This window comes from Haliaeetus leucocephalus, unplaced genomic scaffold (assembly GCF_000737465.1).
Source record: "Haliaeetus leucocephalus isolate CR32 unplaced genomic scaffold, Haliaeetus_leucocephalus-4.0 Scaffold598, whole genome shotgun sequence".
In the NCBI taxonomy this organism is placed as follows: domain Eukaryota; kingdom Metazoa; phylum Chordata; class Aves; order Accipitriformes; family Accipitridae; genus Haliaeetus; species Haliaeetus leucocephalus.
Window position 1 is genome coordinate 3381274 of NW_010973034.1, and position 72089 is coordinate 3453362.

The following is a 72089-nucleotide window of genomic DNA, read 5'->3' on the forward strand; positions in this document are numbered from 1 at the left end:
TACTAATATAAAAGCTTTTCCATTTCTTACTTGATGATTCACAGCCTTGTTAGTATGTTTGTGTGCTACCACTGAAAGAGATTGGTAGGCCCTGAATTAACGTCTATAGAATACTCCAGTGCACTTGTGTGAAAATCTTGTTTTTACAAGACTTGCCACTTCAGAAAGTAAGTAGCTGGTATTGCATTTCTGAATGTGAAGTTGTAAATTGGGTCCTACTAGCTGCTTTTTCAGGCATGCACTTGTATCGCTACTGCAATCCTGGTGCATGTGGCGGTTGGCTTCAGCTCAAGGCCCTTGTCTTGTATTGGAGGAGATGGTTATTGTTAGAGAACAAGTAGTTTCAAAGTCCTGTATAAAGCTAGGTGTTTGAATTATTTGCAATATCTAGGTATGTGGTAAGGGAAAAAAGAGGGAAAAGCCTGACCTGTTACTACCAGTGTGAGAGAATAACCTTGGGCAAGGTCAGAATGAGGAAACTGGAGTGGTGTCTTGGCATAAAACTATTAACCTTGGTTATCTTTGCTTTGCATCTTCCGTAAATCAATTCATGATGAAAAGAAAAATGTCCTTTAGGCAGAAACACTTTTAAAAATTTGTTGGGATTTTTTTTTTGTTACTATTCCGAGATAGCTGTCGCTGTGTTATAAGTATACTTAACTGGTAGATAAGAGTATTGTAACTTTATCTTAAATGCTTATTCTTACTTTTTGTTCTCCTGATTATCAGCAGCTGTGTCTCCAGGTATGTAGTATAAAAGGCATAGACTGTGAAACCCAAAGTCTAAATTATAGTTTTTTCAATCTTATACTGTTGCCTTTTGGACCTGTCATCTTTTTTTTTCATGATTTAAAAAATTTGGCAACCTTCCGTTTAATGTAGCTGCTAACACTTCTCTTGTAGACCACTTATGCATTCTGTGCTATGTTTTATTACAAGCTTTCTTGTATGACATGTGCTATATTGCACAAGCAAAAGTAAGAATGCCGTACCTACTTCAGGTCCTGGAACTGAGCACAGTCCTCAAGACTTTTAAGACACCTCTAACCAAAGACCTTCCTCTGTCACTGAAACACAGCCAGACCGCAGTTTATTAGATAGTGTAGTCCCTACGTGGTTGTACTATTTCAGTCTCATCTTTGACCAAGAAGTTGCTTGCCAGCCTCTATTTTGCAGAGAAACTGACTTAACTGTCTTACATAGTCGTCTTTTCTTTGCGCTGAGTGGTTCTCGGCGTTATACAGTTTGACAGAAATGTCTCTGACCAGCGAAATACTGACTTCTCTCTCCAGTGTCTTGAATTTGGATTTCAGATTCCAAGCTGGGAAGCTGAAGCATGATATGGACATGGATGTATGTGGAAACAGAGAGTGCCGAAGGTCTTATGAAATGTATTTAGATAATGTAATTTTCCACAAACTGTTCTGTAGCTGCAGACCCTTTACTTAATCTGTGCAGCAGTTCCTTATCTCTAAAAGGTGAATAGTGCTTCTATTACTTTTGAGTCAGGCCTGTTAATGACTGTGTACTCAATTACTTTATCACAGATCACATGGGTTGATGGGTTCCAGGTTTTGTTCACCAGAGGCCTTCAAAACCCCCATGTGATTGTGGACTTTGCCCTTGAGCATCTTCTCGCTCAAACACATACACCCTATGAAGCGGGGCTAGATTTTTTAAGTTGTGGATTTCTGGCCAAATTCTAAATTCTGTGTCCTCTAATTTAGAGTATTGCAAGTAGAGGATATACAATACTGGTGGGAACCAACACCTAATCTTCATTCATGTTCCTGAAACGAGTAGTTTTGAATTTAAACTGGTATTAGTGGTAATGGGAAGACTTAAAAGTATGTGGGAGACTTGATCTAGACAGAGCCTGAATTGGAATGAATGCTGTATTTTGGGGTTTTGTGTGTGGGGAAAAGAGACTCCTACGTGTTCTAGTGTTGCAATAGGAGATAGTTCAGGATGTTGTAGATTTTTCCAGAGTGTATTAATAAACATATAAGTAGTGTGTAACCGTGTACAGGCAAAAGAGTAGAGTTGGGAAAATATGCTTTGCACACAGCATGTTATTGTGAGTGGATGTATCACTTACTGTATTCCAGTGCCGTGTGTTCTTGGCTGATTGCAAGATTAATGCAGTGGAATTTTTTAATTTCATATGACAGCTTTACTCTGTTAACCTATGGCTCGTGGTTGATTACTAACCTTCAGGAATCAAGAGAAAAATGCCCCGATCAAGTGAGTTGATATATCCATTTTTTGAAGTATAGAAAAATACTAGAAGGGTATTTCCACCACAAAGTCAGATTTATAAGATTACAGTTATCATTGTTTTTTTTAATTTTTTTTTAATGCCTTAAAATTTGCTAGGTTGTTTTGAGTTGTAAGCTGAAATATTTTTGTAGGTATTTATTTTTAAGAAATGCAACAGTAACATTTATGGGAGTGAGGTGAATTTCTGCTGAAGGGGGGCAGGGAGGATGTAGAGAGACTTTCAGTGGCTTTAAGGCAAAATGATCCTAAAAGGTTCAGTTACAACTTGCAGCCTTCACTTGAGTAAGGAACTGGGTTTCTGCACGTGCACTTCTAAATAGCCAGTTGAATTTTAAGTATTTTAGCTCAGCTGGTGGATCTGCTACCCTGTATAAAAAATAACTGCCTTGATTTGCGTCATTTTCCCTCCTGTTACCTTGAGTTGAAAAGGCATTTTCTTTCCCTTACAAATAGGAAGCCCTAGGAGTAATTGAAGAGATACACTGGCACCTGGTTAGGCAGTCCTCCTAATAAAAACATTATTCTAGAGAAATATTAATGTAACTTTATGCTGAGATAGTGAATTTTGAGGATCATGGTTTAGTAGGCAGACTAGATGGAGGGACAGTTGTTTCTCTCTCACATTGGGTCAAAGCAGTTAGGCTTATCGTGAGGTGGTCAGAATAAACATTTTATTTTAAAATGCATGGTTTGTTTTGTAAACAGATTAAAGCGTATATACTTCCTGAGCAATTTACTAATTTAAATTTATCAAATCTATTATGCAGGCAGCTTGTTTTAATAAATGTCATTTCATTTTAAGTACAGTTCCTCTTAGCTAGGGAATTGGTTTGAGTAATCTTATGCACAGGACTCCAAGATGCGAAGAAACCCTAATAAAGGTAGAGTGTTTAAAATGATGCATACAGCTTTCAATCCCGATCTTGATCCCTGGTCTTGGTGACATGGAGCATAAGCAAAAGTGAGGTCTTACTTTTTGAGGTACCTCAAAGGATTGATGGCACCAGTGTCAAGGAGCAGTAGAAATTTCAAGGAGGGAGGAGGCAAAGAGAGGCTTGAGTAGTAAAGAAACCTAATATCTGAAAAAAAACCCCAAAGGTGTTATTTCAAATGGTAAAAAAGTAATGAGTACTTCTAACTGATATTTGACACTTTGTTATGAGATGCGTAGTAACATATTGAAAGTGTTTACAAATGCTGAAAGGTAATTTATGCTATCTTAATCTCCCTCAATCATGTTATGTTAAGGATGATACTGGACATCACATATAACATTTCATCTCCTATAATTTTTCATAAAAGCAGTATTGACACAATTTCTGATTTATTTAAATGAAAGAAAAGTCTTGAAGGGAGAAAAGAGAAGAACTTTCCTTAGTACAATGTTTAAGACCAAGGAAGGTATTGCTGGTAAGGAGGGGGAAAGTTGACGAAGGGTGGTGGATGCTGTAGGTTAACAGCTGGTTGCATAGTAGGTGTTGACAGCAGGGACTTGGCTCATGTAACCGTAGGACCCTCTCTGAGGTTCGAGGACTGCCAGGAATGGACAGCATCTGCCTGACCAAGTGGGGCAAAAGCATCTTTGCCAACAGGCTGGCCAAACTGGTATGGGAAGCTCTAGACTAGGACTGAGAGAGTAACGAGGTGATGTCTCACAGATTGAGAGTTGGGTTGGTAAGCAAAGGATGCAGGGTGGTGTGGAAAGGAGTCCTTGAAAACAACTAAACAGGGCAAAAGAGGACCACATGAGCATATAAACATGAACAAGGAAATACCTGTACACAGATAATAAGGCCAGCATTATGGGGGGGAAGGTTTTGTACCTTTTCTAGGAAATTGGCACACTTTGGTGCTCCTCTGACCTGCCTGTACACTAATGCATGCAGCATGGGGAAAAAATGGAAAGCAGGGGGCTGTATGAAGCTGCAGAGCTATGATTTCATTGGGATAACAAAGACGTGATGGGATAGCTCATACAATTGGAGTGCTGCCATGGGTGGATGCAGGCCCTTTAGGAGGACTGGCTGGCTGGGATAATGAGGATGGGGGACTTGCTCTTAAGTGAGAGAGCAGCAGGGATGCATGGAAGTCTGTCATGGGATGAATAATGAACCATCTGAGAGCTTATGGGTTAAGACTAGAGGGCAGAGCAACTCGTGTGATGTTGTAGGTGTCTGCCATAGATAGTCTTAATCACGAAGAAGTGAAACAGAAGGCCTTCTTCAGACAAAGGGAAGAATCCTCAGGTTTCCAGGCACTGGTCCTATACGATACTTAACTACCCCAGTATCTTCTGAAAAGGCAACAGAGCAGGGCACAAGCAATCCAGGAGATTTTTTTATGTGCTTTAGTGGCAGTTTCCTAACACAGGTGGTTGAGGACCTGATGAGGAGAGGTGCTCTGCTGGACCTCAGACTTGCAAACAAGGAAGAACTGATCGGTGTTGTGAAGGTCACGCAGCCTTTGCCACAGTGACCGTCAGATGGTAGAGTCCAGGAGCCTGAGAGAAGGAAATGAGGCAAATAGCATGTTCACAGTCCTACACCTCAGAAGAGCAGACTTTGGCCTGATCACGCCTCAGCTTGGAAGAATCCTGTGGCACATGGTCCTGGAGAGAAGAGGTGTCTGGGAAAGCTGGTTGACTTTCAAGGATCACCTCCGCCAAGCTCGAGAACAGTCCGTCCTGATGTACATGGATGAACACAGAGCTCATGACAAAGCTCAAAACGTAGAAAGGAAGTATGCAAGAGGTGGAAGCAGGGTCAGGTCACCCAGGAGGAATATGGAGAAACTAAGCATGTAGGGGTGGGGTTAGGAAAGCCAAAGTCCACCTGGAACTGAGTGTGATGCAGAACATGTAAAAGGTCTCCTTGTTGTCATTCAAGTATGTCAACAGCAAATGTATTGTGACAGAAAACATGGGCCTGCTGCTGACTGGAGCAGGAGACCTGATAGCAAAGGACATGGGGAAGACCAAGATACTAATGCTGCCTTTGCCTTTGTCTTCACTGTTAGAGTTTGTTTTCAGAAATCCCAGGCTCCTGAGAACCAGTAGGAGAGTCTGGAGCAATGAAGGCTTAGTTTTCATGGAAGACTCTCATGTTAGGGAACACTTAAACAAATTGTAGATACACAAGTCCGTAGGTTCTGATGGGATGCACCCACCAGTGCTGAGGGAGTGGCCGATGTTGTGAGGTCACTCTCTTTGGCCACCCTCACTCTGTCTTTGAAAGGTCATGGCAATCAAGGGAAGTTGCTGAGGACTTCAGAAGTCAGGTGTAACTTCTGCCTTCAAGTGAGACTATGGGATCTGCAGGCTGGTCAGCCTCCCCTTAATTCCCTTAAATACCCTTTAATACCCTTAAAGGAGGTAATAAAGCAAATAACCCTGGAAATTAAATTCAAATGTATTAAAGATAAGATGGTTTGGGGAGTGGTCAGGTTGGATTTATGAAGGGTGAGTCATGCTTGACCAACTTGATAGCATTCTACAATGAAATGACTAGCTTGGTGGACAAGTGGCAAAGTGGATATTGTTTATCTTTGCTTTAACAAGGCTTTCAGCAGTGTCTGCTGTAACATCCTCATAGATAGACTGATGAGTTTTGGAAGTATGGACTAGGTGAGTCAGCAGTGAGGTAGACTAAAAACTGAGGTGCTGGGCTCGAAGTATTGTGATTAGTGGCACAAAGTCCAGCTGGAGGCCAGTCACTAGTGATGTGCCCCAGGAGTTTGTACTGGTGCCAGTGTTGTTTAGCACCTTCGTTAATGACCTGGAAGGTGGAAGAGAGTACACCCTCGGCAAGTTTGCAGATGATACAAAACTTGGGAGTGGCTGCTACGTCAAGTAGTTGTGTTGCTTTCAGAGGCTGGAGAAAAGGGTCAATGGGAATGTCAGGCAGCACAGCAAAGGGAAGTGCCAATATTCCTGAGGAGGAATAAGTCCAGGCACCAGTACATGCTGGGGGCTGTCCACCTGGAAAACAGTTTGGCAGAAAAGGACCTGGGGATCCTGGAGATCACAAAGTTGACCATAAGCCAGCAGAGCGCCTTTGTGGCAAAGGCGGCCAACAGCACCGTGGGCTGCAGTATGCTGAGAATCACCAGCAGGCTGGCAAAGGTGCTCACCTCTGCTCAGTACTGGTGAGACACTGGAGTGCTGTGTCTGGTTTTGGGTTGCCCAGTACAAGACAGACATGGGCTTACTGGAGAGGGTCCAGTGCATGGCCACAAAAATGGTGAAGAGACTGGACCATCTGTCATACAAGGAGAGGTTGAGAGAGCTGGGACTATTGAGCCTAGAGGAGGTTCAGTAGGCATCTTATCCATGTGTATGAATACCTGATGGGGAGGAATAAAGAAGGTGAAACAAGACTCTTAGTGGTGCCCAGTGAAGGAACAAGAGGCAATGCGCACAACACAGAATATTCTATTTAAACATAAGAAAGAAAAAAAACTATTTAAGGTAAGGATGGTCAAACACTGGTAGAGGTTGCCCAGAGAGGTTGTGGAGTCTCCATCCTTGGAGACATTCAAAACCTGACTGAACACATGGCTCTGAGCAACCTGTTCTAGTTGACCCTCTTCTTATTGGGGGAGGTTTGACTAGTTTATCTCCAGAGGTCCCTTCCAACCTCAGATGTTCCACCATTCTGTAAGAATTGCTCTTTCCTTTTCCAGGTTATCTTTATATTGAGAGAAACTTCTGGGAAAAATAATGTGTGGTTAAATTTCCTCCAAGAGAACAGGTGTGCTAGGTGGGAGAGGATGTGTTTGAACAATGGCAGTACTGCATGCTGTGCTGCTAGTGGGATGTTCTCAAGGGACAAATCCTACTCCTTGCTTTGGGGAATAGTGGAAAAAATGCTTCACAAGTGTGTGAGCTAATCTGTGTTTTATTTGCCAATGTTTAATTGCGTACTGCTTCCATAGGTAGAAATACTTTTGCCTCCTGACCTTCTATAGCACACTGCATTAGTGCAAAGCTAGTGAAGTGTAATTCCCAACTTCTACAACTATAGAAGGAAATATTTCTTCAAAATATTGTTAGTAACTAGCAATATTGGAAACTTGATATCTAAGAGTGAAAGTGAATATGAACTTTTATATGCCACCACTTAAATGTGGTGTCTTGTGTGCTCATTGAAAAAGTGCCTGTATTCCTTTCCATGAGAAAACATTCTGGCAAACAGTTTAAAAGAGTGGAAATAGCTTATTTCATTGATTCTTAGTGTCTTTTTACTTGTATGTTTTTGTAAATTTCCCTTGCCTATCTGTGATTGATACTTTTTACTATTGCTTGTGATGTTTTAAGCATGAAAATCTTGCTTGTAGATAGAAGAAATACTGTGTACATGCTTCATACTGGTTTTTAACATCGTGTTAGTATTAGTTTATAGAATTTCATGTGCAGGATAAAAGTAATACGATACAACATTTCACTCATTGTTATTTAGCTTTAGAAGTTTAAAGTTGCTTTATTTAAAAAAGAAAAACAAACCCCCAAAAAACAGCAACAACCAATAGTCAGAAATAAAGTTTGCTGAGTGACTGGGAATGAGATTGCTGCTGGCTCTGCTGAAGTGCCAAATCTTGACCAAGGGTTGGATGTTGAAGTGAAGCTATGCTGATTTCTGTGTGCCCTCCCCTCTCAAAGGCTGAAATTTCATGATGCAGATGTTGTGCATTACTGTTAATTCCAGGGTGTTTGTGCGGTGTCAGCTGTTAAATCCTGTCAGAACTGAAGAGACCACAAAACCCAAGATTGTAATCAGTGATGTAATTTTAAGGCATAATGTCTTGTGAAATGCCACGTCCACATATGGCCTTACAGTCTGTGAAACAGGGGACATACATTACTGGCCTCGTGACCTGGGAATGCTTTTTCCCTTTGATGAAGTATGTAACTGATTATAGCAAGTTCCAGGGGATTTCCTGAAAACTGACACAGTATGGTTTTTTTCCCCTCTAGTTTAAAAAGAACCAAAAAATGTTATCTCTACCATACAAGGTACTTTTAATTTTTTTATCTGTTTTTAAAGATACTTAGCACTTTTCTAAAACACATACTGACTTGTTATTAACTTATTCCTCTACAGGGTGTGATAGGTGTACAGTTGGTGGTTACCATGGTAATGGCTAGTGTCATACAGAAGATCATACCTCACTATTCTCTTGCTCGTTGGCTTCTCTGTAGTGGCAGGTAAGACAAGAAACAGTTGCTATATGGTGTGTGAGTATGGTAATGCAATTATACATTAGCGTAATAACAGCAAAACATGCTAATTTAGGTTGTTTTCTTGAAAAATAATTAATCTGCTGTTCTTAAATTCATTACCATAGCATTGTGACACCTGACTTACAGGCTCAAGGTATAAAGACAGTGTTGCTGTAAAAGAACAGACTTGTTTGTTGTTATTAATTGTATCAGTCATAAAGTTAGCTGTTGTCCAGCTCTTATATTATTAAAGGCGCAAGCTACATACTTTAATATTAAAAAGCTAAACTGAATACAAGACACTGAAGAATGGATGGATTATTTTCTCTACACTGCCTCAGTGTTCTTGATAATCCACCTGCTGATTAGCCTTGCATATAAAGAGTGCTTAGGTATTTATTAAAAATTCAATTTTTTTTAATACTTCATAGGACAGGATTAGTATAAATTTCAGTACACTACTTCCTCATAACAATAGATCAAACAGACATAATGAGTTGCAAGGGGAGCATTCCCTGTGTGGCTGTATCCATAATAAAAATGAAACCCAGCAGCTGTTTTGAATATGAATCAGTATCTTAAATATTAAAAGAATCATAGGCACTGTGTTTTTTCATTTGGGAAGAAAAACACTTTGTATGATTAGAAGGTAGTGTGCTGTCTTTTGTAATTGTTAAAATTTTGAGAATACCAAATCTCTACTCCCTGATTTCTGAAGGAGTATCCTTGAATAATAATGTGCTCCATAGGAGTCTTAACCAGTCTCATATAATTTTCCATTGACTTTTTTCCTCTGCATCTCAGAATTACCAACTTTCTTCTTTTTTTATTTTCCCCATTTCATCACCCAAATAGTTGCTAATGAAAGGTTACTCTAATTGTTGTTTAGATGCATGTTAGGTATCACTGGTTAGGTGTTATGGAAAACAGTAATTGTCAGGTGAATATGAACAGGAGTCATACTCTTAGTTGTGTGAAGTTCATTGTTGACCACATCTGCAGAATGTTAATCACCTTTTTTTGTGCTCTAAAAAGAACTTTATGTAAAGGAATATGAAATTGCACACCATTTATTTTAAGGTGTGTTACTACCATAGTATTTTCATCAGCAATTATTCAAATGACATTTTCTACTTTTTATGTGCTATTTAAAAGATTTATTTAAATTTTTATTTCAAAATTTAAATAGGTAATTGCTCTTTTAAAAGAATTGCTCAATATTATGCCCATGTTCTTAATTCTTGTGAAGTTTTCACTTTTTATATCTTTTTTCTAAGGCATGCCTTGTGCCAATGGTAGGGAGAGGTTTGCTGTTCAAATATTTTTCATAATCCCTTTCTCCTTTTATCTTTGCACACTTACAGATTGATAAATACATAAAGCAGGATTTCTGCACTTGTGCTTATGGAATTCTGCCCCCACTGAAGTCAATGGGACCCTTATTATTGCCTTTCATGTTAGTAGCCTTGAAAATCTCATTGTTGCTTTACAGTGTTCTATTTATCTGGTAACTATTTTAGTGCATTGTAATTTCAGTCATTGTGAATAACCTCCTGAATACAAGAATTATGTAAAGAGACAGAAATAATTCTGTCTTCCAGAAATAAAAACAAGTCAGAAGCTTCACTGCAACAAGAATCTGACTCTTAATGGCAGAAAGAAAACCAGTTCTCTTCTTAGTTTAGCTGACAAACTGTCTTTTACCTTAACCCATTTTCCTTAGTGCTGTGTTTTTGCAACAGTGTTTTCTTTGACAGACTTGTGTGGTTGGGGTGGTGGAGGGTTTTGTACACAGGTAAGTGATGTAATTTTGTCTGTATACAGACACGGACAGACACACTATTAAGCAGTCCAGCTTTCCTAGGAAAAGTTACCACCTGCTTATCCTTTCCTTTGTCAATATGCTTCAAATAATCTTTGGTTCCCAAACCTGGTTTTTAAGTTATTTGGCTTAAGTGTCTTTCCTCCAAAGGGTTGGGAGACTTTTCTAAGCAAGATAGTCTGAAATGTCTACAGATAGCCCTTGCCGAATGGGAGGGAGGATAAACATATTACCAGACAAGCCAGAAACTCTTAAGTGGCCAGTTGGTTTCAAGATGCCTGTATGTCTACATTCAAAGTCCATTAAAAGGAAACAGACATTTCAAAATTTGAAAGATAGACATAAGATAATTATTTGTTTACAGAATGAACAACTGTCATTGACTGTTAAAAAGCTATTTACTTAGATTTGTAAAGAAATGCAAACTTTTTCAATCAGTGCTATTTTTAGAGCTTTAACAGAATTTGAATATTCTTACTTATTGAAGTCAATGAAGTGGCAGCCAAAGTATCTGCATAGGCCTTTGCATTTTTAACTACTACCAAAATGTTGCTTTTAAGTTGCTCAGGTATGTTCTATTTTCAGGCCACTTCAAGAAGACAGGGGAAAATGGATGTTCTGTTGTACATTCGTTAATGACCTTCATTCAAATTAACTAGGGCATATCTGTGCTGCTGTTGTTACTCAAACTAACTTGGATATGTCAAAGCTACAGAGTAATTAGTTGTGGCATGTCAGTTTTAAGCATATATAAGCTAAAACAGATACAAACTACTTTTTTTAGCTCTACCTTTATGAAAATGTTCAGATCTCTTGGTTTTGAGATTTTAAATGCAAAGTATCTAGGGTTTATTAACTAAAAAATCCCCAAACTCTTGTATCGTATTAGTTGTAATTATGAATCACTTGCAACATAATTCTGTAGTGTAATTAAGAGCAAATTGTGGGTTAAGTGTTTGATTTGTGTTAGGATGTTACACAGAACAAGAATGTTGTCTGTTCTGCTGTATTATATACTATTTCTGTATCTGTGCAGGAAAGATTTTGAAAAATTAGCTTTCCAGCACTGGTGATTTTCATCATTACAGAACTACTTGCGGTACTCTCAGCATGCCAAGTTCAGATCTGGGAGATGATGAATGACAGAGCAGACTATTCCTCTGCTTTCCCCCACTTTCTCTAGGTCATGTGAAAGATAGGAATAAGTTCTTATCTTCAGTGTAGTTTTATCTTCTTGGATGAAAACGTAGATGCTCTGGTTTCTGTGTGATTCTCAATCGTAACAAAGTCTCTTTTGCAGCAGAGTTTGCAAACAGCAAATTTTTCAGCTGGGACCACACATGATAAAAATAAATTAATGAAATAACTTTCACTCCTACTGATGCCTCAAAAAAAACCCCCAAACAAAATTCTTATTCCCCCCCCCCAACTCCTTGTTCATGCAAAGTCTGTAGTATTTGGCATTTTCAGTTTTTGAACAGGCAGTGTTCACACTCCTTCAAGGGAAAATTGCAGTGATGGTTTGGATCTCTGTGATGTATTATTGACTGGTACTGAAGTTGTTTTCTGTTGAAGAAATTCCAGCTTTAGCTGATTCTCTACCACAGCAGTACCTACTGACACAGGCTCATGGAAACCCCTATTAACCAGACTGTATTCCTTGTAATATTGCTGGCTTGAACTGGTACTTATCCATTATGCCAGTTTTTAAGTTAAGATGGTGTCCATGAGCTCTTTGCAACTGCCTGTTTAATGCTTCGTTATACCAGCAATTAAACTGCTGAAACTGGGAGCTCCTCGTAAAATGTGTTGTATTTTTGTCACACCATTTTTCTTTATTCCCATTTCCCTGTCCTCAGCCAAGTTCAGTGTAGTGTCAAGGACAGCATCAGGACAGATGGGCTGTGTCTCCTGTTTAAGATCTACCAGGCAGGCATATGCTCAGTGATACGTACATCTCTTTAAAATTGTACCTATTCTTTCTCATAGTCTTTATCCAATGTCTCTTGTGGCACGTGTGCACACATGAAGTGTCTATGCTGTCGTAAGGAAGGTAGAAGATGTATAATATTGCTTGCTGTGGCTGCTTGCATTTAGGAGCATTTCTGCTTTTAGCATGAGGACCTCCCTCAGTATTTGTTGTGTAGATGATGTTCCATGAAGAATGACAAAATTTTTTATATTTACATGAAGGGACATATTCTGCAAATATAAAGATAGGTGGACCAGACTTCCACTTGGGACAGGAGGCCTTTCCAGAACAGAGAGATGGGAATTAAGTGTTATCGAGTGGTTTGAGATTGTTTGGGTTTTATGTTTATTTTCCAGATTTGCCTTGCCTTTTTGAAATTGGATGTAACATAATCTCTAATTTGCCAGTGTAGATTTGAATGGTCCTACCTGATGAGGTTTTCTCAACGTGAGAAGTACTGACAGTTGTGGATTCCATTATCATCTCTAACTATTATGCCATGTTAACTCCTGTCACCAATTAGTGGCCTCCTGCTCCAGAAAAGTACTTCCATATAAATACAGATAAATTTCCCAAGTGTGTTCCCATTAATACTTGGGCTCTGTGCCTCAGCATTTCAGAATGGAGGTCAGAGTGACATCCTTCCTGCATCTGGACAGCAGCCCTCCCTTGCTGAATGTGGAAAAGGCTACTAGGGTTCAGCTACTAGAGTTCTTGACATGCTTAGAGATTAAGGTAAAATGTTAGACACTTAACCATCTCTGTTTTTCCTCTTCACAATTTCCTTGCCACTACTTGCCTTTTAAGTAAATGAGCAATGGATGGTGAATTGACTTGTAAAAGTGGAAAAACTTGCCATTCAGCTATGCGTAAATCAGTGGTTTTTTTTTAACAGCACTTTTTCAAGTAGGAGTTGAAGATATCACTGACGAGGTGTTTAGGAAAGGAATGTTGATGATATGATGTGCTCTGCCTCAGAAAAAAGGCTGGTAATGGTTATTTGATAATAGCTATTCTGGATTCTGGAAAATTGCTGGGTTTTTGTGAGGCATAATTATATTTATAAAATCATTTAGAATATGGTTCTGATGGGTAATTATAATGGTATAATTATTCTAGTGAACTTTTTCCAATATCGGTACAACCTTGTTTGCTGTATTTGATGATAACTTGGAAATTTGGTGTCTTGAGAAGTGAATGGTAAAGTGGCAAAGCTTTCTATTATCAATAAGCATCTCATACGCTGAAGAGAACTGAAGTTTATCTGTGGTTGTTCTGTTCAGGCAGAGTTGGTACTTGCACACAAGGGTGTTTTGCTGAGGTGTTGCAAATGATCAGTGTCTTAATATGCATATAGATCTGTGTTGTTATATAGGTTTTTTAGAAAACCACTCTAAATTGGTAATATTGACGTTGTTTTACTTGAGATTTTCTTTTTCTTTAGTTTACGGTGGTATCAGCATCCCACTGAAGAAGAACTACGGATTCTTGCAGGGAAACAAAGAGGGAGGAGCAAAAAAGATAGGTAAATACTTGTTTTAAGCTTTTTTCTTTTTTTTTTTCCCCCTCTTTTTTCTCAGCATGATCCATATAACAACTTTGCTGGCCAACGTTTGTCTTTGTGCGAGTTAAAAACTGCTAGTTGCGTATGACTGCCCTGCTTGCATTAATTGCCACAGCTCTGCACCAAACTGTGTTCTTTCAGTTTAACAGGGTTGAACATGCCCAAATTGTGCAGAACGGGATGATTTCCAGTCCACAAAATTGGTCTGTGAAATTGCGAATTCGGTGGCAAGGAATTTTTTTTAGTGAATGTATTCATTTGGATGAAAACTGAGGAAAGCAAATCTTCTATAGGATTGAAGCTCTTCATCTTGAAGCAAGAGAAGAAAGATTTGAGTATATTAGTTCAACATAGGATTACTGTGAGCCACCCCTCTTACACAGCTGTGAAAAAGGTAAATGTGCTTCTAGGATGTATTAGGTGAGGTATTTCTAATAGAAGAGATAGGGAAATATTAATCCTTTTGGACAAGGCACCAGAGTGTAGAACTTTATCTGGATTACTGTGTACAGTTCTGATCACTTGTGTTCAAGAAAAATGAATTTGTACATGAACAGGTGAACAGAGGGCTAAGATCATCCAAGAAACAGAAGGTCCATCTTGTAAGAGAAGGCTAAAAAAGCTTGGCTTGTTTAACCTATCAAAAAGATGACTGAGAGGGATGGGATAGCTGTCTATCAGCTTAAGCTGGAAATAGATTTCTGACATTCAGGCATGAAGTTCTGGAACAGCCTTACTAGAAGTACAACTGCAGCAAGAACCAAGACATCTTGAGGTGGTGAAGCTGCCTATGTTGATGCAAGATTTCTGAATTGGCTATGTTTAAAACAAACAAACCAACCCCTCTGCCCACGCCCCCCCCTCCCTTTTCTTTTGTGACATAAGAGGTTTCGTTTAGTCCTTTTTCTTTTATTCCAGCATTAAATCTTTTATAATTCTTAACACTTCTGTTAATCCACAAACTGCATATATAATCTGTTCATTGTAATGTGATTTTTTTTTTCCTTTTCTGTTTCATAGTTCTTAAGCTATATGGTTAGCAACCTCATTGGCCACACTTTGGAGTAAAGAATTAAGTTGTTCCTTTAATATCACATAACTAATTTTACATGTTTGTTGCAATAGGCTTTCAAATTCAGAAACTTATTTTATCTAACAGTTTTCTATAACAAGGTGCGGCAAAGTAATTGTGAATAGCTTTACAATTTTTAACTGTCCATTTAACCAGTGATATTTATTCATATGTGAAGTAACTTTAATTACATAACTATAGCTTGTACGTCCTCCCATAGGAGCCTTAAACAGAAAAATGCAATTGCACTGCCAAATAATAATTGTACATTGCTCTTATTGCCTTTCCTCAGCCTTGCCAGTCTTCTGCCATCCAAAACGTGTGTTCTTGCTTTCACCAGAGCAATTACATGCTCTCAGCTGAGTGGAAGCATGGCATGTTAATGTGTGCTGACATATGAGTTTAATTGTGTAATCTCTGGAAAACTTACTGTGAAATTTTGTAGGATCCTGTATCACAAGTCACCTATATATGCATTAAGTCCTTTTTCAGTTACTAACTTCTACATTTAATGTTTCAAATGCAGTGCTATGTTTTCATGTCTGTGCAGTCAAAATTTTGTTGGTGTGATTTAGTTATTGTAAGGTTGATACAATTATCTTACTATATTAACATGTAACCAAGAGAATACAGTTGTAATAGTTGTAGGTAGTTGTTTGTATGAGGGTAACTGTTAATCACAGAGGGTTGTGAAACTTCAAAGAATCCAAGACGGTAGTGTGGAGGCTTAAATGATGCTTTCTTTGCTTTGCTGTTTTAACTACAGAATGAATAATGCACTTACTTCTTAGTCAATAAATATACCTCTGTGTCCTCTAAAGAAGTGGCTGGTGTTGGAGGAGAACTGTAGTTTAAAGTAGGAATTGTTTCTGTTGAATTGGTTTGGATGTACTGTTTTAGGTTGCACAAAATGGAATGCAGTGCGCCCTTGAGCCAAGGAGATGTGAAACAGATGGTGTAGGACAAATAAGGATGCATCTATGTGATTTTCCCCATGTCTTTCCAAGATAAAGAATTTGCTTTGTCAAGCCCATGGTCTTGCAAAATGTAGTACCTGCTCCTTACCTAAATACTTTCCCAATATGAACTAATTAAAAGAGAAATAACAAAAGGAGGTCCAAGGAACTTGCTTGAAAATTAGCCTTAGAAACAGCTGTAGTGTGAAATTCTACTCCATTTTATTCAATGCATATTACACTTCAGTATATTATGCTGTAGGTTGTAATAGCACTTGAATATTGGGCAGATTTTCTATTTCAGAATAATTTGTGTTACATTAAATTGTTAGGCTAATGAAAAGGTCCATAGCTACTATGAATTACTTGAATTAAAGCTGTCAATGATCCCGCGTATGTTCTGACTGTGTCTCTTGGATTATTTGTCCCCTGGGATAATTAAAGTGTAGGAACACCAAATTTTGTTGAGCTGAAATGGCTTCAGTTATCAAAATGCTCATCTCACTCAAGATGATGGTACTCCTGGGTGCATGTTGTAGGAAAACATCAGAGTACAGCTAGGGGCAGGGAAGCACACAGAAACTTGTACTCAAGTGGCTGGGCAGCGTTTTGGACTTCTTGTTTAGACCTGAGCCCCTGAATTTTCTGAGTAATGCTTTAGATTCCTATCCTCAGTTTTAGTTTGTCCATTAAAATTCTTGTGCTTTGGATGATACCAGGAATTAATATCAACTGGAAAAAAAATTATTAATGCTTTCTGCTTGTATTCTTATCTCACTTATTAGCTGAGATGACATCATTCCTTACAAATAAGCTCACAATTGATTGACTGAATTTCTTTTTAATGCTTATGTCTCAGTAACTTATCTTTCTATGGAAAATCCACCTTTCCTTCTCTAATTTCAGAGGTGCTGTTCTAAAATGTGGTAGAGTTTACCGTTTCCTTCTAGCCATTTAGGGTTTTTAAGTTTGGGGTTTGAATTTTTTTTTTAACCTAAAAACATTTTCTGATCTGCTTTAATGATTTTTTTTTTTCTTAATAGTGATGAGGTAAGTTTTACCTTAGTGACGGCAATCTCTCAGCCCAATTTCACATATCTTTGACTTTGTTCAGGTTCTTTTAAGAGCATTTGGTTTTCTTCAATTTAAAGTCTAGTAGTGTGGCTTATTTTCAGGAAAGTGAATATCATGATGTTGGTGTAGTTTCAGAGCTCCAGACAAAAATGAGCCTTTTGCTCTACTACTGTGTTGTAGAAGGAGACACTGAATGATGTTAGTAGAGTAGATTTAAGGACTTCTCAGTTTTGGACACACATTTTGGAACTTGGTGTCACAAGACACTACGCAGCTCAGCAAGTTTCATACTGGTTGTCGTGGTTTAACCTCAGCCAGCAACTAAGCACCAGGTAGCTGCTCACTTACCCCCCCCCTCCCCCCCCAGTGGGATGGGGGAGAAAATCAGGAAAAGAAGTAAAACTCGTGGGTTGAGATAAGAATGTTTTAATAGAACAGAAAAGAAGAAACTAATAATGATAATGATAACATTAATAAAATGACAGCAGTAATAATAAAAGGATTGGAATATACAAATGATGCACAGTGCAATTGCTCACCACCCACCGATTGATGCCCTGTTAGTCCCTGAGCAGTGATTTCCCCCACCCCCTCCTCCCCCCAGGTTATATACTAGATGTAACTTCACACAGTATGGAATACCCTTTTGGCCAGTTTGGGTTGGCTGCCCTGGCTGTGTCCCATTCCAACTTCTTGTGCTCCTCCACCGCTCTCGCTGGCTGGGCATGAGAAGCTGAATAATCCTTGATTTTTAGACTAAATGTTACTTAGCAACAACTGAAAACATCAGTGTTGTCAACATTCTTCTCATACTGAACTCAGAAACAGCACTGTACCAGCTACTAGGAAGACAGTTAACTCTGTCCCACCTGAAACTAGGACACTGGTTCAGAAAGGGATTAGGCAAATTCATGTAAGTTTTGAAAAGTTATGGTTTCAGAAGATGATGCAATCCCTGGCTCAGATTATCCTCAAGTTGCTTAATACTGGAAGCCAGGAAGGGTTTAGCAGTGTGAGGATCAGCCACCGGTTGCCTTATTCTTTCCTTTTGTGTAAGCAAGTAGCCACCTCTATGATAGGAACAAATGAATCTGTGTGTTACTCTTATGGACCTGGAACATAGCTTTGATCCCTGGTACTGTATGTATCGTGATGTATTTAGCCTTGTCTGTCTCCCCAAAGAGAGCACGATGGATTTACTGGATCACTGGGATTGCTAGTAATACTGCGGTAATGTTTTTTTTTTGCTTATTTTCATAAGCAGGGTATGAATTGAAACAAGTCTATAGTATTTCTACACATACCCTTTTAGATTAGAAAACTGTCTTAAAATTGTCTTTGATTGATGGCTAGCAGGATGGATTTTTCAAGGATCTAGGTTAGTCTAGCTCACATGATGTACTTGCTGAGCACCATGTTGTGACAAAAAAGCCTAATGCTTTTTTGGGAAATATGTTTTTTATCTTTTGTTTCTTATCAGCTATCTTCCAAGATAGATTACTGCTTGTTATTTCCAGTGAACGTTCAATAAATTAATGCTGCCAAGTCTGTCTGTTGTTCTTTACTTACTTTCAATCCAAAAACTTTAATACTCCTGTCTTTCAGCTTCCTGGTATAGACTTCAATTAAAAAGTCTGAGTTTAGTTTGATTTTCTTCAGGGTATCTGTATGGTGGGGTGGATATATTCTGTTCTGTAGCTGTGCTTGTATCATTGACCTTTTGAGACTGTGAGAACTTACTAGAACACCCTGTAGCTCCCTGAACAGAGAAAATCAGCGGGCTGAAGTAAATACTGGCCACTGGATCTTGCCGTAATACATGCTCAGGATGCAGCATATAGAAGCTATTTAAACCCATACCACAGTAGTATGTCAGAGCCTTGCAAGATAAAGCTGGGAATCATTGACATACCTGGTTGTTACTCAAAATTTGAACTGGAGCTAATGCTTTTAGGTAGATAGATAAAAGTGTTTGCATTTGGCAAAAAAGTGGTCTGCACTTTTCTTAAATTTGGAATGCTGTTATATATTGAAAAAATTTATTTTGTTATATCCATGTGTGTATTATCTATTTATTTACTTTTACAGAAAATATAATGGTCATATTGAAAACAAACCCTTAACCATTCCGAAAGACATCGATCTTCATCTGGAAACAAAATCTGTGACTGAAAGGGACACTATCGGTAAGAACAAGTGGATGAAGATGATAATACTTTATTTCAAATATATCCTGATTCTTCCTATCAAATGCCTGTTTGCAGTGAATGTTGGAATATCTTTTTTTTTATAGACAATGAATAAATAGAAGAACAACTGATAATAATGTTAAATGAGAAGGCAAGACTAGGGCGGTATAACCCCAGCTGGCAACTAATCCCCACACAGCTGCTTGCTCACTCCTCCCTGGCGGGAGGGGGGAGACAATTGGAAGGGTAAAAGTGAGAAAACTCCTGGGTTCAGATAAGACAGTTTAATAGGTAAAGCAAAAGCCACATGCCCTAGCAAAGCAAAACAAGGAATCCATTTCCCACTTCCCATGGGCAGGCAGGAGTTCAGCCATCTCCAGGACAGCAGGGCTCCATCACGCCTAACCGTGACTTGGGAAGACAAACTCCATCACTCCGAACGTCCCCCCTTCCTTCTTCTTCTTGCCCAGCTTTCTATGCTGAGCATGACGTCCTATGGCATGGGATATCCCTTGGGTCAGTCGGGGTCAGCTGTCCCGGCTGCGTCCCCTCCTGACTCCTTGTGCCCCCCCAGCCTGCTCGCTGGTGGGGTGGGGGGAGAAGCAGAAGAGCCCTTGGCCCTGTGCAAGAACTGCTCAGCAATAACTAACACATCCCTGTGTTATCAATGCTGTTTCCAGTGCAAATCCAAAACATAGTCCCATACCAGCTACTGGGAAGAAAATCAACTCTGCCCCAGCCAAAACCAGCATTTTCTCCTTGCTTGTTCTGTGGGTGACATCTTAATAGCAGTGTTATGGAAAAGGATGAGTAGGTGAAATCCAGCATAAAGCACATCTATTGTTGTATCCGTAGCAATATGAGACAACACTGAAAGGATCACATCATAGTCTATTTGAAATAGAGATCATAGCTTTGTACAAGAACATGACAATTGGCAGGTGTCGAAACATACTTTCTGCTCATCTGAAATAGGAAATGCGCTGTAGCATTGAAACCTAGACCTTTCCAAACACACATCTGAAACATAGAGGTAAAATGCCTAGAAACTGAAATAAGCAGCATTAAGTGTTTTGGAAGTTGCAGGTTTTTTACATGGTCATTTTTGATTCCTTAATCATAACCAGTCATTCTGTTACAGAAAACTCATATATGGATATGTATTCATGTGTGATACATATTTTCTTCCTATCTACGTTTTTATATGCATGTTCTCTCTTTGTAAATCACCCAGCCTGCATGCAACACAGTATGATCCCCAGAATTTTTAGAGTGGAATTTACACAATGATTTATTGCTGTACAGGAGATACTAACAAAACCTGGAAGAACAAACCATCAGTATCTTACTGGTTTTTGTAAAGAAAAAGAGGAAGTGATTATATGTAGTATTTTAAATGATTGCCGATGAGCTTTTAATCTTTAACAGAGAGTCAAAAAAACTCTTACCTAGAATTGCAGCTAGGCTCAACTGGAGAACCATTTTCTGTCATGATGTTGAGATCTAAATTATGTATGCATTTTGTATTTAGGATGTTAATGTATAAAAGCTGAGATGACAAAACAGTAAAATCTTGTAGCCTTATAAATTTGAGTAGTCATCAAGTATCGAGTAACAGAAGTGAAGAGTGAGGTTCAGGTTGCTGAGTGGAAAAAATGTGGCTTTTTCGCTGTTGTTGCTCTTTACTTGGATGATCTGGGCCTACCTAGACCTCAGTTAATTGAAAACATTTTAAAATTGTCACTCCATTCTATATAAACCAGTAACTGCCTTAAAATATCACACCTTTAACATTTGCAATCTTGTATTTTTCAGCATTGCATTATTTTCCAGAATATCAGTGGTTGGTGGATTTCACTGTTGCAGCTACAGTTGTGTATGTGGTGACGGAAGCCTATTACAGTATTGTGAAGCCCTCACAAGAAATGAATATAAGCGTAGTGTGGTGTCTGCTTGTCTTGGCTTTTGCAGTGTATCCTTTTCTGTTTTCTTAAATGACACTATCTGTTCCAAATAGTTTACATCTTTCTGCAATTCATATAAAGCTCTGTATTGTTGATTGGCAAAAGACACAAATGTTTAGCATTTGGAAAAAGGATCGTGTAAGCTAGTGCCATTGTTAGGGAATGTATATGCTGTACGTGCTCTTTGTACATGCTGATATCACTAGCTTGTTAACATTAATAACAAACCATTTATCGAAAAAAATACATGTATGTGAACATACAGTTAGTGCTCATCTGTTGTATGTAGTGGTTCTAAACTAATTTGGTTTTGCCCAGTTTGGCAGTCAGAAATAAATTTTTCTACACAAAGTATTTACAGCTTTTGGAGAAGTGTGCAGTTTACTCCACACTTTCTGTTTTCAGTATGTTTAATCTGATAGTTCCTGAACAAAATGGGACAGCAATGTGTATACTAATTTATTGCAGAGATACATGTATGGATTCATGATTTTAAAATACATTCAAGACGCTAAAAAAGTCTGCAGAAGGAAAAATGTGTGGACAGTTGTAGGAGCTGAGGTGGTACATTTTCAAAGCTCTGTGAAAAGCTGAACTCCCCTCTGAAACTGAAAAAAAAGTGGGGTATTTAGGAAACAGGCAATGTCAAACCATAAAAAGAAGCAGCTGTTATGTTTGTTTTTACTAGAGAAAGCAGTATCAGACATGGATGCTTGCATGGTAATTAACTGCTTTCCACATACCAATCCAGATGTACACTTTAGGGAGGAAAGTTGTCTTTTAAAGATGTGATAGGTGATAAAGCAGTGGAATTGAATAAGGGCCTGCAAGAGTGCAGGTTATGGAAAGGTGAGTTAGAAAATGAATTTCTGCAACTCCTCTGCTCCCTCAACAGCTGACAACCAGATCAAGTGCTAAGTTAGGGTCGATATAGCACTTGAATATTCAAAATTGGTTCTTCTGTATAAATGCCTGTTCTTCAGTAGAGATTCTTACTGTGTTGTGGGTTGTTTGTTTTTTTTTATTTTTTTGGTGTTAGCAATAGCTGATGGTGTTATGTAAAACCCTTGAACTCTTGTTTAGTTCTGAATGTTTAGTTATATTTGGCTAACAGTTCTGGATATGCTTAATGCTTGTCTGTTCTTGTTAATTATTAAAATGTGTGCTGCCTTTACGATAAGGATGGGAATTCTTTTCCTAAGTCACCTGAAGTGTAAATGATATCCAGAATTTTTCTTGTAAAGAGTAAAAACTTACTGGAAGAGGGAGTTGTTTCACATTATGAAAAAGACTGTCACTAGCTTGCTTCCAGACCAGGTATTTCTCCTTTGACTTGTCAGTGGACAGATCCACAGTCCAAAAGGTGTTTTTTCTAGTCTACTAGGTAGTGACAGGAAAGTCAGGGTCTGGCTTTTGTGCACCTTATAATTATATTAGAGCTATATTATAGCTAATATAGAGCTGTTATTGCACAGCCTTTATTTTATTTGTTTGGGTGAAGTCAGGAATTCTAGTTTAATCTTGGCAGAGGGAAGGAGAGAGAGGCAGCTCCTGCTTAAGAAGTCAGAAATGAAAGCCAACACCTTTGACTCCCATTTTGAGGATGAGGGGGAGGTTAATAGAACTAATGGAAAAACAAGCTTCAAATACTAAAGCCACAGTGTGCTCTTAAATTTATTGGTGGCAACACCCCATTTGCTTCATCTTTCGAATCTCGGGTGTAGCCAGCTTAAATAATACTACAATGATTGCAACTCTAGGTGAAGTAGAGTTGTGAATTATATATTGTAGGAAAATCCTCTGCAATAACTCTTTCTTACAGTAGTATTTGAATACAATCCTAACCACTGCTTTCATTTGGTTATCAATTCAGGGCAAAACCAAATGTAGAAATTAAAAAAGATTAAGTTGCCTGGCAGTGCAAGCTTTCTGTCTCTTTTGTGAGCATGCAAGTAGCTATTGGGGTCTGTTTTTTGATTGTTTCTTTCTCGCCTTCCGTTTTTATATGAATGAGCCTAAACCAGCATTTCCAGTTTTATCCTAATCTGGCTGAAGCACTTGAGATCTAATTGCATGGTTGGCCCTGGAGGAGATTGAAACAGATCTAGTGTTCCCTGCATGTTAGAAGCACATTAGCTATATTTTCTCACTAGCCTTCCTACATGACTGAAAGGGAAGTAAGATCAGATACAATAGTATTAAAAGCAGAAGATCATGTGCTAAAACCTAGATTTTATTTAACAAGCTGTAAACAGTCTGTTGCATGCTTTAGCATTTTTGTACCTAGGCATGTATTGTCTAAGGAACGAATATTGTTTTGAGTTTTGGTAAAAGGCAGTATACTTCAGAGAGAAAATTCTTAAGGACTTCTATCAGTTTTTTTGGGTGCGAGAAAGGTTAGAGAAGTTAAAGTTTAAAATTCATGTAACACTTCTAAAAACATATGCAGATGTGGGAAAGCCTAGAGAAGAATGGCCTGATATGTAGGACCAAGCCTTCAGAAATAAATAAATTATGGGAAATAAGAAACCTGTATACAAGTGTCACCTTGTATAAGTATAATTACTTATCCAGTGCTAGGTAGTTGAACAGTCATTGATTATACAAAGGAAACAAATAGTCAGAACTAGTTTTCTACCACTTCATACAGCTTTTATTTACTTTTTTTTCCTGTGGCATTAAAGAGACCTTGTTTTTATTTGAGGCTTCTGCACAGGGTAAGCGATTTTGTAGAAATCCTTGTGAAGTCACCGCTTCCTAATATTGAATAGAACTTTCCTTAATTGCCTGTATGGTTCCTGGACCAAGGGGATGAAGTAGTGTGATCCTGTACAGTCTGAGGGGTTAGTGGCAATGCAGAAGGCTGCAGTACCAGAAAGCACACTCTAAACTTTGTATTAGAGTTAACATCTCCATAAATATGTTAACATAACTTATTCTGGGCATTATGGGTTTTTGGGTGAAGGAGGATGGTGCAAAGAGTGATACGCAGAGGTATTGATAACAATCCTTGTGATCACCAGAAACTAGGCTGGTGAAAAGAGATTTCAGAAGAAAGCTGGTTCATTCATGTGTTGTGACATCAGGCCTCTGGGATGCTGAGAATACTTCAAAATTTATACAACTATTTACTAATTCAGTGTGTCAAGACCAGAAATGATTCACTGTAATTTAAGTGCTAGAAAAATTTGGTTGCTTCCATATTTTCAGTTGAAAGCAGTCAATGTGATACATCAAGAACTAATTCTAGAACAATTTTGTGTTTTGATGGCAGGTGTTTTTTCTGTCTCATGTCTGCATGTTAAGAGGTGATAGGTTGTACTAAGGATTTGGCTGACAGAATGACCAAGAAAAGCTCAGAGAAGTTGGAAGTAATGATTGGAATTTTTTTCAGCTGTGTCTTCCAGAAATGGATGTTTTGATTCAGTGCAGTAACCCACTATTAGCATTTTTTAATGTTCATAGTGTAGATATTCAGAAAAATTCCAGAAGTTCAACTAGTAACTATTCACAATAGTAACTATTCACAGATTGATGATTTCTATTATTTGGAAACTTGGAAAGGTGGCTTCTGTCAGAAAAAATATTCAAAATTAGCAACCTGAATTCTTGATCACTATTTTAAATATAGCAGTTGCAGCCAGCTTACTTTCAAAAGATGGGGTTTGTAAAATAACAAAATACTTCATTGGCGGGAGGAAGAATGTGCATGAGGATAGAGTAAGATGGACAATACAGAGATGATCCATCTTAATGTAGCGTGTACCTAAATTAAATTACTGTACTTATACAGCTGTTTAAAATTCATCACTGAGAACAGCTGAGTAAGTCAGGTTACTTAACTTTTTGTGTATAAACTTTTAAACAGTGTTGTATGCAATCATTTCTGTTGCAAAGGCAAAGTATTTAGGCAAATTAATGTGGTATAGCAAAAGTAACGTATTTCTCAGCTGTCTTATCTGAAAAGATTTAAGTAACCTGATTTCATTGGTAGATTAGTAAATTTCACTGGCTACTTTTGGAAAACATATCTATGGCATAGCAAAGGGAAGCGACAGTCTTAACTTGACTGAAGGTTCATCTAGGGAAAATCAGTCATTAAATACCTTAAAATAACCTCTAAGCCTTAAACTGTAATATTATCTACATACATGCAATTAGAAGTAATATAGAGGAGTTTATCTGGTTTTCAACTGTGAATCCAAAAATTTCGTGTATTTTAATAGAAACAGAAGATGGATGTTTTTCTCTTCAACCATGTGCATAAATACCAGTGGACTATATCATAAAAAAATTTCCATAATTGCAGCAATTTAAAACATAAAATTATTTTTGTAAAAATGTATACCATGAATTCTACAGGCATATTACCTTTTATGACCAAAAAAAAAAAAAATTACAAAAAGTGGGGTGGGGAGGGTGAGGAATCTATTAACTTAGCACTGTATATTCCTGAATTATTTCTTTAGTAGGTCCTAAAACGTAGGTTAAGCAGTGAAAGGAATTGATGAAGCAAGCCATAATGCTTTGATTTTTTCCATTCCTAAAATAGGTAGCAGTGGTGATTATTCAAGTACCAGGGTTTCATTCACATATAGTTTGCATAATCATTAATTTATATATAAGGTTCTGAATCTGCACTGTAATTGGAGTTTACTGTCAGTATGCTTTCTTTTTCCTGGCTGCATTTTCCACATTCTTTAGCCACAATCCATATTGAAAACATGAAGTGTCTAGGGGATTATAAATCTGTTTATAGGTTAGGACTATTGGTCACAAACTGTTATGAAGTCCTTTGTATAACTTCGAGATTTGAAATCAGTGTGTTTTCAATTTGTGATCGATGTCCCTAGCTGTAAGAAGACACTTGGTTTAAGAACATATTGTGAGAGAAACAGAGCTTTCTGGAACACATTCTATATGATCCATTAGGTACCTCTTTTTAGGATTATTTAAGTCTTCCTTTAGATAAATCATTTCTTTCCGTGAAGTATGAAGGGAGCTTAAGTTGATTACTGTGAACTTAAGAGTCATGAGATGCTGTGCTTAGGCCACATTACTGTGTGCTTATGAGTACCTCTGCATATACATGAAATACAGCAATGTGTATGTTTAAATATGTGCTGCTTAATGGAGTGAGATATTGCATAATCATATAGTTTCTTGAGAGATTAACTGATGACTGTTCAAATGTTTTACTGAATAGATACTCTAAAACATGTTTTCATGTAATCTACATCTGAAAATACTTCCACTATTAGAAAAAGTGCAAATATGAATGAGCATGCGTCCTGGTTTGTGCATAGTGGAAAAAGAGTACAGTTTACACTAAAAATCTTCTTTTTTCTTTTTCTCTTTCATTTTTCCAAACAGGTAATGTCTGGAGTGATCTCCAAGTACTTTTTTAAAATATGGACTGGATATTGCCTGCCATTTGGAAAAAAAAAAATCAGTTATAATGGGCTGTAGTTCATCGTAATAAAAGTTGACAATGTATCATGAAAAACTTATCCTAATCTACTGTTTAACTTTGGAGCTAATTATGTTTAGAAATGTGTTAAAAAGGAAAATACTCCATAAACATTTTAAAAACAGCTTGATAACAGAGCAGGTGATGTCTTAGATGTTCATATTTGTGGCACTGGGGTTACATGAAAGAACTTAATATATCATACCAGACTATATAGGTTTTTTTAAGTTTTTTTTTTGTTGGTGGTGGTGGGTTTTTTTTTTTCCCCAAGATGAGCATTGGGTAGATTTTCTTTCCGAGATGGTACCAAATGTGCTGTTGTTTTACTGTCTTTGATAGCTGAGAAATCTCAAACACGTGCACGTGAAAGTAGAGAAATACAAATTTCATCTTTTCACGTGTTTTCTGTTTACTAAACAGTCACATAATAATCTAAGCAACAATCCCATGCCATTTGTAAGTTTCTTGTAGGGCAGGTCTATGCTCCCTGAGAGCCGAAGTTTTCATAGTTGAGAAATTTTGTCCCATTATTGATAGAAGTGCTTGTTGGAGCATCGCGTTCTTGCTGTTGGTATTTATAGCTTAGGGTTGTGCATCTAGGAGGAACACATATAGCTCCTCTGTGGTTAAAAAAGTGTTTATTCACTCCCCTGCCACCACAGTTGTTCCATTCAAAAGTAGTATTTTGGATTTTGAAATTAAGATATATTAAATCTTGACTTCTGTGGTTTGAAGAAATATTTTTCATTTAGCTTGATATTTTGCATTGAAGATACAATTGTCTTATTTTTTCTTTGATGTAACTTATGATTATGTAGTCATTTACATTTAAACTGCAGTTTAATTCTCCTAGATTGGTGGTGAATGTTGCTGCAGTTGACTATTAGTAAGCCTAAATCAAAACTATACTCCAAAGTAGTGTATTCCTGGGTACCCGTTATGTGATTACTATGCTTTACAGTATTCTGTAGTTTTAACCTGAAATTGGTTGAACACATATTACTTCTTTAAAAAACCTGCACATTACAGATCAGCCCTAGTATAGGTGACCAAAATACAGCTTCATAATTCTTAAATATAGTTATTTTACAGACTTAATTTTCCTTGACCTTCTTCTTGTGTAGTAAGGTACTGTTTTCGTTGACTACCCATTATTTCAAAGTAGAGGATGGAGGTGAAAGATCAGTCTGTGTCACCTTTGGTTTTTTCTTCTTTGTGAAAGCAATGGCAATTCTCATTGTCACAGAAAACTATCTAGAGTTTGGACTGGAATCAGGTAACTCCTTTCTTTAGTGTTTGCAACAGCTCTCGTGATTGCAAGACCTGAAAAATTTATTTCCAGTCTTTTAGGGTTTTTTTGTTTTTTTTTTTAAATATCTGTGTTAAAGTAAATTATATATGTCCTATATGTCATAAGAAATTTTGCTTTGGAATGCAGATTCTGAGGGATATCCTGTGTATTTCCCTGTTTTCTCTTAAATAGTGTAATCTTTGCCTATGTTGTTTGTTATGTTAATTATATTTGCCTTCCAGTTTTACATTTAACCTATTTTGCCTTTCATAGTAAAGTGAAGCTCCTTTAGTGAAAAAAAAAAAAAAAAAGAAATACTTATGTTTGTAAAAAATACTGTTAATTTTATTCATGTTCATGAAGTGTACAAATATCAGAGATGTTAATAATCAAGTTTTATTGCCTTATGGCTTACTAATTAGCACATGAAAGAGCTATTCTAGACCTATGAAAATTTGTTTAAAAGATGACCTGTTACCTAGCATTTTATTTGAAAAATGGGATTCTGCATTTGTACTGCAATAAAATACATATATGTGTCTCTGCAGGATTCTCGAATTTCTCAGAAAGTGCTATGCAGTTTCTTGAAAAGCAGGGTTTGGAATCCCAGTAAGTTTCTGGAAATATATTTGTCTGTTTTATGTGTGTATTTATAACTGAACCACTTGGATTTTCTTAGCAAGCATTTGTCTTTCATGTTTTGCTCTTGTATGTGCTTAAAATCTCTATAATAATGTGAAGACGTGGATTAATGAAAATAATTCATCAGTACTCACAAGTAACTTAAGTTGCATTTGTTTTTTCTCTTTTTAATTTGGAGATAGTTTCTACCCTGACATTTTGGTTGTAGTTTATAAAGTAGAGTTCTAAACTGTAAACACTTTTTTCATGGTAATTCCCTTCAGCTTTGCAAGGATTGCTTAAAACAGGTGATAGGTATTTTTTGCCATTCCTGTGGTATGCAAGAGGATGAGCGTGCAAAAGCTACAGGTGGAGCTTGTGATAAAGTTGGCATTAGGAATAAATTTTGGTGTTCAATCCTGTTTTCAGGTTGTGATGGTGTTTTCCTATTATGCAATAACATCTGCTTGCTACAGGACATCCAACTTTTGTATAGACTGTTAAAGGAACATGCCATAGCTTGTGATGTTACATAAATACACAATTGCTGTCGTAGACAGCCTTTGTATATTGTAAAATGGATTTCTGTTGCAATTCTTTCCTTATACACAGGCTCTAAAATGCATTTATAGGGTATGTCATCACAGTGGGAGCACAACTTTGAATTTCTTGCTTAGAAATTCACAAGTATCATGGAGAAGCTATGGAATCTCTTTATTTTTGAGGAACAGAAGTTTCCTCAAACTAGATTAGTGGGTCATTTATGAGTAAACTCATGGGAAACCCTTAACTGAATCCCATGTGGTTTCTAGCCTTTCTTCACCCTGTTTTTCCTAAGCTATTGCAAGTTTACTACTGTATTAATTTTCCTGTTAAGTGTGTATTTATTTTTGAACTTTTGCAGTGCTTTGGCTGTTTACAGCAGCAATTGAGTTGATGATGGTGTCTCTTGGTAGTTTATACGACGTAGATTAAGAAAGAATCTGAAACTCATGTGGATCACTAGATTTGTTTTTGTTCCTCTTTAATCTGTGTTAGTTACATGTCACTTGTTTTTTTGTGTAATCCAGTGTTCGTTAATTCCATAATTTAGTTTCTACTGGATATTTTTTCAGTATTTTTTTTTATATACTCCATAGTTCATTAAAACCAACTATATTCATCACTTGGAAGAGACACATTAATTGGCCACATATATGTTTTAGATAAATCTGTGAAAAACTGCAGTAATAACAGTTTGATAGAGCTTTTTAATGGATAAAGATAGAATGTAAGTAGCATAACTTAAATATCCACTTTGTCTTTGACCAGTTAAACTTATGATGCATCCATTCCTCTCTAAAAAACATAATCATTAAATTAATTCTATTAGCTATTTCTGTTACATAATTTGTTGTTAATTACAATATAAATTATTCTTTTTTTTTGTTCTTCTCTACTAACAAACTTAACATCTTATAGGCAGTAGCTTAGGTTTTCTGTTTTTCTAGGAAGTAAATAGGTGACGTTTTTAATTTTTAACTCCTGATGGGTTTGTAATAATGCTGGTATTCCAGAGGAAGACTATAGAATACTGTTTGTTTTTTTTATTGAATGTTAGATACTGTTGAGTTGAAAGTATTCTCTGATACCCCCCCCCCCCCCCCCCAACTTCCTCCCCAAGAAAATGCTTATTTCCTTTCTTTTCTTTTAGGGGTCCTGTGTCTAAACTAACCTTCAAATTGTTCCTGGCTGTTCTGTGTTCACTTATTGGTGCTTTTTTGACATTCCCTGGCTTGCGACTGGCTCAAATGCATCTGGATGCTCTGAATTTAGCAACAGAAAAAATAACACAGTAAGAGAAAATATATGCACATAGGTATATGCTACTCAGTCTTAAATCTTTAATGTCTGAAAATAAACAAAGCAAACTATTCCAACAAGAGGGCAGTAGTGACTAAGACTTCTGTTGCTGCCAGCTTTTCGTATCTTGAGCAGACTTGCCACCTGCCTGTTTCTGCTCAACCTGTGCTCTGCCAGTCTGTTAGATTCTTTGCCTTGTAATTAGAGTCCCAATTAAAGGAGGGTTCCTTTCCTCCTGCAAGAGCTCCACCTTGGATGTTTCTGCTTACTGCTTCCTTTCTCCCATCATATCTTTTTGGAAGTTAAGATAACTTTCAGGAAGTAGAGGTGCAGCCACAGGCTTTTTTTTCCACCTGGATCTCCAGGTGGGCATCATGCCTTTAATAAGTTTAGGGTAAGATACAAAGAAAAAATGACCCAGAACATTTAATAAGGGTCAGATGTTTATACCAATTTAAAGGAATATTTTCTTTTTCAGCCATCCTTGAGTTTGGTAGTAAAATGTTTTCTCCGATTTAACTATTTCTCTTCAGGATTCTCTGATTGAGGGGGAAACTCCAAATGTCTTTCATAGATCTTGACCTTTGATGTTTAATACATGTTAATGACAAATTCTGCAGCACCAGCCATTGTTATCATTTAGTCTGGTCACTTTCCTGAGAGAACAGTTATATTTTCTGATACAAAAATTATTTATGTTCAAACTGTATTCTTTTTTTCTCTTCCCCCAAAAATGCCCATCTTAAAAATTAATCTGTGTTTTAAAGTGGGTCCTTCACTCTTGGTAAATTTATAACCAAGTACTTTGTGTTATACTTGCACTCTTTGTAGTTGAACACATCCAGGTACAGCTGCAAGCTGTTGGCTTGCTATATCTGCTGTTAAGTTTCTGTCTGTGTAGACTGTGACTGGGTCACTTCCTAATCTGTTCTTTTCAGCTAAGTAAACTGCTTAGTTTTTCATTTTTATGGTTCTCAATATTTTAAAATTTCTTGTGCCTTTTCTGTAAGTATCCTCTAATTTTCCAACACCTTTCCTGATCTGTGGACATGAGATCCTAGGCAGAAACATAATATCTCTGAAACAGAAGTTCGTTAATCAAGAACTAAAAGGGTAATTAATATCCACTAGAATGGGGTTATGAAAAATAAGTCTTCTCTAACTTAAAGTTTAGAGGATGTTGGAACTGGTTGTTGAGGATAACTCAACACCAAGAATTATTTTCAAAAGTCTACTGATACTTTGACTATTCAGCTGGAACAATATAAAAATTATGTTAAATGGATTAAAACTTCATCAGATATCACTGTAATTAGGTAATGCCATTATAGACAAAGAGTCATTGTCAAATGATAGGTTCTAATTGAAGACATCAGTATTTGCCCTTAGTGATGTGTTTTTATCGATGAGTAGGTCATTATTGACTGTTTGCAGTTGTTTGACAGTGACTAAGGGAGAGTAGTAAATGAGGATGATGTGTCACTGATCCAAAGCTCTCTAATTTGGCTGCAGGAAAACAATGCCTTTCTCTGCAGTCAAATACATTGTCTACTTTTGGGAAATAAAACCAAAAAGCAAAACCAACCAAATAAACAAAAAAAATCCAAAACTAACCCCAAATCCCCCGAATCCCCAAAGCTGCCCAAAAAACCCACCAGCCCCCAAGCTCCCTCAAAAAAATCCAACAAAAGAAAAAGAAAAAAAGCCCCAAAACTCACAGAAGAAGAAAACAGAGGGAACAAGCTCCCTTTCTCATTCCATTACAGGGAATGCTGACAGAAGAAAAAAAAAGTTAATTATTAACTACCACTTCACTAATATGTTCAAAATGATTAATGTGGTTCTTTTATGTATATAGGGAGTAAGTTTTTTGGGGTTTGGGGTTTTTTTTTTGTAAACAGAATAAAAATAATCTGGTGTCTCTTTTGGTATTGATACCTGGTTTGATTTTTTTTTTTTTCTTTAGCAGCAATATCCTTCCCTGCATATATTTTGGACTCTTCTTAATCAATTTGTACCATTTTCATATACGTTCCCTCATTTTCCAGAGCCTGCTTCAAGCGCCTTTCCAGCCTTTTTCCCTGTACTCAAATAAACAGAAAGGGATTCTTGCCACCCTTTGGCATACTCGAGTCCATTAACTCAGTAGGATATCTTAAATAAGTAGAAGCTCAGGTAAAATGCTTTCACAAGTTACTGGAATGCTTTGGACTGTTCTTTGATGCTGTCGTGTTCCCTAGCAACACTGAATAACTAGCAGTGCTTATTTCTTCATCTGAAACCAATGATTTAAATGTGTATGTGATGACATTTGAAACGTGCAAACATTTTAATGGTTTTAGGAAGCTTGGTAGTTTGAAATCAGTAAGGTCTTGTGTTCTTCAGAATAACTTTCGATTACCTCATTTTTTCTGTAGCGTAGAAGCACTCCGGTTGGAGATGGAAGTATAGACAAGCTGATTCTGTTAGTGAGGATGCATTGCACTAGCAAAACCACCAGTTCTGCAGCACTGAAGTCTTCAACTGTTTTCATTTCATTTTAGTAGTGAAAAATGATTGGCATATGGGGTTCAGAAATGAAGAAGGATATTAATTGCAGGAAAAACTCCAGAAAACTATCTCCTCTTAAAGTCTGTTGTCTGTTTTGTACCCAAAGATTTCAAAAGACTACTACTTTTACGTTAACTGTGCGGTTTCATACAATGCTTTTAAAGTGGAGTATCTGTGCTGGCTTTTTTTTTTTTAATTGTCTGAGAATCTTTAATAGAATGTAAGTACCAAGTTTCATTTAGTCAAGGTTCCTAAGTAAAAATCTTCATTAAACTGGGAAATCTGACCTCTCAAAACTGTTTCCCCTGGTCTGTATAGATAATGGAAATGAATCTGGGTACATTTTTAATAGACCAAAAAAATAGTAATATAGCAGCATATTTCCCATAATTATCTGTCGTATGGAAATTTTCAACAACTGTCTTTTACTATAGTGTGACATAATGCAGGTAGCTCCTTTGGTTAGATTTTTTTGAATAAATCAAGTTTTCAGGTATTCTGAGAGCACTTTTTTTAAGCCACAACCTGTATGATTTCACAGTATGTAATTTTACTGTTTTGTTGAAATATAAGTCATACCTATAAAATAGGGAAGTAATTTTCCTATTTACCTTTCTCCCAACTATTTTAAAATCTGGATTTCTCCTTTTGAATCTGTACCCCCTGTTTCAACAGTATAGTAATTCTTTATATTTAATAACTTCCCCCCCTTTTTTTTTTTCTTCTTTCAGAACATTGCTACATATAAACTTCTTGGCACCTTTATTTATGGTTCTACTGTGGGTAAAACCAATCACTAAGGACTACATTATGAACCCACCTTTGGGCAAAGAGAGCGTCCCTTTGTAAGATTCCCTTTAAAAATTCTTTCTGGGGTATGGAGAACGAAACATAAGTCTAAGCAGTGCCCTGTGAAAGTCACAGAAACGTGAAAGACTTAAAATTTAGTAGCATCTGCTGTCAAAGGTATTGTGGAAGTTGCAGCTGAGCTCTAAAGAGCTTCTGTTATTTCAGAAGAATGAGAATTAGTTGCGGAGTGTTGAATGTTAAGGTGGTGGTTCCCAAAAAGCTGCTATCTTCTGGCATCTCCTTGGCAGTGATGGGTTGTTCTTCCTAGGGGTGGAATACCACCACACTGCTACCTTCTGGAATCCTGTATCTTACATATTGGTGTAGGAGAGGAATGGTTTCACTGAGGACAGTTGAGATTCATTGGTATGAGAACTGACCTCAGCAATTTGTCTTAAGATCCATGTGTGGATGAATTGTGTATGGAATTGATAGCTAAAATGTTTAAACCATAAAAAGAGAAAAAATTTTCAGGAAGAGTGGTATCTGAAATAAATATTGTGTAAGTAGCATAGGTGATTGTCATTGTCACTATTAGTCTAGATAATTCAAAACAGTAGTACTCAAATAGACTTGAAACAGATACAATTGGCTGAGACTTTTATTGCTTTCTAAGTCAAAGTTATACTTCTAAGGTGATTCTATGACCACTGAACTATTACATAAAACATTGCAAATATACATATGTTGTACTTCCATTTTGTTTCTCACTTTATTTTAAAGTGAGGGTTGTGCTCTAGCAGAGTATCTAAGGTAACTGATGTACACATTTGTTATCTAGAACTGGGTGTCTCAAAACCTGTAATTATCTGAGCAAGCTTGTTTTTCAGTGTCCTCTCTTCATTACTCAGCATTTAAGCATTTAAGAGCTGTTCTTGTTTACAGACAAATGGATACTAATTTGGATCTAATGCTGTAAAAGGGCTACTAAGAAGTAGCAGTAGAGAGAGAAGCAGAGGGCAAAAGTGAATATTACTTGCACGTGAACTTCCTAACTGTAGATTGTGCGTTAAGTATTTTTGACAATATGCTTCAGTATTTCTTTACAGATGATACAAACAACTCTGTACCAGTAGAGTGACCTTTGGAAAACAGCATTACCCTTTTTTTTTTTTTTTTTTTAATCCACAGAATATCAGAAGATACATTTGACACCGTGAGGTTGTGGATTATAATCCTGTTGTGTGCTTTACGGTTGGCTATGATGCGTCATCATTTACAGGCCTATCTGAATTTAGCCCAGAAAAGTGTGGATCAGATGAAAAAAGAAGCTGGCAGAATAAGTATGGTTGATTTACAGAAAATGGTAAGTATGGTAGCACTGAGGTTACATATTTGGAGTGCTCTGTCTGTACAAATGTTTTTTTTTTTCCAGTTTGTTATGTCTTCTGTGGCACTAGACCTGAAATCTGAATGAAGCTTCCTAAACTCTATCTCCTATAAAAGTAGCACCATTGCAGAGAAATTCTGCAAACCAAAATATGCAGAGATGTATCATCTATATTATGCAGATGGCTTGTCTTAAGTTATTCAGAAGTTGTTATAAAAGTTCCCTTCATGAATTGTTCTTTACAGATATGTACAAATGTGATGTGTTTCTGTTCAGCATGAATAGATCTTGGGGAGGGCACAGGGTGAGTGGCGATCTGTACCTACAACATGGGAAAAAAAAAGAAGTTGAATTTAGATAGAAGGTTAAAATACTGTTGCCTGATCCCAACTATGATTTTTAAATTGAGGCAAACTTCAAGATAAGGTGGCTATATTTTGGGATAAAATGACGTTTAATTCTGTCAGACCACTCTGAAGTGCACTAGCCTAGTTAAGAAACTGTCTGCCCATCTTGTTACTGTGGCAAAGGAAAAATTTCTTTGACTTTTTTTTTTTGTAAGAAAAGTAATAAAACATACCATCAACCAATTGAAGAATTAGAAATTCCTAAGCTTATTGTAGAATGGTGTTGTGTGTTGCCTGCAAAATAAGCTTACATTTCTAGTGTTGCCTGATGGTCCTGCTGAGTTGGGGTGTATTGCAGGAGGAATACTGAAGTATGCTATAAGACAGATTCCTCTCTTAGGATTGTCACTATTACTTATAATCTTGCCCTTGGCTACACTGAACATCTGAAGGTTGTAAGGGGACTATGCAGTAGTTATTTACGAACAAAGTGGCTAGCAGTTTGCTTCAGAAAAAAGATTAGGAAATACAGGTAGAAGCAACTGGTTAGGATAGAACTGTGCTGGTTGCTGTGAACACATAATTTTAGTTCTGGGAGCATTCATCTTATCTTATTATAAGACAACAATAATGTTTCATGTGGTGTTTCCTAAATCCATTTATCCAGTATCTCCGTATCTTCTCTTTGAGAAGGCCATAGCCATTAAATGAAGTCCTGTCTTGTTTTACTAGCCATGTCTGCTTTATCTTCTTCTGGAACTTCTGCCAGTAAAGTCTTCCCTATCTGTCATCCTACAGTGATCATTACTTCTTAATTTGTTCTTTTTATCATATTCCATCAATAACCTTACAATATTTTTTCTCATGCTTTTTCTTCTGTCAGTGTCTTACTACTTTTTCTTCTCGTGTTAGTTTTTTGATGCTTGCTCATCACGAAGCCCTTTGAGGTTTTAGAGGTATTTCCAAAAATGTCTTGTCTGCCTTTATCTTTTTTGCCACTCTGTATTCTGTTTTTTCTAAAATCCAGTTAGTTTTATTTCATTGCTTGCTTGCTATTGATTTTATGACTTTTTTCCTTCTTTATTTGGTCTAGTCTTTTAGGTCAATAGCTTATATAAAATACATAATGTGACAATGTTGGGAAAGGTGGAACAGATTGGGAGCAGGGGGAGGGATAAATCTGAGTGGATTTCACTGAACCATAATGTATACCTGAAATAAAGACCATTTAAATGCTGTTGTAGATCAACTGTTAATGAAAAATCGTCTTGTCACTGTTTTTAAAATAGTGGTTTTTCATAGTTGGAAATCTTAAAAATATCTTGCCTTTGAAAAAGGACTGCAATATTAACCAAACTTTCATTTACTTTTTATGAGGCTTTGGACTGTGACTACAACTTCATTTTTGAAGTGGGATTTAGTTTGTAAATCACTGTGGACTTTAAAAATTAAATATATATTTAGCTTTGATTCTGGTGTATTGAAATAGGAATCTTTGAATGATGACATGTAGTTTGCAGAAGCAAATTGATTCTGTTTGTTTTAACAGAACTGATGCTTTTAGTTATTTCCTTTCAGCACTTCCTCTCAGATTTGTAAATGTCCTGAAAGTAGAGTTCATTATAGGGATTTCTTCATTAGGTCTTTTGAAGATAATATGTCACATGCCAAGATGTGCTAGAAAACTTTTAAAACAGCATTAATGCATAAGTACTGCTTTTTTAATAAATTGCTTGTTTTTCCTAGACATGTTCATAAAGGTTTGCTTTGATCAGCCAGAACTCATGAATTACTCTCTTCTGTTTTCCCAGGTGGCCCGGGTATTCTATTATCTTTGTGTAATTGCACTGCAGTATGTTGCACCATTGGTAATGCTCCTTCACACAACTCTGCTCTTGAAAACACTAGGTAGGCAAAATTGGATCAACAAAAATGTGTTCTGTTCTACACAGAGCTTTTATATTTTCAGCTTACTAAAGAGAATTAGAACGTACAGGTACTTGCAATACAGAAATACATAGTAGTTTCCTGAAATTTAAAACATACTGATGTGCTGCTTTTAAGCAGTCCTCTTGTGTTGCTGCTTTTGACATCTTTCAATGATATGCTAATTTTTTTGATTTATTTCTGAGAAATTGTGTAATACAACCAATTAAGCTGTTTACTTCTATTGAAATATTTGTCTTTTTAAAAGTATTTTAAAAGTGATTGTGTAAAGCATTGTTGATTTAACCTTATGAGCATCTGTTAAAGGAATTTTTTTCAGCTTTTCAATCTTAAGTAGGATTTTTGAATGGAAATTGTGAGGTATGGGGTTCATTTCATTACTGGGAGATCTGCTGTCACTCTGGTTTTGGTTGTTTTTTTTTTTTCTTTCTTTCTTGTGAGGGCTGTCTTTCACAGCCTGCCATGCAGTCATGGCATTCTTTTTGCAAAATGTCAACGGAAAGAGATAGGCTTTATTAGGCTGTGATTCATCCCGTTCTGGAGTAGACATCTACATCTGGTGAGATGAATCGTACCCAGCACTGACAGGGGTCCCAAGGCAACTGTATCACAGGTAGATGTTAGGATGTCAAAAGGTAAGATGAATCCTATCCTAATAGCTTACTAGTATGATCAGGAAGCCATGCAGATGAATACAGTTAGTGTTTACTAAGTTATAAGAACTTCAATTTTTTTTTTGTGTGTGTGTGAAAACTATATATATGATGATCTATAGAGTGATAGGAATAACAAAAATTGAATTTAATTATACAAAAATCTGTTGCTCATTTCTTTTTAACAGGTAATTACTCTTGGGGCATCTACCCGGAATTGAATTCTGACACTCCAGTAGAAAACAGTCTGCTTCCCAGTTCAGTTTATTCTGAGTCTCCACCTGCTGATGGAAAGATGAAAGTAACTGTAGTACAAATAACAATGGCTTTGGGAAACCTAAAGAATATTTTCACTCCTCTCCTGTTCCGGGGACTCCTGTCTTTCCTCACCTGGTGGATTGCTGCTTGCCTCTTTTCTACAAGCCTTTTTGGGCTTTTCTATCACCAGTACCTGACTGTGGCGTGAACAGGTCAACTGACAAAGCAAGTGTGAGGTCAAATACTAGATACAAACCCAGCTACCCAAGAGGAGATGAAGAGAAGAGAAGAAAACTATATATGAAGAGAAAACATATCAATTTTTTTTAAACACTTCCTCTGTGTTCTCAGGGTGAATATTCTTATAATGTTTAAAATCGTGACTGGGTTTGCAATTTTTGTTACCCAAATGGTAGGTAACTAATTGAATTATAGTATCGGGTCTGACTGATGTTATTGTGTGGCAGGTGGTGGTGAGTGTGCTGAAAAGATACGACCTCTGAATATCTTGGTTCCATAAACAGCAAGCCAACCTCAAAACTTTGTGTTTTAAGCATCAACAGTCAGTGACTGAACTGTGTTAGAAGGGTACTGGTTATAGTGATGGTGGCTGCCTATCAATTAAATCTTGAAACTGAGCCATACAATGGAAGGAGAGAGGGGATTTTAAAAAAATCTGTTGGATAGCTATCGATCACTTTTCTCTATGAAAAATGAAATAATCCAACAGGACAAAAGAGATACTGTATATTACAGTAAGGAAAGTTGTATAAAATTTAAATTTAACAGGAATAGATATATGGACCTGGCAGGTATTGCTGCCTAAATATTTTGCAGGAATGCTTGTGCAGTAAGAGGAAAATTATAAATATATTATTTCAGTCCCTGCAGTCATTTTGAAGTAATGGCCATCTGTATTGGTGCTAATATTGATCCACAGATTCCATTTGGATCTTTTAAATTTCTTCTTTTCAGGTAATAGATAAATTCCATTGAATTCACGGAATAATAAAAGAAGATTAGTGACACCAATCAAACATTTCAAAACAAAAAGTTTAATCCTGCTGACTGAGAGTGTATGTATCAGTGTAATGTACATATAAATATATATTATATATTAAATATATAATATATATGAAGTTATAAAATATGGAATCTTTATTTTAAATTACTGAATGTATCTTACAGGGCCATGGAAGAGGGATGTATGTGTATCTAGTAATTTCAAGATCCCTTTTGAAATGAAAATTAAATTTTTTTTTAAAGTTCAGTTGAAAGGGCTATTTGTTTTTGGTGCCTCTTCAAAGGTACTTAGCTATACTAAAGAACTTAGGCTCTTTTGGAAGAAAAGATCTACTTAAACTGTTAATCTTGAAATTTCTGCTCTGTCAGATTGTCATCTTTTGCCACTCTAATCTGTGTTAACCTGGCATATAGTAATAACTAATATCTCTTTGCTTCAGAAATAGATTTTCTGTATAATAAAACAGCTATAGTAAGGAGGAGCAAAGCATTAACTTTACAAGTTTTGCTTAAATGGAGGGATAGATTCCAAGTATAAAACCATTGCAAAACAAAGTAGAATGACAGTTTTTCAGATGTTTTGTGTAATTGCAAAATAAGAATGGGAATTTATATGCAGCAGCTTTTTTAAAAAGTTAATACTACACTTTGCAGAGGTCAGTGGGTTTTTTAACTAATACTAGCTGGTTTTATGTTACTGTTCTTTTTCTCTTGAATTTGTGTACAGCTTTGGCATATAATAAGCATTTATAAATGGAAAAGCTTAACTAAATATTTAATATGTAGCAAACCTACCATATGGGGAAACAAACTGTCAACAATGCAGAAAATCAAGAATTTAAGCTGGTGATAAACAGTCTTACTATGTTGAATGCCTTTTAAATTATTTATTTGTTTATTAAATTGCATTTACTGATACTAGGGAAACATTTGTGTACACCAGCTAGTACCTACTGCATGTGTTTGGGATGTCTGAGAACGCCTTGCATGATTCTACAGGTTTCATTGCAGTATAGTGTTTCAGTGCTACTGGTTCTGCAACCTTTGTTTTTTCATGCCAAGTTTTCGTAACTAATGGGGACAAAGACTTAACTGTGTGAATTGGCCTAAAGAAAAATATTTGACTTCATAGATTCAGATCTCAAAATATTCATAGGAAATATCTTACAAAATATGACAGGTCCAGCAATACTGGACCCACTTTCTATTAGTTCAAGATGTATCACTACTAATAGAATTAATAAGACCAGTTTTTAAGTTACAGTTAGGTATCCAATGTGAATGTTTAATTCAGGAAAATAAAACAATATAGTGCAGTTTGATTCTGATAGTGAACTTGGCTCAGGAAGCTCACTATATAGGAGATATAACCTATTGCTGCAATCTGAAGCATAGGAATAAACTTTGGATGCTGAAGAAGACTTCAAAATAATGTTAAGTGACAGTTTCTGTTGCCGTAGGTATTTATTCTGAAAGCTCGTAAGTGAACCGTAGTTATATAATATTGCATTCAGAACAGGTAATTGATCGTGTGTGTAGCTGAGCTTCACAGAGCTTTTGGTGAGAGCTCATGCTGTCTTATTCTCCAGACATCACACTGATCACAGTGAAAAATAGGCACCTGGATATTGCTAACATTAAGATCAACGCTTCTGGCTATTGCTGTTTCATCGTTCCGCAGAACTGAATGGTTGACCTTCTGGTCAGCAATCTGATCTGAGTGGGGATGGTCTTACTTTGGATCCATTTAATCCTTACATGAGTCTAGAAGGCTTATTAAAAACTAAAATATAGCAATAAATGCCTTTGAAATGTGAGGTGACAGTGAAACTAGAGGGAGCATATTGCTATGGTTGTGAGCAATGCTTCCTACAGCTACTTGATATGCTTAAAAGTGACTTTTAAAGTAAAATAGCAACCCTGATAGTCCTGACTTCCATGTATATTATGTAAACTTCAAAGGAGTATCTGCTCACTTCTTTAGTAAGTTTCTTTAAAACAGGAGCTGGCAAATGCTTTTTTTTCATGGACACCTTTATCAGCACCTGGGGGGCGAGGGGGGAGGAAAGCATCTTGCAGAAGTGGAAAAGCAGGTAGAGCATGACTGAAAGGTTAGTAGTTATTCAGGATTCTTAAACATTTTGTCTTGCTTTTTGCCTACTACCTACTTAATTTCTGAGAGATTTTGGAAGGAAAGGTGCCTTTGACAAAGAATCAATGTTTCTTTCTTTCTTTCTTCCTCATTTCAGATCTTCCTCTCTCACTCCAGTAATGTGACTTGTTAGCTTGAGTCCTTTTTCCTATCCACAGCTTTTTCCCTACATTCCCTGCACAGGACTGACTGGTCTAAACGAGTTCAGGACTGTATTTTGATTTTTATTGTTTTGGTATAAATTAATCTATTTTTGAAGGACTAATTCCTTTAAGTAGTTTAAATAACTTTGAATTCCACCTGACATGTAAACAAATTTGTTAACGATTATTTAAGCACTGCACTTTTATTATGGAAGTCCCTTTAGGCAAAGTATTAAGGTAGTGATAAATCCAAGTCTTCCAGTACGTTCAGGGAAGTCCAAACATGACACTTGGGCTATTTCTGAGCTTAGAGAAGTTGATTAGGAAAAGGAGAATAGATTATAACAAGTCTATTCTTCCACTTTTCAGGCGATGTTCTGCAACAGCACCTGTCCTCTTTTGATACCTTCTCAAGCTATAGGATTTGCCAGGTTTTGAGGTATTTTTAGCTGCACGTTTTCCCTCTTCCAGACTTCTCTTGCTTAAGAATCAACAGATAAAGTAATGGGGGGAAAACCAGGTAGTATCGGTATAAGAGAACATCCTTGTACAGAAGGACATGCTTTGGAAAATTAATTTCTATGGCAGTTGTTCTTCACCTTCTTTGAGTTGCAGGTACTGGAGGATGTGTGAATAGAGATGCGTGCTTACCTGGGTTTTAAAGTCAAACTCTACGAACAAAAATGCCACCAAGATGCATGGACATGCAATTAGGTAGCATAACTCAGTGTATAAAATGGTTAGTAAGTACAGAAATTTCAACTAACCTCAAAGGAACAATTAAAAGTTTTGCATTTTTTCACAGTAACTACAGCTAAATGGTAATAGAGGTCTTGGATTTACCGCATAGAAAATTTATAGTATCTAATCTTAAAGCTGTTGGAAGGCTCTACAAGGTAAAAGGCCTTATGCCTCTTTATTTTCAAAGGCCCCTGTTTTCCTTTAGAATGTTACCTTGTTTCTGCAGAGACTTAATACAGTTTTTAAATGCTATGCTTCATGTTGTGTCATATGACACTAGTTGTGCATTTACTTGTCAGCTACAAAGATTCTAGACTTAACCCCACACTTCATTTTGTCACTAGAAAGTTACTAGAATGTTTTAGTTAAGACTGAAGAATTAAGTACATGGTGAAAATGGAAGCACTGAATGAAAATGAGGCCAAAGAAAATTGTGTTCTCTTGGAGGAACCTTTCTGTTGTGGCTGAGCAAAATCTTAATAGAGGAAGGCAACAGCAGGTCACTTGTGTCCTAAATCAAATATTAAATATGAATGTTTACCATTACGAGTAAATAAGACTGTTAATTTCAGCATTTGCAGCCTAAATCCTAAATCCCAAATGGTAAATGAAGAGCAATATTTTGACCTCACTGATACTTACTCTAAAGAGCATCTGGGCAACAAGTATTGAAGCCAAATGTCTGATCTAGTTAAGCAAGCTGATGCGGAGTAGTCAGTCTGTGCTTCGGAGTGATTTTTTTTGCAACTTCTTTAGGAAGGTCTACCATGCTTTGTGGCTCTGGCAGTGCATGCACTGAAATGGGTGGCAGGTCTAATCTCCTAATGCTAGACTGAAAGGTATTCCTCCTCTGTGGGAGAGATCGTGAGGCCAAGATGTTATTTCAAGGCTGCTTTTACTGACATCTGTATATGCTGCACTTAACTTTTTCAAGTCTCTCACTGTGGACTGCCAGGAGAGTAATGCTGCACTGGACATTGTTTTGCATGCCAGTGTATATGTATTTTTATAACTTTGATTTCAATGGCGTTTTTAATGGAAATTATTTTTAATCCTGGTACCATGGATCATCTTTTCATTTTTTTAATTAATATCAGTGCCTGCAACTAGAAGTCAAATACTTCTACACTAATTTTTTTTTAAACTTGATGTCCAGATTGAAGTATTAACAAGTATGCAGTTTTATATTGAAATGTGAAATCCGCCTGTAAATACCAAACTTTTTCCATATGTGATCACACATCAGTCAAGAATCCTTATTCAGATATGCAGCATTTCTCTCAACAACATGCTATCTGTGTGACTCTGCTATTTATAAAACAAACAAACACCTCAGAGTTTCAAGAGTAGCTTTTTAGAAGCATCTTAGTTGTAGGCCATTTCTATTTATTTCATGATGCTGCTAAGTATTTTTTAAAACCTGGCTTAAAATACCTTGTGCTTAAAGTCAACCTTGTTCTCTTTTCCTCTGTTCATTGTAATTCTGCTTTCCATATATGTTCTAAGCTTCAAGAATGCATATTTATAGTATTTTTGATAAAAACTTAGGACAAAAAAATGCACCAAAAATTTTATTTTGTAAGTACAGTTCATACCCATGTCATGATGTGCCAACAAACAGTTTTTATTTTTACTGTCTTCAATCATTCCTTTGTCCTGTTGTTAACAATCTTGCACATTTTCAGTTATGTAAGGTTTTCTAGGAAGAATACATGTGGAGAAATACTCTGTAATAGCAGTTGCAGGAAACTTTGTCAAATGTTTCAGTCTTCCCATTTATGTGAGCAAATATTAATGTAAAGATGCTATTAAATAATTTAAGTCTAAAATTTCTCATAAGGTAGACTTGTTACAAATTGCACAGGGAACATCTTGTAAATATTTTACTTTAAATACATCTCTTTGTTGCTGGGAACACACATAAATTCAGTGTTGTTGTTCTGTTAATAGTTGGGAGGTTTTTTTGTCTTTTTAAGTGAAAAGCGCATAATACTTCCTATTCTAAAACAAACCTAAGAACAGAAGACTCCTCTCCCTTCATTTCAGTATTTGCTAAATGGGAAAGACTCTGATGTTATTTATGTAAATTCTAGCTTCCTCTTACTGCTAAATTACTGTTAAAATACAATTTTTATAGTTGCAGCTTTACAAGTATTAAGACCGTTATGTTTCACAGTGAAGATGGTGGCAAATGGTTGTTGTGTTATATTGACCTGTCCTGACTGGTGTTGTATTACCTGCTCTTTCAAAACAAATTGTCTCGTTTGCTTTATGCTTTAGAGGTTTATCGGGATCTGTGAACAGGAGAGTGCAGCACGTGTTGGAAAAGGGGGGGAGTTGCTTTATTTTGGGTTGGGGGTTTGTGGGCATTTGTTGGTGTGGTGGGTTTTTTTAGTTGTTGTGGATAATACTTAGGTACAGTTACTACAAATAATAAACAACCTACGGTAACATTGCATTCTTTATGTAAACTGTAGACAAGTGCCTAAATGTGGGCGGTCTCTAGAAGACATGCTTTAAATTTCTTGCATGTACCTTTGTAGTTATTTTGCTACATAATAGACGGTTAACTTTTGGAAAGAAAATGCAAGAACTGCTAGCCCTTAAAATGGAATTTGCTATAAAATTATTGTTTCCTTACAGTTTTTGGCATATAGAATGTCCATGTGTGTTTATGGGTTACTACACGTTGGAGGCAAATAAGATTTTGAAGAAATCTTTTCCCTTCCCGTTACTTTAATGATAATCTAACAGCTTCACCCACTACCTGACTGGTAATATAACACCCCACTGTCACTTATGCATTGGGTTTTCTTTTTCGATGACTGAGGGAAAGGACTTACACAATCCTGAAAGGGTTGACTATTAGTAAAGTTTTGTAGTGACACCCTGGGTGTTACTTATGCCCCAGCTGTGCAGGCACATAGGTGACTTCAGCCAGGTAAGTAGTTCTGCTTGAGCTCAGAAAGGCTGAAGTTGACCACATACACTTGGATTTGGGGCAGAAAGAGTACAAAAGAGCCGGCTTGTAACATGCTGGCTGGCACCGAGCAAAGCGGCTCCAAAAGAAAGGGCACAAGTTACGCCTTGTACCGATTTTGTAGAATGCTGTTAGGGTATTGAATAGCAAAACCACCCTTATCTTTCAGCTGCTTCCCCGCCTCCGAGAATGGCAAGACCTGAAGGTGAAACCTGCCTGGTCTGGTTCAGCAGGGAAATTTAAACAGTGAGGAAACAGCAGGTGCCTACTCTTGAGTTAATTATGCATTCTAAATGTGAAGTGCTTGTAAGCTGGGATGGTGTTGATTCAAATCTACCAAAGGAAGCCTTCCTCTAAGGAAGGCTTATAAAAGCATTTTGAGCTTTTAGCTCTAAAAAGTGGCTGTAGCAATCTGTACTGTATATAGTACGCTGTTTTGGAAAACTTGCTCCAGTAAGCTTACTAAACGTTTTCTTACACTATGTGTAAGAAATTATATTACTTTTTTTTACTGTAGAGCATTTAAGAAGCTGATTTTGTCCTGCTTAATGTTACCATGTATTAGGCAGCATTTTATTAATGTGAAAATAGTGAGAATTGGTTTGTCATCTAAACGCTTAAATTACTTTAATATCAGTAAATTTTCCAAAGTGAAGCAAGATTATACTTTCTTATTCCCCATTCATTCTGTTGAAATGTTATAATTTAACTTTGTTTTTGTAATGCACACATTATTAAAATTAAATTTATATCTATTAGTTACTAATGGTAATACCACAGCAAATCTAAGAGAAACTGTGATATCTGCTGTATATTAACTGCCCCATCAACTTGCCTGCCTTTGTAAAGTGTTGATCCATGTTAGACATTTAAGGTCTACTGCAGTGATGCTCATACAGTATTTTAGTATCCCTACATGTACTCTGCATGCCTTGCATTTCTGCACTGTAAAAGGATAGACTGTTTTACAGTATTTACTCTAGGTTTAAAAAAAAATTCCATTATTTTATATAGTATTTCCCATATCTAAAATAGGACAATTTCTAAAGCCAAAGATCAATAAATGTTTATTGTCTATCAGTGTGATTTTTTTGTTTTCCCCTATTCTATAATATACATCCCACTTGTTATCAGCTTGTGCAAAATCTCCAGGTTTGCCAAAGAATGTGTGGTAACCAGACTTTTTCTCAGTTTCTGTGCTAGCCTAAAATGTTTATCTTTCTTAAAAATAATTGAGTATTTATCCCCTCCTTGTTTGGGGTGCAGCAGAATAAACAATTTTTTAGTATAAATGTAGATAATGTCTTATTCACATGAATAGCAGTTTACCCACAAAGGCGTACAGGTTTGATAGAAATGTTTTCATTTCTGAGTGTTTCAGAATTAAAATTTGGGAACAATTTAAGGGGAAAAGATTGGCTGCACACCATGGTGAGTGGAGGAAATTCTGAGTTTCCGTGTACACTCACAGGATTTATCACCTTTCTTCTTGACTGTCACCCTTCCTGATAGGAAACCACTTAAAAAGGGTTTGTATTTGCTGTCTTAAAAAAAGAGAAGTAATGTGTTTAAAAACACATTACATGGTGTCTTCGATTTGTTTCATCCTAGCAGCACTGACAAGGAATATATTTAAAGTAATTATGTCTTGTAACCTTTGGTTTTTTTAATTTGATTTTTGGGATATCATATTTAGCTATGCATGGGTTTTCTTTCCATGTGTGCAACACGAACAGATGAATGATGCCAAAACTGCTCAGGTAGTTCTACAGCAGTAAAAAAATCCTTGAGAAAACAGCCTCTCTTAACCTACAACCAAAGGGGTACCAAAGACCCCTTCAATTACAAAGGACAGTCCTGTTGCAGAGAGGAAAAATGCCCCATAGTGACTAGGAAGAGCCAGTCTTGATTTCTGGGGTGGGGATTTGAAAGTGCACAAGGCATCTGGGCTGTGGGACCCCGTCCTGAAAGTGATCAACCTGTCTCAGATAATAGAGTGAGTTTAAAATCATGGTTAGGAGGAAGGTAATGAGCTACGGTGGGAGATTTGTTTGTCTCTCAGAAGCTATCTCAGCCTTCTGCTTTCTCCATGCAACCTGAAGCGTGAGACTGCCTTGAGACTCTACAATCCCCAAGGCTTTGCAGTAGAATAGGTGTTTAGCCCGGCAGGTTCTTCTCAACGGTTTTTATAGTCCATGCTTCTACTTTGGATAATGTGTTGATGCTAGTTCAATACTTCCAGTTAATCAGTGGATGCTGCCACAGTGCAGGTGCTTCTCAATATTTTTTCTAGGCTAGGTTTCTGTGCCCTACAAAGTTCGTTGTGTTTAACCTTCAAAAGGACTTCGGCTGGAGCCATACTGAACACAGTCAGGTTACTTGGGCTGTTGACTACAGCATCTTTTCTACCTGTGAAGTGTTCCAAGTGCTGGAGAGCTCAGACAATTGAGCAGTTGCCTGAAAAAAGCATCCATCCCTCTGCTAGCCGCAGCCCTGGTGGCCACGAAGGTGTGTGCTCTGCTCTTCCAGCTCTTCACATTCATCTGCTCTGCTGCTGTGAGAGCCTTGGCAGCGTGCTCCTGGAATGAAAGTGAGCCTTAGATTTCAAGGGTTATATGAAGTCTTGCTTTTGAACCTGTCAGGTTCACACTCTAAAGCCCCATTGATTTAAAAGGTCTTCAGTGAGGAAAACTAGCGAAGCTGGCCTCTGCTGTCAAGTGCGAGCACGCAGGATTCAGTGTAATAGCCTAGGGACTATCCAACTTTTTGAAATGTTAATTTTAGCAGAGTATGTTCTGTGGTAGAGGAAGGCGTGGGAGTGTACTGCAGCCAAGAGGGCAAGCATCTGGTACCGGTCCAGACGGGGCTGAGAAAATAATGAAGATGTTGCTGTTTTGATTCAGATTTTATGAAGAATTTTCAAAGAAGATATTACACAATTATTATTGCTTGCCTGCCTAATAGGCTATTAACTGGTAGACTGCAAAAGGCATGCAGCAGAGACTGGGAGATCATTCTTTTGGAGGAATATTCAGTTTCCCTCTAAATCTACATTAAAAAAATAGAAAGTAATTTGTTATACTTGTTCTGGAGTTGATCCTGCAATATTTTCTGCTTCTCATAATATCTCTTCAAAGACCTCCCTGAAACACTGTTTTTTGAGGGTTGTTAGCATTTTGCTTTCCCAGGGGTGCAGCCCTAATGGGTCTGGGGGAAAGGCGGCTTTCTCAGTGCGTGAAATGTGGAGCCACTTCATAATTCTGTCTCTCTTGAAAGCTGGAAGGAAAATAAAGGAACCTTCTCTCTGAGTTATGAGATTCACAGCCTACTTTCAGTGATTCTGAGTAACCAACCCATGGCCATATTCTTTCCACCTGTCAGATTGGAAAGCAGTTTTTCAGTGAGTGTGGAATGTTTGTGATTTCCTGAAATGCTCATTTTTATAGTTGTATGGGGTATAGTGTGAAGCAGTTGTCCATATGTCAGAAACTAAAAGAATACAGGCTCTTAGTTGGAGTTAGATATATCTGATCTTTTAGGATCACAGATGTCCAGTTGCTTCCCATTCATTTGGGTTATACTGGGAATAGGACATGCCCGCAAGGCTTAGTCCTGAAATCCAGTTCTCTTCTTTGCGTGAGCACATGCTAATCCACTCCTACTCTGGTTTTGGTATCAGCGTGATCAGAAGAGTAAAATATCAAAATCTTCAGGCCAAACATCTGTACCTTGTCCAGAGTGCCAGTTCCCCTGTCTTCTTGTTCACGGAGTGGGATCAAGCTGTTCCTATCATCTCCCAAGGAGCATGAACTCACAGAAGTGGGGGAAGGGGGTGGGCCCAGCAGAGTCATATATCAAGGAATTTGGGCTGCAATTTACAGAACGAAAAATGCAGAAAGCAGTTGATCTGGACAGGGATTTGCTGGCCACAGGAAAGCACAACATGGTGATTTCGGCAGTTTGATAACACGCTGCTAAAAACCACCTGGGAGGCGGGGAATGAATGTGATGCAGACTAAAACACAAAAGGGGTGAGTAGGAGATTGTCTTGTGTAGCGTAGGATAAGCAGGACCAATGCTATAAAACCACAGGGTGAGGAGTTGTGCGTAGTTTTTCAGGTGAAAACCTGGGAAAGCAGTGGAGGATTTAAGGACTAGAAAAATGACTTCTAGTGAGAAATGTGAAAAGAACTCTGCAGAGCATCAAGGGAAGATTCAGAGGCTAAAGTACCTTAATGTGGAATAAAAACTGCACAGAGAAGGACTCTGAGCTTACAGGAAGACAGAACAGGAACCAGAGACTGGAACCTGACACTAGATAAATCACAATAGTAGAAAATGCGGTTTTAACAGAGAGCGTCACTAATTGCATTGCAACCTGAAGTGGTGAATTCTCCACTGGGTTGTCTTCAGACATCCTCTCTATAAGCTGCTATGGGTGAACAAGTTACTGCTCTCTATACAAGGATAATCAACGGATAGCAAAGGAGCCAGGGGACAAACAAATAAACCACTATTTAATTCAGTTTTATTCTAAAGATTGGAATTTTGGAACTTTTGGATTGGCACTGCTGTGGCTGGATTGCCACATGACTAGGAGGAAACACACAACCTTAATTTCTATAACCCAGACTATGTGTAGCCATTTTTTATATTGCATAGGTTTTAACGCCTTTAAAAAGTTCTAAGTGGTGAAAGATTTTAAAATACAGTTTTGCTGATATCTAGCAAAAAGGTAATGTAAATTTGAAAATAAAGAAACGTAAAGTAAGGAAATACAAATGTTACATTCTGTCTGTCTAGAGGCATAATGATATCTTAGAAAAGAAAACTTTTTCTTGGAATTATTTTTCTGAAAGATGCCGAATTGAACTCCGTGTCAAGAGTAGAGTCAGAACATTAGTCTTACAAAGTTAGAAGTGTAAGTCTTCAGCACTTGAACTTTTAGTTCTGAAGCTACAATTTTATGATTCTTACTTCTCAGCTAAAAATAGAGCAGATGAGTTCCTTAGGTAAGCAGCTAGATGAGAGATCAAGAACTAGCATTTAGATTTTACTTCAAATTTGGGCTTTCCAAGCAGCAGAAATTGTTAGCAGGAGGAGACTTGCTGTTGCACTCACTGGCTTTGTGCCTGAGCTGGCAATTTAAGGTTTCACTTCTCTTAAACGCCTGGAGGCAAGAATCATTTTGTTCTTTTCCTCTATGGATTATTACTATTATTAACCTTTTGGTGGCTATATTGAGACTTGTGCTACTGTCAAGAAACTCTACTTTGGAGACATATCCTCCCTTCTCCCCCTGCAACTCTATCTTTTCATCAGAACCTTGCTTGAGAAACAGATGGGCAATGATGGTAGTTCAAGCAAGCTGTTGTGGTTGGTTTAGGACATTTCAGTAGGAATTCAGAGGTTCCTTGTCTGTTATCAAAGTCTATCAGCTGAACTGGAGACTTCCTCCCTTAGTAGCATCTATATTCTGTTAATTTTTTTTTACTCTTATATATTGTTTTTTCTTTCACATGTTCATTTTCATGGTGGGGTCTGCTCTCCAGAGCACAGTTTTTAGCTGAGGGGTGTTGTTTTCAGCGGAGCAGCCTCCCCACCTGGGGGTTTCACCCTTGGCCAGCCCAGGCACAGGCTTACCATCTCCCTGCCCCGTGCTTGTGTCTCCTCCTCACCCACAAAGAGGGACGCCAGACACATGCGCTCCCCCACGTATCTGTATTTTCAGATTTAGCCATTTACTCACCCTTTATATACTTGTTCAGACTACTACTCTGTTCCTGGTCTTTTTTTCCTCCTGCCCTTGACTGCAAGCCCAGTTCTTTCAAACCTCCCAGGCGATCACCTCCCAAGTGTTAATAAGACAGCCCTATTAATGTATCTCACAGTTAACTCTGCCTCTTGTTTTGCAACAGCTTTGTGACACTGGTTCTTATCTGGATATTTGATAATTCCCAGATCCTTTTATGGCGTACTGGTACAAGAGAAAAATATTTCCTGGTTTTGTATATATGCTTTTTTCTTCTTTATTAAGTGTAGTACTTGGCACTTTGTTACTTTTTTTTCCCAAAAATATTAATTTTAGAAAATTTCTCCAATGTGTCAAAGTTACTTTAAATTCCAAGTAATTGTAACTTGTGTCCATTAGACTTATTATATGTTTTTCTATGCAAACATACTAAGATAATGCAGTCATAGAATCGTAGAATAGTTTGGATTGAAAAGGACCATTAGTCATCTAGTCCAACCCCCAAGATGCTAAGGAAAATACTGAAGGGTATTGTCCTCGTAGGAGTGTGCAGACACATGCATTATATATGTGTTCACATGTATGTGTTTTTATACCACCCCCATTATATACTCCCTGCCTAACAGTGAAATGCTCATAGTAGTTCTTCTGTGTCGTGTCCTAACTGGCATGTACATGCTTCATACTCTTACTACATATGTTCTAGTCTTTTTATGAAAATTTCCTGCTGGATTGCCTCAAAGACCTTAATAAAGGCAAGACATCATCTCTTACTTTCCCCTGCCCCATCAGGCCATTTGTGCAAGAGAAGGAAATTCGATTAGTTTGACGCGATCCATCCTTGGCACATCTGTGTTAGCTTTCATTATTTCATCACCCTCTTGGAGTTTACAGATTGATTAGGAATCTGTTTGGGGTTTTTGTCTGGGTATTTAAGTTAAGTTTGGGTGGTTTAATAACCCCGATTACCCCACACTTTCTATAGGTGGACGTCGTATTTCCCTGTCTTCATTCCCGTGAAACTTTTTGTCTTCTGTGAGCTTTACAGGCTGGTCAATAATTGTATGGTGATGCTTTTGGCCAGTGCAGTAAGTACTCCAGTGACCTTCCTCAAGCACTCCTGATTAAACGCATCTAACTTTTCTTAATATTCTGTAGTCTTTCATTTCTGTATCCTGGCCTGCCATTGTGAAAAATAAATAAAAAAGTTAAGGAGCATTCCAGCAGCTTATTTTCTTAATTTCCTTATTAAGTAATAGACAGCTATTAATTTTCCTTCTAATTTCCGTTGTCCCTTAGATATTATTAGCTTTCTTGGTTTTGTCCCTGTCTGCCTGTTGGAGATTTTTTTAATCTTCCTTTTATTTGTGGTGGTGTTCGGCTGTTTTTGTTCTGAGTTTGGTCATGAAAGAAATCCAGCTTTCTTCTTGCTCTGGTTTCTTTTCTCCTTTCATGGTACCATTATTTATCATCTCTCTTTACCTCCACTAGAGAAGTCACTTTTCTTATACATTTTAGAGAACAAGCTGTTGCAAGAGTTGAAACATACTGAAGTCACCCGCAGCATAAATTTATCCTTTCAAGAAAGGGTGTCAAGACCAGCTTTTGCTGCTTTTCGTAAAAACCTCCAATCTCTGTCAGCTCCACAAGTTCTGAGGTTTGCATCTATACAAAACAAAGTTATTCTAAACTCACAGAAAAAGGATTTTTATTACAGAATTACTAATTGCTTTCAGTGGGAAGATCTTTTCTTTTTACTAGATTTTGATTAATGCAATGTGTTCTCTTAATTTCCCAATCAACGCAAAAAACTTGTAGGTATTATCTCTCCATTGCAGAGCAGTAGCAAAGAAGGAAGTAGCCTTCTGTGGAAGGCATTAAATAGGAATAAATATGCCCAAAGTCAGCTGTTGATGTCTCTGATGCAGACCTATGTTAAACAGAGCAGGTCTTTGGCAGGGCAGGAAGAAGTGCCCTGAAAGTTGGCTTATTTGCTTAAGTGGATTTAGTAGTATTTCTGCTTTTTAACAAACAAATTAGGTTATGTTAACATCACTCTGAAATACCGAGAAGTAAATTTTGAAGTGGTCAGGGCATGTGCTGCTTGTGTAAAATATCTTTCTTCAAATTTTATTTAGTTTCTACAATCCTATTTTCACTTCTGTCTTCTGTTTCGTTTGATTCAACTGCATAAAAGTGTAGGGGGTTTATTTTTCACAAGCTCTTTGCTGGGAGAGGGATATTATATCTGAGAAAAAGGCTATGCTAAGAGTTTCACGTACGAATGTTTCATATACTTAATAAAAAATAAAATTGTCAAAACATTGAAAGAAATTTTGTCTGCCGGTGCTTATGTGTTTCAAAGCATGTTCTGTTGCAGATGAAAGTGCAACTGGTAGAGACTGAACATATGTATTAACTGATGGTTTCATTGTTCCATACTCAAATAAAAATGCCAGGTGTGAGCATCAGTGTGAAAATACCAGACTTTAGAAGCACCATTGAGGAGACATATTTTGGTTATAAGAAAATCAGAGACTGAAGAATACAAGTGCATTGAGGGTAAGTTACTGGTGAAGTGAAGAGGATGAGGAAGGTGGGCTTAAACTCGCCTGCTGAAGTGTCTGCGTCCATAAACTTAGTGTCCTGGATTTTGGCACAAGAAAAGTCCTTAGGATGTGAGCAAATCTTGCCCAGACACTTGACCCCATCCTCCGTGAGGCTTTTCATAGGCTTTCTCCCCAACAGTTAGCCCTGTCTTTCTGTGGCATACTCAGTTTTGAGGACCTTACATGGTTTCGTGCAGTGAAGGCAGGAAAAAGTAAGGCAAAGCTGTGGAGTTATCTAGTATTAACTTTTAAACTCTGTTTTAAACTCTTATCTTAAAGTTACTTGACTAGATGTCATGGTTGCAGTGTCTCTTTAGCCTGTCTGCTACCTGGTGTAAAATTAAATGGAAGCGAGGAAGGGAGGGTTAGAAGCTGAATGCTGAAAAATGGCTACAGCTGGTGCATTGAAAAATGATCACTATGCAAATGACCTTTCCTTTAGGAAATTTTAAAATGATGAAATCACTTTAATATACTTCTAGCAGGTCATTCAATTAAAAGGGTTTTAAAATTAAGTTTCCGCTGCTGAACTAACAAAATTGCAATGAATCTGAATTAGCGAGGTAAATAGTTTGTTTAGTGAGTAAATATTAGACCACTGTGTGGTTAGAAACATGGAGAGGGAGTTTTACAGGGCAAAGTGTTCAAGCCTGTCTACCTCAAACTGAGCTCTTAAATCTGTACGGAGGCCCTGGTCTTGTTTGCTAACTGGTGACTTTTAAACTTGGGCATATATCTAACTGGCTAAGCGGAAGCAAATTGATACTGGATTTAGATGTAGCAGCGTTGGGCACAGTGCAACTTAAAATTGAATTCTCCTTTATTTTTCCCCATGAAAAGTCACCCCTTAGGTGAGGGCTGGACATTGTCCCGAGGATGAGGAGCAATCCGGGATACAGCAGGTTCCCCTCCTATATCCCACGCAAAGATGGGGTCATGGCACAAGATCCACCACATTCTTGCGAGAGTTATTTCAGTTCTCTTAATTCCTGCAGCACGTGTGGTTCCCTTTTAAACTCTTGAGATACCTGAGGAATGTTATTTGCTTACTTTTGCCTCTGTTTTCTTTTTTATGCAGTCTTCTGCAGGATTCCGGTTTTGGTCCTGCTTCATCCCGTGCTTTTTTCTTGTACTTTGAGTGAATTAGCATGTTCCGACTGCAGTTTCCTTTTAACCTGTATTTCACTGATAAATGTATGTATACGTTTTACGCACTGTGTATGTGGAAGGTTTGTAAGGGAATCTGGGCACTGATCCTTACTTAGTCCCTGCTGAATCAAAAGGGATGGATTTTGATTAACTTGAAAAGGGAAGAAACTTTAATTGAAGTTTTTGCAATTTAGTGACTAGTTTATTGTGTCTTTTGATGCAAAATATAATTCCAAAATTAGTGTGAAATACTGGTTTTAAACTCACTTGTAAAAACCAAGAGTAAGCACATTTAAAAATTGATTAGAGCTGCATGAAGCTGTTCCCTAGAGATTTGAACTGTGGTGCATATGCCCTCCCAGCTATCTTAGTCATTGCTGTTTTGCCCGTTTAGTTTGCAGCTGGCTCACCGTGTTCATTTGTGCTGACCTAGTTTATCTGATTACTTTAGTTGGCCATGGTGGAGAAGGAAAGAGGAAAAGAGGAAGGGGAAAAAAAAAAAAGAAAAAAAAAAGTTGCTGCTTCTAGTTCTGGCGTGGCACTCATTTTTCTCCCTTGCAGCCACCTCTGTTGTTTCACATCTTTTAAGTGTGAGATTGCTTATACACCACACTGTGTAGCTGCATTATAATAAGCTTCAACAGGACGTCTCTCTTCAGGCCTGTTGTCAGGGTCAGAGACAGAAGAGGATTTTTGCAATAACAGTGTATGCAGAAACTCATATACTTGGCAACATACATTTATACTTCGGCAGTGAGCAGCATGAGAGCAAGTGGTGTTTGAATAAAAAACCAAAAGCCAAAAGACCATTCTATTCAAGGGACTAAAAATGTTTGTGAATTAAATGAGTAACTGTGGCAAACCCCATGTTTTCTTACTTTGATTTTCTTTTCTCAGAGCAGAAATCGAACTATCCTGTTCCCATCCTTCTTTAAGTAAGAGTTTCCGATTTTTGTAGTTGATTTTTTAATTGAGGTTGAATATATTTTCATGTTCTTCTGACTTATTCTGAAATTTCCCCTCCCACACATCAATATTCTTTTAGTTTAGTGGCTAAATGGAGATATCCACTATTCACACAACTTCCTAGTTAAGAATGTCTGACCTAGACAATTCAATACTGCTCTCTGCTGTGTGGTGTGAGTTATAGGAAAAAGATTTTAAGCTTAACATATTTGTTAACATATTTTCAGTACCCAGCACAACATACTTCAAGTGTGCATCTTCTCCCAACCATAAAACATTTCCACTACTGAAGGAAAATCTCTGGAGATCGTTCGGCTCCTTCATGGTTTATTTTTTCTGTTCATGGAGTGGATGTTAAAAAAAAAAAAGCTTATGATAGCTTAGCCAACGTTGCATAAGATAACTGAGATTTTTTTTCATCCCCAAAGTTTTTTGAATTTGATTCTATACAGGAAAGGGATTTTTTTTCTTGCTTCCTTATGACCTCTTTCTTTTTTTTTTTTTTGCACTTGGCGAATAACAAAAATGACAAGGGAAAAATACAGAACAATTTCACACCTGAGACTGAAGGATTTGATTACTGTCATTTTGATGATGTGCCTTTTATATGTCTGCAGTGGTTAAGAAAGACTTTATGGTTTGGAGCATGAGCATTTTAGAGCGATTCAAAATTATTGAAAAGCTACAAATTTTGTAAAGTGCTTCAATTTGTTAGTGACTCAAGTGGCCCTGTAGTGAGTTTTGTAGGGCTTTTAGTATGGTCGTATGCATAACCTACAAATGTTCTTGTAATCTTCCCTAGCTTTTTTTCCCCCTCTCTGTATGTTGCTCATAAGGCTCCCTCTGCTAATATCAACATTTCTGTTCAGCAGCAGCATCCTGCACACAGTCTCAGCCTGGCCCAGGTGAAAGGGAGAGGGATCGTTGCAACGCTACCATAGTAAAAATATCCTGATAGTGGTGGTGACGTTAGCCATGTTAAAGGCGCATCACCCACTTGCTATGGAAAAAGAGGATGCGTTTCACTCTCATTTTTAAAGACTAGACACTTTGAGACACTGAGATCAGAAAAGGCTTTCTGTTTAAAAAAATATATATATCCTAGCTCACTTTAAAAAAAGAAGTACTAAGTTGTCACTTCTTACTAACTCTTATGGACAGGGAATTACTTTCTTATTCAGAGGGGTCTTAGGTATTGCAGAGAAACTGTCATCTTATGTGATGACATGATTTGGTTATTTTGAGTGTAAATCACAGCTTTTGTGCATGCTTTCCCTCAATTTTTCTCCTCATTTTGCAAAGCAGCATGAGAATAGTTCAATTTGCCTAGCAATCTCAATTGGCCATCCTAGTCAGGCAGGTACGCCTGAAAGTTGTGATTTTATAATACAAATATTCTGCCTTGAAACAATGAGGAACATTCACATATCCTATCAATAGTGCATTTCCTACTCAATATTACACAAAGCAAAGTAAAATTGCCTAACTAAGATACACTAATTTACACGAGCAACTAATTTACACTGCAAAAACTTGATTTTTTTTTCAGCATTACATATTTGGAATGACCTGTGTCTTCCCTTTCGTGGATTGCTTTTGCCTTGAAATCCAACATCTTCTTAGCTGTGATACAAATTGCATTTTGTCTTCTGAACGAATATAAACCCAAGATCGTAAACCTCCTGGTCTGAATCCTCATGGTGAGCAAGATTTACGTTTCTCTGTTTGGAGATGCCTGCTTGTTTTCTTAGGGAGCGGCTGGAAGCAAGTGTCAGCAATTTGCTTCCCTCAAAGTTGATGGGACCTTTCACCCAAGCGGGAAAAAAAAAAAATCACCAGTATTCACCCATCTCTACCCATAATAAGGAGTCTAAAGAGTTTCCTCTTTGGAGCACCTTTATTAAGAACACATTTAAGAATTAGTGTATGATTACAGATATGCCATTCTCTGTACAGTTATGATTTTGAAATACTGGCAGTAAGGCACTAGCAGTCTGGTTTTTATTTGTAGCCTCTGAGACATCTGACCTTTTTAGGGCTAACTAGGACAGCAGCGTTCAAAGATGAATGTGGCAGTAAGCCAAACACAGTTATACACAGTCTTATGCAAAAAAAAAAAAAAAAAAAAGGTCTCAGTCATGAAGTTGCAAATCCCCAGAGGTTTGAGACATTGCAGCTGATTAACTATCAGCTTGGTGAAAGCAGAGTGCCTGCTAAAAGCCCCGCTCAAAGCGCACTCAGACGCCCATGTGAAGGGGTGAGAGGTTTGGCAGCTGGAAGGGAACAAAGGCTTGGTTTCCTTTATTTTAGTTTGCAAAGTATACCAGCCATTCAGTCCACAGGTGCCCGCCCTGCACTCTGGCTGCACCCTTAGCACCGGGAATTTGCTTTCCCACCCACGAAGTGCCACATGACATAACAGGGGTACAAGTCCTGGTGAGAAAAGAAAGAAGTGATGTGAGGCCCGGTGAGAATTCATGCAGTATTGCAACAAGAAGAAAGGAATAGGGCTGCCTTAGAAGTGGTGGCAGAGCAAAATACTACAGTATCAAGCGCACTGCAGGTGTTTCTTTTCCCCCAAATCCATGCCATCTCTTTGTGGAGGATGGTGGGAAGATGCATTGCAATGTCCTGCTCCAGCTGTGTCAGGGTCTGTCTCAGAGCTTCATCCTTCCTCCAACAAGTCAGACCAATTCCTTTTCTTCAGAGCCACTTCAGAGCCTCCAACAGCACGATTTTGCAGCTTGTACAAATTACAACCTCGCAGCACCTTCTTCCATCACTTTTCCACTCTCTGTCAAAATGATTTTCTACTGTTTGTCTTCTCTAGGTTGTCTGGGTCGCTCCACATCACAAAGGGTATCCCTCACCCTTTCATAGCTGTAACTTTTCATTGTATGCTCCTTTTTCAGAACTTAGCAGCGTCATTATCATTTGGGATACATCTGCCGGCTCCAGTGATGCTTCCATCGAACCTTGTTCCTCCCTTTGCTGCAGCTGCTAGTGTCTTCTGGCACTACAGCAAGTCACTCTTCCACAGGTTATCACTCACTATTGCACCTGCTCTTGGATCTTGATCCCTTCCTATATATATAGGTATAGGGTTGTGTATAAAAAGGAGAAAGAACTTCAGGGAGGAAAGCACAATCAGAAAAATGACTCACCTCTTGATGTCGTGAGACCTGCTGCCACCTCACATATCTCCTTACAACTTTGTCCAAGCAAGTTTGTTGCCAGATTTCTCTCCACAAAAGAAATCTCTTCTGGAATTTGCTGAGCTGTGGCCTCAGCAGCAAGATCTGATTGATAGCTGGTTCATTCCACCACGGAGTTATCTGGCAATGCTTACGCACTTGGTGGTGGTGATGCTCAGATGATGTATATGTGCCTCCCTGCATGAGGATCAAGCCATCAGCTTCTGAGATGAGATAATTTAACTCCCTGCACCTCGTTTTGAGAGATCCTAAATGCACAGCTGGGGATGGTGATGTAGCAGACAGCTCCCTCACTTCTCATTTTAGGTTGTCTTTGCAACTTGAGCTCTGGCTTGGGTCTATTGCCATGGGGCTCTAAGTTGTTTTGTTAACAAAGAATGAAGAGAAGTAAATACAGATAACAGGGAAATAAGGTGAGAACTGTGGCTTTGGGGTATTTGTTGCTATGTGTCAGTGCTAACAGGAAAGTCTTCTGGAAACCTAGAACATAAAATTGCATTGATTTTAACGGCCAGTTTCTTGTGAGTGGCTGTGGGGTGTACTGCTCAGGGAAAAGACTTTGATAAGACACTTTCAGCATAGGCAACATCCTTTTTAGGACAAAGAGTCTCAGAGGTGTAAGCAGGAATAACTTCTACCTACAGCCTGATTTTAAGGGCTATTACGTAATGATGTGTGAATTAACCGTGAGACCTCTGGGTGAGCAGACCTACATGGCAAACTTAGGTGGTCCAAAGCAGGGGGCTTTCGTTGATCACTGAAATGTAGAATAATTAGCTGACTCTGAATAATGTTGTTTGTTGGTTTGTTTTGTTTTGTTTTGTTTTTCTTAAATTATTGCTATGTCACCCCAAGAAGGAACTGAAAATACCAGTGTCTGGAATCAAAATTCTCAGCTAGCTAAAGTTGCTGAGATCTTTTTTATCCACTACATTATATATGCTTTACACTGCCAACTGTTCCACATTCAAGTTTTTATTTTGAGAGAAGGAGGGCCTTTGGCCACAAGGGTAAGTATATACCAAGAGGCCTCCAGCTGAAGGCAGTCCATTTGTGCTGCCAGTTTCTTTTGGAATTTGCTGGGAAATGCAATGGCAACATCTCCCTGTTTCCCTGCAAGTGACTTAAATGTATACATTGATGAAGGCAACAGGATTACTAGTATGTTTTACATTAAGTGTGCTTAATTGAAATATGTTTAATTAAGCATAATTAAGTAAGCTTAATTAATAAACTGAAAATGCCTTTTCATCAGACTAATCAAAGGTATTTTGGGAGAATCAAATAATTAAGATCCTTCTATTTCTGTACTTTTAATCAGCTGTTTAAACAAATAATTTTGAACAAGGTCTGACTTACCAAATCAAAAAGGTTTTTTGGATATTTTGAATTGCATAATTTCAGAACCATTGCACAAATTTTACAAATTTAAGAAACGCTTCCTATAGACTCTAAGTGAGCTCTGCAATGAGTGAACTAAATAGCAACTGTTAGAAAAATAAATAGAAAGAGAAGAGGAGGAAGTGAGCCTAGCGTTTCCTCTGGCTGTAGGTGTACTCTACTGCTGGCTGCACAGCTAACCCCAGCAACAGGCTGTGGTATTCCTTAGCTGACTTGAATGTTTGGCATTATTGATAAATAAGTGGCTTTGATTCTTTTCTAGGCTGTGTCACGATCATTGCACATCGTGTGGGGCTGCGGCCGTTAACTGAAGCAGAGACGTGGAGGGTTCCTCTCGTCCTTTCTCTTTTTGGCTCATAGGCTCTTGCTTGTAGCATCCGTGTTTCTTAAAAGGCTGAAGTGAAAACTTGGCTTTGCAAACTGCTAGCAGGCAGGGAAGACGTTTTAAAGCGCAGTGCTCGCACCAGCTCAGAAGAGGACATGGTGGCTAAGGCTCGAGGGTGTAACTTCATCCGTGCAAACCCCCTCAACCCAAACCCTGCCAGACTTTATTCATTTTGGTCCGCAGACGATAACTCCTGTTTCCCAGTGGTGGATGTGAAGTTGTTTTATTGCTGAAGGAAGGGTATGCAGAGGCAGCGTCCACAGCAGCCCTTCTGGACCATCGCCACACAGAGATGTTCCCAACTTAGAACTTCTGCAGGTAAATTTTACAGCTGTTAGGTTATTTATAAGGAGGGCAAAGCATCTGGAAAGAAAACAAAATGGATCTGGTCTTCATTATTTCTACGAAGCTTTTTGTTTTAATAAAACCAATTTCTTAGCAAACTATCTTGTGGGAGGAAGAGAGGGATCGCCACTTCCCTGACACTGAAGTGGGTCCATCCCAAGGGCTGCTGAGGACATCATGCGAGCCACAGTACCCCAGGCTCCACTAGCTGATGTGGATGGCGGGTCATAGGTTGAATGAACCTCTTCTTGCTGGAGAGTTTTCCTGAAATCATACATAATTGCTATAGGACTTTCAGCAGTCATTTTGGTGTTTCATCTGTGTGTTGGCTACCCTTGCTGCCCATGCTATTTCAGATTAAACAAGATCCTACCCACCCACATCAGAATATTACTGAAGAAGGGGTCCTCCTTTGTGTTAATGTTCTTGGGCCTTTTTTTTTTTTTATTAAAACATTGTGAACAGACATTTTGTAAGAATATGTGTGATTTGTTCAGAACTGAAGAAAGGTTAAAATCTTCTCTAGCTTTATTTGAATTTTTTTTGCGGGGGGGGAAAGGCTCTCACACTGCAAACTTTTCCTCTCAAATCTTAAAGGATTATAGTTACAGCAATTAACATAAACTACTGTGTATTTTAGCACAATCAGGCTGCAATGAAACTTTTTTTTATTTTATTTTTAAACAATTGCTTCCTAAAAGTATTGCTCCAGCTGAAGGAAGGAAAGTTTCTAACCATTGTGCAGACAGCTTATGCCCACAAGGATGCATCTCACACAGTCCTTGATTGCCTAATTGATGAAATGAAGGCTTCGTTCTCTAGAGAAAATTACAAAATAATGAAAGGTATTAATGCACTTGACTCCAGCCGCTACCTATCCCCTGACTGAATACTTTCAAGCCATTGCCAGGAGCGGGTGATGATTCTGACATGACAGACCTTTCCCACGAACTTCCCCAAGCTGCACTTTTACTGAAACAAAAAGTCTCCTATGGCCTGGAGATGCCAGCACCGCTCCTTTTAGTTCACACAGCCTTTGGTGCTCTGCAAAGCAGCTTTCCATGAACTCTCTCCTCTCTGTGGAAAGGAGTTGCCATACCTGCAAAAGTGCAGGGTTTTTCCCAAGCAAGCTTGTTATATTGTCTTGACAAACACAGCAGATGAGGGCTGATTTGGAAGCCCCAGGTACTTGGACTGATGCACAACAATAAAGCAACAGTTGAAAAATCCTTGCAGAAATGTATTAATTTAAATTCAGTGTACTTTGGATTAACAATTACAATTTTCATAAAATCAAATGACCCAGTGCTCTGGGTTATTTTGCAAACACATCTCTTGGGGGGGGGGGGGGGAGGGGGACTTATACACCCCACCCCCCTTATTAATTTAATCAGTAACCATAGTGGTAGTTTTCTGAAAACTGTATTAAGGTTATTGGTACTTTGTGACTGAAACAACAAAGTTGGTGATTTTTTAAGCAGCATTCTAATTTTTGCAGATACCTTTGTAGTCCTATAGTCTGTGCTATTTATTTTTAGGAGACTGATTAAAAAATCTGCACTTCTGCTATGAATCTAAACATATAGGTAACTGTATTTGTTATACTAACACAAAGTATATTGCCAAAGAAATTGTGTTTATTCTGTGTTTAAAAAAGTTGAGCATCTTCCTGGCATCTTTGCAAAACAGCTTCAGAGCTCTCAGTTCCAAAATACTGAAAAATGTTGCACTTAGATTTAAAGTGAAAGCAAATCAGAAAAATCTGTAAAAAATATTATTTTAATTATATTTATCTCCCAGAATTGAAGGGGATTATGGAAAGAAAGGAACAGATCAGTTTATGTGAGAGCTTATTCTTTAGGAAAAAAAAAAAAAAAAGAAAAAATATAAACTGTCTTTTACAGCTGTATTTCATATCGAATTTAATACAAAATCTACAGTTGTAGGAGAAAAATACAGGGGTTTATGTCATGATTTTTCTCATTGAAATAACATTTTTATAAGGCATCCATTTAGTCGCAAGTCCCCTTTTTAACAACAGCAGAGCAAATAGTGGGATAGCTGTGATCTATAAACCATTCTGGATTATTAAACAGCAAGACTTATGAAAAACAAGTAAGTAACTCAAATGTGATTTAGTATGGACATGCAATACAGGCAACAAAGCAGAGCTCTGTGCTGGGTAGGGGTTGTAGTTATTACTATTAAATTATTCAGGCAGTGTAGTGTGGCTTTTTATACTCCAAACTGTTTTAACCCTCTTGTATAAAAAAGCCTTCTGTAGAGCAAAACAGCAACAATTTTGATCATATTTACAACCATTAATGTGATACCTCACATTAAAATAACTTTCGTTTGCAGCTTCTTCAGCTCCAAGTGAATTGAAGCGAGATGAGCAACAACATCTGCTTTAAAATAAATAAAAACAGCGTTTCTGTGCTTTCGCTGTCAGGTCGACACCGACACGGCCCCCCCGGCCCTCCCCTCCCCGGGGCAGGGGGGCCGGGCGGGGAAGGATGCTCCTGAACCTTGGGATGTTGTAGGAAAACGAGCCAGTGCCTTCACGGCATCCTCCCTCCTCCTCGCCTCCTGCTTTCCCTCGTTTTGTTGTTGTTGTTTTGTTTGTTCGTTAATTTTTTTTGTTTTGTTTGCTTTTGTTTTGGGGTTGTTGTTGTTGTTTGCTTGGTTTGGGTTTTTTTTTTTGTGGTTTTTGTTTTGGTTTTTTTTAGGGTCTTTGTTTTGGTGGTTTTTTTTTGTTTTTTGTTTGTTTGTTTGTTTGTTTGGTGTGTGTAGTTTTTTAATTTTTATTTTGTTTTCAAAGACAGCTCTTGGAGGCTGAATAAGCGTCCGGGCAGACCCCGGGGGGAGGCAGGTCCCGGGGCAGATCCCCGGCGGAGACCCTCGGAGTGCAGCCGCGGGGGGGACACTCTCCCCTCCCGAGGGCATCCCAAAATGCCTCTCCCGTCCGCAGAATTTTTGGGCTCTTCCCTGAATTTTGGGGATCAGCGGAGCTTGAAGGGGGGGGGGGGTAAGGCTGTCCCCCCTCCCTCCCGCCCCCTCGGACCGCTCGAGTTGCGCGCAGGGGCTGCAACGCGCGGATGCGCAGTTCTCATCCCTTTGCAGCGTTAAAAAAAAAAAAAAAAAAAAAAAAAAAAAAAAAATGAAGGTTTCTAGGCTGGAACGCTCCTTCCCTTTTATTTTTCCCCGGAGGGAGCCGCCGGACAGAAGAAACAAGCGGGAAGGGGAGTAGGTGCCCTGGGACCCCCCCATCGTCCCGAAAAATGGTCGGGGGTGGGAAGAGGAAAGGAGACGTCCCGGTGCCCTGAGGAGGAAGGACTGGGAAGATCCTGGCCGTAAGCAGCCTTGAATTTTTTTTCCTTTTTTTCAGACTGTGGGTCAGCGTGCGGACATGTGTTGGGAGCGGTGCAAGGCGAGGGACCGGGTGGCAGGGTTAGCTGAAAGGAATGGTTAACCCCCCCCCCCCACACACACACTTTTTCCCCTTGGGGTGGTAGAAGTTGCGTGCATTTTGCACTTTTTATTTGGGAAGTGTTGCAGGACCAATCTGGCAATAATTACTAAGCTGTTTGCCATCACCTGGCTTTTTCACACATCATCCTGACAATTGCTTACTTATTTTTTGTAATAATGATCACAGCCTGAAAATAATTCTTCTACATTACAAATGCTTTTCTATAAAATGCATTTTATGTTGGGCTGTAAAAGCACTTTGCACTCTAACACACATATGATGTGGAGCTTTTTTTTTTTTAATAAAATTTTTTAAAAATGGTCTCTTCAATAAAAGTATTCATTTCCATTCTAGGATATTTTTGTAATTAAATAATACTCATATTAACATCTTTTAATGGCAAATGTAACTGATGTTTTACTAGTACTCTAAATTTCATCTACAGACACAGCTGATGAAATAATGGAAGAAAACGAGTTTAATACAAAATGTGAATAATGAGTGTTCAGAAAAAAATAAAAGAGGAGGGAGATATCATTATTTTGATATCTCCCGAGGTTTGGATTTTTTTTGAGTAGTAAATATAAAACTGACTTTAAAAGATTTTCCTCCATATGGTGGTAAGATCTAGTCATAGCGATAATAAATAGTAATGATATTTTACATTAACTGTGGCAAAAGAAATGAAACCTTACTCAAAAGAAGAAAGAACAGGTAACTGAGGCATCACTCTTCTCTCCACCTGCTCCACGAAACCCTCAGGCTCTGCTCCACATCCCTTCATCCTCAAATACATTTAGTGATTTCAAGGTTCAAATATTTGAGCAGAATGGCAAAGATGCAGGAAAGCCATAAAAATGCGGTGCTTTTAATTATTCTTTTTTTGCAATATGGCCCAGAGAAGCTCCCCCACATGTGTCCTGCCCATGTGCCCTCACCACCAGTGGTGCTGGGGACACCTGGGGTCCACAGTGCTGCAGTGCAGGGTAAAGGGCTCTAGGAGCAGGCAACAAACTTGGACTAAACTCCTTAAAGCATCTGATAACTTGCCTTCTTTTCAGCTTGTCCTCCTCCTGGTTTGGTATCCCCCATCCTGGCTTTCCATTCACTCCCTCACTCTGTGAATCTTCTAAAAGACAGCCAGCCTTTTCTCACCCAATGTTAGCAAAAAAAGCCTCAACAGGTGGCCACTGACAGATGCACAGATTTGTGTGTCCTCCTTTTCCCCCCCTCTTAATCTCCCTCCCAGAGGGAATCATGGTCAGAATGCTGCACTACATCAGATGGAGGGTCTGCAGGACCTAGTGTCCCATCTCTGGTGAGGCCCACTTGAACTTACCTCCTTGCCTAGGAAGGGTCAGATTTGGTGAGGTGTGATCGTACTGAGGGAGACACATGACCCTGTCAACACTATGATTCCTGCACTAAAGTGTACATGAGCCAGATCTCGTTATCAAAAGATAAGAGCAAAAAGGGGTCTTTCAATAGACTTCTCCCCGAATCTCTGAAATTCTTAAAAAATGAGCCTCAGTTTCAGTGATGTAGCAGGTCACACCCAAACAAATTCTGCTTTCTCTTACTGGAGTTAAATGAGGATTTGCTTTGTCTGATAGTTTTATTTTCAAGTTTTATTCCTAAAGCGTGCAGAGAACAATGATAGGGTTCCTCCACCATGATTTCATGAAACTTGGTCATCCTTCATCTTCATGAAGATGATTTTACAGGTTAGAAAATTCAAGCTTACTTTATACTGGTAAGACAAACTGTTGAAAAATGCCTGTTTGAGTTAGGATCCATTTTCAGAGGCCACATGTATGTACAGAGATGTCCATATCTTACTGAAATTGTATTGAGCTTTGTTTGAAAATTTATCTTGAGCTCCTGGAAGGACGAAGTAAGACTTGAGCTAGCTTTTAGTGCTTTTGATGAGTGTGCTTATCCTGAGGCTTTTTCAGCATATTCTTCAGAGATCCATAAACTTTTACTTGAGGAGAGATGCAAAATTAAGAGAAATTAAGGGAAGAAAAATTCTCAGTGAGGAAGGAAACTATCTTCCATCTCCACAATGAATTACTATTTTTAAATGGCCACGCTATGGGTTAGGAGGGCTTTTTAACTATAATGTAGTATTGACATAATGCAGAGTTACTGTTTGAGTTGTGAACTTGCTGTCACTGGCTTTTTTAAAAAAAAAATGAGATCAACACCTATCAGAACTTGGCTCTACAAAAAACCACTGAGGTGGATTAGATGTCTCAAAGCACCCCTTACCAATGTATGCTTTATTACTTGGATGATGTTCAGGGATACCCTGCCTTTGTCTCACATGGAAGTCATCTCATGAATGAAGTCACTTACTTGGGTTGATGAAAACACATTTTTGGTATATGATCATCACAATCATCCCATGATTCTGGCAGTTTTTTGACAAGGATTTGGCAATATTTGACAGTAGACATTATATTTTCACATTTTCAGCAGCGCATAGTTATTCTCAAGGAAATGTAAAAGGATGGGAGCGGATCCTTTTACAAGACAGGAATTATTAAGGCCATCACCCTGATACTGAACCACATTTACGTTGATGTACTTCCATGAATACATCTATCAAGCCTCAGGTCAGTTGGGCCTTTTTTTTTTTTGTTTCTTCCATGATTCCTATAATACAGCCCTTCCAGAAGATGATTTCTGTTATAATGTTCAAATTTCTGGTCTAAGTTTATTCATGCTTGATTTGTATTCACTGTCTTTTGTGCAGAACATTTTCTTTCGCTCATGTGGCTTGCCTCACTCTTTCTTCCCCACCTTGCCCACGTATATCCAGAGGCTAATCATATGGTCCACAGCGATGGCTTTGGTAAGCCAAAAGGTCCCTTTCAAGATGTTCCTTTAGGACGTTAATACACTCATCTGCCCTGGAAGCAGAATGTGAGATATGTGAGATAAACCTGCAGGAACAGTGAAGCACCTAAAGCGTTTCTGTATAATACATGCATAGCAGATCTTCTGGAAGTCACAGTTTTTAAATTCTGGGGTAGTATAAGCCTCAGTATGACAGGCTTGACACTCCATGTTGGCTCTGCAGAAAATAGAATTAGATTTCAATGTTTTATGAAATTCAGTGTCTTACAGTCCTCAGATAACCGTGAGGGTACCTGAACCAGAGAGAAATAATATCACAGCATGAAAAAGAACCCACTTCTGCAAATGAATTGGCATTTCAGGTTTGGATTTAAAGACAGTAAACACGAATGCTAAGGAATTTTAAACCTTTACTTCTAAGCCGTAGTAAACCAGCAAGATGATTTTTTTTTGCAGTGCCACAGCAGTGAAATAATGACATCTCAAGGCCTGTGTGCAGCCTTAACAAGCAAGGAAAGTCCCAGAACTAGGTTGACTCAGCAGTACCTGACCAGACTGCTGGATGAGCTGAGGAAATATCAATGCCTTCAGGAATTAAATGTAGAGGCTCCTTTAGCTTGTGTAAAGTTCTCTGTGCCATTTGAAAAGGTACTTGGAGAAAAAGCAGGGTGGTTTTTAATTTTAATGTTTTACTCATCTGTTTAAGTACATCTCTGGTTTGCTTTGTTAAATGTGAACAGGCATCCCAAGTGAATAACATTTAAAAACAATGAAATTCCTCTATTTACTCTGATATCAACTCAAGAATGGGGATGTCAATACCTACACTTTCATCTTTCTAGCATTAAAACAATTTAATCAGTTGTTAAAAATATGTCACTTCATGTTATCTTCTAAATGCACAACATCTTTTTCGCATCCTGATCCAACGGGGTAAATGTGGAAGTGATACTCAGGTCCTGTTATTCTGCAGGCTGTTCCAGTTCCAATATCTAAACAGAGTATTTCTCCAAGTACAGAACAAACAAGGCCGAGATTCACAGAGGGATTTTTGCATGCGGGTGGCTACTTTCTGCAGTCATCTTTATTCTGTTACGATTGAAGTGAGTGCCTATGGGAAATAGCTGCAGTTTGCTTGCCATCCCCACCTTCAGAAGCAGAACCTCATGCCTCGCCTCAACGGGAGTCTTTCCGAAAATCCCCCCCTCCCGCAGCAGCCCTGGCTCCATGTCCCCATGATTGCCCACTTTCTTCTCCTTTGTGTGCTCTCTCCCATGAGGGATGCTTGCCAAGATCTCTCCCCCTGCAGTGTGGATGGTGCCAATTGCTTCAGATTAGTGGGCAGTGATATTTGCCATCCCTGGGTGGCTCAGAAGAGGCAGAGAGATATATCCTCACAGTCTTTTGCCCCTGCCGTGTGAGCTCCGTTGGCTCTTTCTCTTTTTGAGCCACCCACTGCATAGCTGGCAGGGGACAATACTCAATATGCCTTTGTCACTGCTGCCACTGCCAGATTGAGAGGAGAAGGGATTAGGGCTGGAAAGAAAAATCGATTAAGACAAACCCTCATGAGGCCCTGAGGAATATCAAAATGGTGGGGAAGAAGAGCAGGGACCGGTGCTACCGTGGTGTCAACAACTGTGGTGTTTTTTCTCAGCTTTGAGTACTCCTGGCCCTTGCTCTTACTGTGCAAAGGACATCAGGGAGATGTCTTCCCTTCTGACATTGCTCTCTTTCTACTGTGAGGCTGACCTTTTCTCCTTCCAGCCCTATCTTCTCCCTGGCCAGGCCCTTCTATTCCTCCTCTCTTATCTGCTCAGAGATTTCTAATCCGTAAAAGCTCTTTGCCACCTCTGACTTCTTGCTTAAAATCTCATCTCCACCCCTGTGTCTCTCTTATTTTGCTTGGGGTCTTATTAACTCCCTGGAAGAAGGATTGGCACCGCCTGAAAGGAGCTCTCTGCCTCTCATCTCTTTCTATTTGTTTTACTGCCCTTTCTCTTTCTGATTCAACCCCTGCTGTACTTGGAGATTTCCAAAGTCCTCTGTCGTTCAAGTTCCTTGACTCATCCACATGGCCCACTCGCTCCTGTCGTGTTTCATCTTCCCCTGTTTCCTCTTAAAACCTCCTCCCTCTCATACTGATCCCTCTTCTGGGGTCCCTATTGATCCCTCTCTGCTCTGCCCTTGGTATACAGGCAGGCTGCTGTCCTACCTCTCCTAACCGATGAACAGAGCTCATTTCTCCCCGCCTCACACTGTCACCCTCCCTTGTTTTGTCTCCAGCATCCTTGATCCCATTGCTTAGTCTCAACACCCCAAATTCTTCCTTCTTTCCTGACCACTTCTTTAGTACCTTCTGGTCTGAATTTTAAATATTTCCTCGCTACAAAAACTGTCTTATGCTGTTTGGGTGGTTTTTTTGCTCTTAAGAAGAATGGACTTTATTTTGTTTAGTTTTGTAGGTTTGAAGCAAAATGTGAAGTGTGGGAAGGTGGCACTGACTTCGCCACTGTAGGTAGTATTTCTGCCCACTAAACTTGTCTTTGTTAATGCAACTTTTCAGGAGATTTCCACCACTATAATTTGACTTTCTCCCATCGTTTCTACCTTGAACTTGCCTGCAGAAAGTTGTGTAAGAATGGATAGTTCTGCTTTTTATTGTAACTAAGGAAAGGACTCAAAGCCCAACACTTCTCTATCTTTTCCCACAGTATTTGTTGGTCAAGTAAGAAATTTTAGCTTTTCCTACAAACCCTGCTTTTCTGCATTTGAAAGTGCTCTTCACAGGTATCTCGTAATGACCTTCCAGTTTTGTTCAAGTGCACACAAAGGTGTGGCACTAGGTTAAGGTTTCAAACACAGTCTTTGTGGCTGGTACATGTTTTCTTCTGCTTTGAGTGAAATTTGTCCAAAGTACTTTCAAAACTGTGAACCTCTGAGATTTTCTGTTGCAGAAGTGGGGCAGGAGAGTTTAGAAGCCAAAGGGTAATGCTGGTTTATAATTCTGCTTTTGCCACTCTTGCACCTCAGAGTAGGTTGCTAGCTCAGAAAAAGTGATTTCTAAAGTTCAAAGCCAAAATATAACCAGCCTGTTACTATCAAAATGATGGGCTTTTGGGAAATCGTTGTCTGTTTTATTTCAGTTTTCATGTTTAATCTTTATGAAAGCTGGATGCATATATCTGAAGAGTGTGTTATGTGCACCTTGTTCCTTTCTAAGGAGAGCATGGTTGTATCCCTACCTATGTGCATGAACCCTGGGTCTCAATAAGATACATACTTTTGAGGGTACAATCCATGCCTCATTTTTAAGAAAAATGTGACCATTATTGTCCTACAGAAATTCAGGTTGCCGTGAATTCTGCCTGGGATGTAGCACACCTCTGAAAGAGCTCTGGCCTGCTCCTCCAACAAGTCCTCAGTCAGCCTGAGGGTCTTCTCCACCAGCAGTCAATCACTGCCCCTTCTCTGTTTTGTGATGGGGCAGTGTTACAGCAGCTTTCTTCCCCTCCCCTTTTAAATACATCATTCCACATCAGTAAATCATACTGTCTTACATCAAGCCCTGCAATACCTAGCAGCAAAGAGAGTGCTTACGGATGTGGAGACCTGGATTTTTGCCAGCTGCTTTGGGTGCTGTTAACTGTCGAGCTTCAGCACCACAAGCCACAAGACCGAACAGAGGATTTGGGTAGATAAGCCAACCTGGAGCCCCTTCAGCCGGCTACTGTTACTCTATGCTAACTGCTATTCCTACTGCAGATCCAACCCTGAAGCTGAAGAGTACCATGAGGTCAGTCAAGTGACTCAGGCTTTTGTCTTGCTCCAACATGTCCTGAAGATGTTTTCCTTCACCCACAGTAACTAAAAAGAGGTCCAGAGCTAAGACGTGGAAATAATAAAACTGGAGAGGATGGCAGAACAGCCTCTTTCCTGCTTGTGGCTTTTTATGTTGTGATGTTGTGTTTATATTTTCTCTTTTTTTTTTTTTCCTGGGCAGGGGGACGCCTCACTATGTATAATTAGAATAGGAACCTAATCCTTGGTTTTGACCAGTACAGCTGAATTTATTCTCAGCTTAAACTGCTGGAGATGTGCTTTCACTGATCATGACACGAGTGGAGCCCTTCACATAGATTACTGCTTTGTAGTCACTTGTAGTCACAAGATATCCAGTATCTTCTATTGCTTTTGAAAAACTTAATAAACTCACCACAGGAGAGCCGCACTGTGTATCTTTATGTATATTTTCCCCCTACATTTTCTTGGTTTTGGGGTTTTTTTTAAGCCTGTTTCACAGGATCTGGTATTACTGCAGTGCTGGCGCAGTTGTGATGCTAACATATGCCTCTTAAATGGAGGAACAATATGTGCAATCCTGACAGCAAAGGGATTGGAAATCTTCAGGAACTGATGAATAGTGTTATGAAACCATCTTTCCAGCTGAAATGAAAGAGCACATTTTGCATGCACACTTTGTGTAGTCAGATGGATGCAGACAAGTATTTAGGCTCTTCTCTGTAGGGCACTCAAGCTGAGTGAGTGTGACACATTCCAATCATTGAAATGCTATAATTGTTTGCTCCAGAAAGGCTGCATTTGGGTGGTTTATGAGCAGGCACA

General features: G+C 38.2%; 1 protein-coding gene across 4 annotated transcripts; it reads left to right on the forward strand.

Annotated features, from left to right (window-relative positions):
- The first annotated feature begins 8383 nt into the window (after positions 1 to 8383).
- On the forward strand, positions 8384 to 38549 carry TMEM161B (transmembrane protein 161B). Of its 4 annotated transcripts, XM_010578042.1 has the most exons (11): positions 8384 to 8482; positions 13736 to 13816; positions 19046 to 19143; positions 20962 to 21118; positions 27705 to 27856; positions 28420 to 28480; positions 30186 to 30326; positions 33616 to 33729; positions 34865 to 35039; positions 37222 to 37318; positions 38199 to 38549. In XM_010578042.1, the coding sequence occupies exons 1-11, from the start codon at positions 8409 to 8411 to the stop codon at positions 38474 to 38476; spliced, it is 1428 nt and encodes a 475-aa protein (XP_010576344.1). In that variant the 5' UTR covers positions 8384 to 8408; the 3' UTR covers positions 38477 to 38549. The 4 variants fall into 4 exon arrangements, with proteins under 4 accessions (XP_010576344.1, XP_010576345.1, XP_010576346.1 ...); XM_010578043.1 differs by lacking the exon at positions 33616 to 33729; XM_010578044.1 differs by lacking the exon at positions 30186 to 30326.
- Positions 38550 to 72089: the final 33540 nt, after the last annotated feature.

Bases quoted from the DNA above. Each gene is read 5' to 3' on its own strand.
- TMEM161B (XM_010578042.1), top strand. From the start codon at position 8,409: ATGGTAATGGCTAGTGTCATACAGAAGATCATACCTCACTATTCTCTT. The intron at 27,857-28,419 runs GTAACTCCTTTC...GTGTCTCTGCAG, and splicing joins AGAGTTTGGACTGGAATCAG to GATTCTCGAATTTCTCAGAA. The intron at 28,481-30,185 runs GTAAGTTTCTGG...CTTTTCTTTTAG, and splicing joins AAGCAGGGTTTGGAATCCCA to GGGTCCTGTGTCTAAACTAA.